General features: G+C 41.0%; 2 protein-coding genes across 6 annotated transcripts in view; both read left to right on the plus strand.

Annotated features, from left to right (window-relative positions):
* The first annotated feature begins 8,331 nt into the window (after positions 1–8,331).
* LOC105009357 (proliferation and apoptosis adaptor protein 15) lies at positions 8,332–44,255 on the plus strand. Its single transcript, XM_010868772.5, has 4 exons — positions 8,332–8,730; positions 33,983–34,157; positions 34,883–35,038; positions 35,136–44,255. Exons 2-4 carry the CDS (start codon positions 33,986–33,988, stop codon positions 35,198–35,200), a joined length of 393 nt encoding a protein of 130 aa, XP_010867074.1. The 5' UTR covers positions 8,332–8,730; positions 33,983–33,985; the 3' UTR covers positions 35,201–44,255.
* A 10,788-nt stretch (positions 44,256–55,043) lies between these two features.
* Positions 55,044–72,089, plus strand: part of sb:cb1081 (NACHT, LRR and PYD domains-containing protein 1a) — an 18,495-nt gene continuing 1,449 nt past the window's right edge. The window contains exons 1-9 of one of the 5 annotated variants that reach the window (XM_029117673.2): positions 55,044–55,198; positions 61,875–62,026; positions 62,184–62,299; positions 65,010–65,047; positions 65,165–65,229; positions 65,344–65,558; positions 65,684–65,943; positions 66,678–66,815; positions 68,190–68,322. In XM_029117673.2, the coding sequence (XP_028973506.1) occupies positions 65,018–65,047; positions 65,165–65,229; positions 65,344–65,558; positions 65,684–65,943; positions 66,678–66,815; positions 68,190–68,322 (841 nt within the window). In that variant the 5' untranslated portion in view covers positions 55,044–55,198; positions 61,875–62,026; positions 62,184–62,299; positions 65,010–65,017. Of the gene's footprint in view, positions 55,199–61,874; positions 62,027–62,183; positions 62,300–64,515; positions 64,550–65,009; positions 65,048–65,164; positions 65,230–65,343; positions 65,559–65,683; positions 65,944–66,677; positions 66,816–68,189; positions 68,323–72,089 lie in introns of all 5 variants that reach the window. The other 4 variants (XM_034290635.1, XM_034290636.1, XM_034290634.1 and 1 more) reach the window with 4 other exon arrangements.

Consider the following 72,089-nt stretch of genomic DNA (forward strand, 5'->3'; position numbering starts at 1 on the left):
AACAATAAATGAGACAACTGGTCACCTCTTCGAGTTTGGTTCCTCTCTAGGTTTCTTTGTTAGTTTTGGCTCTGTTGTTGCTTGCTCCTTGGGGTTTCAGGCTGGGTGTTTTACAAAAGCCATTTCCAACAACTGCTGATGTAAAGGGCTTTATGAATAAATTGACTGATGATCATTTCTGTCTGCGTGTGTCGCTAGCTGCTAATAGGTGCTATTAAATGAGTTTGACATAGGCAAATTGAGGCTTGTGAGCGAAGATCACTTAATGTCTTCTACAACAGGCAAAACACAAGAGAGATTGAACTGAAACTAAACTGTTCATCATGAAGCAGAAAATCCAAATCCACACAACTAAATAGATAATCATAATAATTATAATTAGATAATGATATAAAAAACAGCGGAAAGCTCTTCGTGCAGAACCAGGATAGGCAAACCCAAGTAAATAAGGAGACTTACTAATCACCAGGACATCACAAGAAGCATGCACAATAATTTGAACTAATTACTTAACAAACCAAACCAAAATACAAAACAAGAGCTGCATTTAATAACAGAAAAGTGTGCTGTATTCAATTTTCCTCACTTTTCCTGTGCAGTACAGTTCAGCCATTTAGTTTATTTGGCCAATCACGACGAGCGCAGTCCCATTAGTCTCTACGGGAGCAATGACCAGTTAATGAGGGCCTCAGCACAGACACTGTTTAGGTATGAATATAGTTGGGGCCGTATTTACCTGTGCTGCCCTCTGCTCTTCGCCTGGCCGGTGCATACATTTTGGACCAGGGGGTGTGAAGGGTTGGCCGTGATCTTTAGTGCACAGTGACTTCGCTCTGCAGTCACGTGGGACCATGACGCAGAGCAGGAGGCAGCCGATGGTCCTTCCTGCAAGACCGGGCAACGCGTTGCAGTTTAGCCCTTAGCAGATGGCAGACACAGACCCGAAACCAGACGGCCATGGGAGAAGCGACAATGTACACGACAACAAAGTACTGACCGGGCAACTGCTGAGATGTTTTCCGCCCACCTAAGATTGCGAAAGACGATGGTCTCCGGGTATTTGAATAATTCATTGGAACAAACATCAGAGCCCACAATCCGTGTATAGTTTATTTGGTAAAAATGAAATAAAGCTGTAAATTAAATGTTTAAAAAGTGCATTAATTGAATTAGGTCACGCCTGAGTGAAAAGTATATGAAATTATAGCAATATAGTATTGAATTATAAATGATGGTGCCGACTGCGACCAAGAAGTGTTGTATTAACGGATGTTTAACTTAAACCTTAGACATCGGGTTGTGTCCTAAATTGCACCGTATTCCCTAAATACAGAACCATGGTGCTCTGTAAGCCCTGGTCAAAAGAAATGCACTACTTAGAAAATAGGGCCCCATTCGGCCAGGCCACACTGTCTCTCAAACACCAGAAAAAGGACGTGGACGTGGAGGTAACGGGAGAAACAAACTAAGACCCTGGTCATTTCAGTTCCCAAAAATGCCGGCTACATTTTGCAGTGGTATCCATGTTGATTGATACAGTCTCCCTGAATGTCATTGGCTATTCCAACAATGAGGCTCACAGGGTCTAATGCAAAAAAGGTCAACTGGAAAACCTGAAGTACCTCCAGTAGCAGGCTTGGCATTCCTACCACTTGCATGTTTTACTTCCATGTGTACTCAATGATGTTTGATTTGTGCTTTGTCAGGGATTATGTCTAGTTGAGGGACACAAACATGCAAACACATATGTGCATGAACACACACACACACACACATGCTTTGTAATTCCATCCCTGATGGTACTAGAAAACAAAGAATCCATGTTCCCTAACCCTAATAACCTAAAAAATGTATGCCCTAATTCCCAACCCTAACCCATAATGTCTAAACCTAAAAGTAACACCAGTGATAACAATAACCCCAATTGTACTTTTTACCCTGAATGTAACCGCGTGGGGGGAAAAGCATTGTGGAGGGCAGCAACATTTTTTAAATAATTATTCATGTTTTATTGTCTTCGCAAGAACTTTTGTTCCGGATTCGAAATGTGAAACAAAAACACACATGCATACACAAACACCCTAGTGTTAAGTCTCTAAATCAGCGCAGTCAAAACCAGAGTGTCAGTCAGAGAGGGAGAGGGGTTTACAAAACAACAGAAAGGGCATGGGATTTGGAAGGAAACAGAAAAAGCAGTAGAATGACTCTACATTGTCATTGTTTCCATTTTGTGTCGACTCACCCCTCCATCGCCAAAACAAGCGTTCCGTTCCGCGACATCACAGCCAGTGGCCAGCGAGAGAACACACACATAGAACCCCCCCCCCCCCCTCACACACACACACACTAACACACAGTCTCTCTGTGTCTCGCTCACTATCTCTCTCATTTTCAGGACATCAGATGACTAGCAGAAATGTGTTTAGGCTATATTGTACAGTAGCTCTCCACATCCCAAACAACAGAAGTAGTTTTGTATCCACAACCGTAATCTGATATTTATCTTCATTTAATGCCATCTTCCATTGCACCCTCACAGCATTTTATCTTTCTCAACTCTCTTATTTTTATTTAAACCTTCATATCAAATGTATATCATCATTCTTTTCCTTCTCAGTTTCGTTCATGATAATGGCTCCTTGGGAAGAGTCCTTTTGTAAGGGTTGGTGTTTTGTAAGGTTTTGTGTTGGTTTGTGGGTTTGTCTATGACAGTATTTCTTCTTCTACCAACTGTAAAACCAAAAAAATATTCTGCAAGTTGGTAGCTAGCTAGTGAAGTAGATTCTTTTTTTTACAGTGATTGTTTTGGCCATAACAGGGATTGAAATACACCTTTTCCAATGCTAATTTCATTTTGACAAGGAAATTCATGCTTTCTCAGCTTTCCACTAATTCTGGTTGTTCTATGATGGACACCATTTGTTCTACTAAATGTTCAGACTGTAGTCAGAATAACAGCAAAGTAACCATTGATATACAGAGTAGGATATACATTTTACAGTTGATTACTTGCCACATATTTCAATTCCCACAGGCACAATTTTCAATAAGCAAGACTCAAATCAGTTGCTGTTTTAACAACAGACATTTTATATAAAATGAGAAGGCTATGTATTTTACAGTACCAGATATCTTAGTTAAAATTGAGCAATAAGCAAAGATATTTGAAGGTAGAATAACCCCAAATCCAGCAACTTCTGTCTCTCAAATATCTATAATACAGCAAGCCTAGTGCAGGTGCAAACATTTATCTTCGGTTGACATCACCATGCAAGATCATCTCCAAAAACGCATCCTTGAAATCATGACGACAAGCCAATGTGTTGCGTGATGTAAAGGTAGCTAGTTAGCTATCTAGCTGCCTAGCAGTACCCCATTATGGATGTTTTTATAACCTGAAGAGAGAGAGGAAAGGACATGGCCAAAGCAGGAAGCATCAACCTACCAGAGTTGCAGTCTTGTAGAAAGCGGAAACATGTTAACACCTTGTACATTTATTAATATATCTGCTGACAAGAACATCGCTGAAAGTCATCCTATTGCTCAAACAAAAAGAACTGCGACTACACGAAAACCATTGAAGCATGATATGTATAACATGAAGACTTTGCTAAACTAAACATGCTAAACAACACATTATTTTGTTACTATCTAGCTTGCCCATCGATAAAAATGTCAACATACTTGAATGTGTTGTTTAGCATATTGTTTACCATTCCTGCGTTCTTTGTGGGCAATTCTGAGGCATACTAAACTCACCGACCTAGACATTTTTAAACAAGATATCAAACACCTAAGGCTTCCCCGTGTGAAATGCCTCTTTAATAAAAAAAATAAAAGCTGTTGGATAATTTCAAATTAAAATAATGAAAAACAGTATGCTTTCGTTGTGTGCACACCCCTAAACGAATACATCATATAAGTTTAAAGTTACCTGTGGCAAATATAAAAAAAAAAAAGGCTAGATTTGGGTTAAGTTCAGTGGTTAGTGGTTAGTCTTAAGCAGGGACATCACTAGAAAATCATTGATGGGGGGGGGCTTAGCCTAGTTTTGGGGGGTTTGGGCATACTCCCCAAAACATCTTTTCATCAGGTATTTTTAGAGTAACAATGGGTGTAAAATCTATCAAAATGATGGCTAAATGTATACCCCATAGTCTCATGTCTCATAGTTTGTGTTAGACACTGATCTAATATGACTTAAATTCTATCTAAATAAAGAAATTAAAGTCCACTCTTTTTTCATCCATCCAGTGGCGATGAGAGCCCACCTGGCAAGACAGCAAGGGTGGACAGTATCAAGCCTATTGGTTACCTTCACGCCCCCGGGCCAGGCTACACCTAATTATAAACCGTGCTGCAGAGATGAATTTTTAGTAGACACTTGAAAGTTTGTTCTGAGTTTGCATTTCTAACCTTAATTGGCAGATCATTCCAGTAGTGGAGCTCTATGAGAAAAGGCCCTGCCTCCGGCTGTCTGTTTAGAAATTCTAGGTATAATTAAAAGGCCTGCATCTTGCGATCGTAGGTTACTTGTAGGTATGTATGGCTGGATCTTTTCAGCAAGGTAAGTAGGAGCAAGTCCATGTATTGATTTATAGGTTAACAGTAAAACCTTAAAATCAGCCCTAACAAGGACGATAGTACAGGAGTAATGTGTTCAAAATTTTATGTTCTAGTTAGGACTCTAGCAGCCGTGTGCAGCACTAATTGAAGTTTATTTATTGATTTGTCAGGGTAACCAAATCAATAGCTACTATTTACAGAAGACAGCTCGGTTCAGATGAGCTAGTTACTTTCAAAGCATCAAACTCAACCAAACAAGCTGCCAAATGAACACGATTCCATACAATTTGTAAGACGTTTGTAAGAAGTTTAGATGTGATGGAAAGGTTGACGAAAAAAATAAATCCCAGAGAAAATATATTGACTGATATATTGATTTATTTAGGGGTCTCATTAATATTTTAGGGGGACTAAAGCCCCCCTAATATTGGCCTAGCGACGTCCCTGATCTTAAGGTTAGTTTTACGGTTACATGTTAGGGAAAATAGTATATTAATGTGAATACATTTTTATTCAAAAAGGTCCTCACAAGTTTACACTCTTGCTGTGTGTCCGTATGTTCGTCTCTGACAATATTTCTTATTTTCCATAAACTAGCTGATCTTGTGATGGGAAAAGAAGAACTTCTTTGTTCGACTCATTCCTAGGGTGAACAATTTCTTTTTGCCCTGTATGTGTCAAGCCTTTTACTGTAAAAGAGAAATGTGTCAAATGTTTCAATTGTAAAGCAGTGGAGAGACCTAGCGCTGTGTATGTGTGTGTGTATGTGCATGTGTGTTAGTCTCAGGCAGTATTTCTTCTTCTTTTCTCTAAATGAGCTGGTCTTGTGATGGGAAGCAAGAAGTTCCCTATTAGATTTTCTCTTGGGGGCAAGCACACACATATGCTCACAGAAACACACATGTGCTGTATGTGAAATAAATATGTTCAAATATTAATATGCGCAAAGAAATCTGTGGCCCTTTTGAAATCTCTTGAGAACATTATGTAACAGCACTGCATGAATAGAACAAAAGCTAAGGGTTTGAGTTTCTCTTATATACTGTATAGTATTTTTGGTTTATCTCTGTAAAACTGCTGTGCCATTCATTGGTAACACTTCATTTTAAGTATACCTTCATCAGTCTTCGTTGAAGTTCTGTACATTGGGACATCTGTAACATAGAGACTACACTCACCACATCAAGTCACCTCAAAACTGTAAACTACATTGCTGCACCATACTGGCCACAAAACTGCCTCTTTTGCCTCATATTAATCTTTTCTTAATTTTTTCATGTGCCTTGAGTGTACAGCAAAAATATAAATTTTGACTTTACCGCCCAAATTGTTATGGAGGGCACTGCATACTATGATACTGAATATGATAATAGTTTGGGCCTTTACTAAAGATGCCGACTTTGTTAACTTCAAGTCAAGAATGTACTGCACTTGCAGTAAATGGCAGTCAATAAAATGTAATATCCATCCATAAGCTAAAAAGTATTTTCCCGTCATTTCTGATTTGTACTAAGCTACATATACAGTTGTTTTACACTCATAGAGTTTTTAATAGATAATTTTAATACTGCTATAGCTGGAGACATGGGGTTCTACAAGACCCTTGAAGGAATTATGTTGTATCTGGCACATTAGCAGCGTATCCTCCAAATCCTTTAAGTTGCCAGGTGGAGCTGCTGTGGATTGTGGATCCAGCACATCCCAGAGATGCTAAATCGAACTGAGATTTGGGGAATTTGGAGGCCAGGGCAACACCTTGAACCTTTCATGTTGCTCAAACTATTCCCGAACAATGTGTGCAGTGTGACTACGAGAACTAATTGTTCATTTACCATCTAATCAACCCAGACCTTGATATGTACCCTTGTTAAGAGAGGATCAACATTATTCGCTTCACCTGTTTGTGGTCATGTTTTGGCTCATCTGTGTATGATCATATAAAGAGACAATTCTCTAAACCTATGTTTGAACTAATTCTAAGTGCCACAATGGGAGCTAAAGAAAGAATGGTAATTTACCTGTGGTTTGGTCTCTTATTTACCGGGTGGTTTGAATCCTGAGTGCTGATTGACTGATAGCCATGCAAGCATTAAGGCACAAAGGTGTTTGGTATATGGCCAATATACCACAACTGAGAGCTGTTCTTAGGCACAACGCATCGCTGAGTGCCTGGTCACGGCCCTTAACAGTAGTATAATGGCACTATTTTACAATCACCTGAGACGACGCAGTTAGATCAGTAAAAAGTGATGTAATGTCATACCCGTGGTGTACACTTTCATATTGCCTAGGTAACCGGTTTATGAGAGCCATAAGACATTTCAAGGGGGTTTGTGATAAAATCCCAATATACCACAGCTATGCGCTGTGGCCAGGCACTCGACGATATGCCATACCTAAGAACAGCTATTAGCCATGCTATATTTTAGATTAGATTAGATTCAACTTTATTGTCATTGAACAAGTACAGTACAATGAAATGCAGTTTGCATCTAACCACAAGTGCAAATAGAGGAGGGCATAACATTTACTAGTATTTATGTTATAATATGTTATTTAAGTATGTATGTTATAGATGTGCAATTAATGCAAATGCACTACATGACAATTCGAAATGTGCAATTAAGGCAATAGAGAAGGGCAGAAAATGTACAAGTATTAAGTATAATGTATGTACAATTGGGATAAATAGTTGTAGGGGTACAAGAGGCAATTCAATAGAACAATGCATTCTGAATTAGCAATCGATTCAAATTGAAGGAGTAGGGTAGCATGTGCAACTGAAATACAAGGATAGCAGGTTTGAGGTTCCTGAGGTAGACATGTGTGTAACAGTAGAAAATGCAAGTACAGTGGCAGTTCTAAATGTGCAATAAAAGCAAGTTTAAGGTGCAAGTCGGAATGTGAAAATGTAATACAGGAATAGCAGCAATACACGTACATGTGGACAACAGAAAACTTCCAGGCGCATTACTTATACCACTGCTACCAGCCAATCAGCATTCAGAATTCAAAGCAACGGATTATAAATATGGATAAATAGCTAAGTACATCAGTGATCAGCAGCTCACAATTTGTTTTCTAATGAGTGATAATTGTCGAGTTTGTGTATTTTCTCATTTTCTCCAGTCATTTAAAGTAGATAACTGAAAAGAATTAAAGCCAGATGAAGTGTCTACATTAAGAATGTAACAAGGTATCTACCAGAGCGCAAATTACCACTGGGAAGGCAGACATTGAGCGAGCTGAGGTAAATATACCTAGGACATGAATATAAAATGGCAATTTAATATTAACTAGGCCTATAGGCTAACCGCGTCCCTTTGTTAATTGCCTATCTGGAGGCATGTGGCTTGTCTTGCGAGAGAACAGTATAATAAAATCAGTTTTTAGCGTGTTAGACAAACCCGTGCATAGCTCCTACTCCCTAAATCTAGATAATTCCATGTCATCTCAGCTCGAGCTGCTGGCTATCATCCCGCGCTTCCGATCATACACTGCATGGTAGAAGAAAGTTTGAGAAAGAGGAGAAAGAGCTGGGGGGAATTGTGTCAGGGAGGGGGAATGGAGGAAGGGAAGTAAAGAAAGGGAGGTGGGATTTGCAAACCGGATAACGCGGTGACATCAGCTTGGAAAAATGTGTGTGCGCGAGTGTCTGCGAATCAACGGAATCAGAACAGGAACCAGGAGAGAATGAGAGAGAGAGCGCGCTAGCGAGGGGGAGAGAGAGAGAGAGAGAGAGAGAGAGAGAGTGAGAGAGAGAGAGAGAGAGAGAGAGAAGAAAAGGCGTTTCCATCCACAAACCGGCGAGACCGTTCATCCATCAGACAACCGGACGGACGGATCGAACTTGACTGAACAAAAAAAACAACGCACTTATCCACATAAACATATTTTGGAATTGCTTTTGTATTTCGCTTTTATATGTTTATAAAAACAAATCTATTCTTTGACGGCGACCAACAACATCCTAAACCCCACAACATTCTGGATAGTGGAGCTGACAGAGGACGAGGACTTTACAGCCAGATTATCTGCGCGTCAAACACACATAGCCTAAATCACACTTTGATAACGTTTTGTGGTAGAGAGAAGTGCCCACTTCCTCTTACACACACCATTGAGCATCTCTCTCTTCGCTGACTCATAGCAACACAGTCCAGGGTAAGTTAGCAACTCATCTTTGCTTCGTATTCGCAGGCTACAGCCAGTGCTAGCTATAATTATATATTGTTTGCATTGAATGAGGGTGTCATTTTTACTTGTGGGATTTTGACATTATTCAATAATGATTCCAACTGATGTAGGCTATTTCGAACCATCCGTCTGCAGTCCCTTATAAATAACAATAACCCGCGATAAATTATAATGTTTTCATGTATCCAAAACTTGACACGATTGACTGTAGTTATGTGTTTTTATTGTCTGGGACGTTAAACCATCTCTCAACAAGTGAACAATGCCGGTATTTTTCTTCAATGATGAGGAGATCGTTACTCGGAAGCAAACTGATTTAGGCCAAATGAACCGATCGCGTTAAAGGAGACTGTCCTGTTCTCTCCGGACCATTTAATATACCTAGTCGACTTCGTTGTCTGGTGATATTGTGTAGGCTGCCACTCCTGCTTTTAACGGTGACTAAATTAATTACTTGTTTTATTATACGCTGAGTGGCAACACGGATTTCATCTGGAACATTCTGTGATGTATTATTTAAAAAAATGAAGAAATGGTTCCTATTGCTAATATCGACGATTATATTCGTTATCGATCTAACAACCTGTGACCCAGTTAGTGTGAGTGTGTAAATTGGGGTTCACCATGCCTCGTGACTGTATGAATGAAGGAGGAAGATACAGGATCATCCTTGATCCCGAACGATGTGCGAGTCCAGCATCTACATGAATGAATGTCTCCACGAGTGAACAACTGGGGGAAAAAGAGAAAATCCCTGCTCTGCTAATTAATAAGAAGGTCAATGATTGAAACAGTAATAGTGTTGCCAACACTGTGTTATGATACAGTAATAAGATGGTAACAACAACGTGATTCAGTTTGGGATTTTTTTAATTAACAAATTAAACCTTTGAACCTCTCATTTTGCATTGGATGTGTAATAAATGTGTCATTATATGCTCATGATCTATAAATATAATCACTATCATACCTCAGTTATCCATGAAATTCCAAGTTTGAAAGCGAGTGGTTTAAATGACATTAGAAACAAAATGGGCACATACATGGTTTACAACCAGTGGCCAAAAAATGTGGACCGCTTCTTGAATGCGTTCCTAATGTGTTCTTAATGCGTTCTTAATGTGTTATCATCCTTAAAAGCATTATTCATTGGTAATTTCATCATCAATTCCTTAAGGTTTAGGTACAGTGGGCACACTAGTCTCCAGCCGTGGAGTGTGTTGTGTAGTGCTGATCTAGAATCAGTTTGGCTTTTAATAAATACCATTACAATTACATGGGGGGAACTGATCCTGGATAAGTGCTTGATGGAAATACATAAGGCCCTTATGATTCAGTGATCCCTGTTGACCCATTCTAAATTTGAATTAATGAAGCATGGTGGAATTTACTGTAAATATTGGTAGGCAATGACAGCTGTCATTGCCTTTCCTGTCACAGGATAAGTACCATTCCAAAAAGTATGCTTTCTCAGGCCACCAGATTTGTCTGCACACAGTTGTAAACATTGTGTCCAGACACACCTATCTGTTGTGTTGACTGTATCATTTTTATAATGTCAAATATGTTGCACATATTTATAAACCAGTGACATTCAAAAGAGTAGCCAACTGGGCAATATTTCTATGCAGTTGCTATGTAGGGGGATTTAACAACAACACTTTTGTAACGGATCAGTTGTTTTTGTGTTTCAGGGTTTTAAAGAGTTTGCCTTCCCAAACCCCTTTTGTGTTGACTCAGAGACTGCTGAAAATACTAAACCACAAACATTCCCACAGACACAGGCAGGAAGGAGCCAAGGGGGAAGCACATTTCTGCTGCACTGACCAGTTTTGTCCACTAAGCAGAAAACACAGAAATCGATATATCAAATGAGAGGACCTTTTTAGACCGTCAGAGAGATTGAGAGACAGAAAAATGGAGAAAGAGAGCGAGACAGAGAAAGACGGAGAGTTAGAGAGCCAGAGGATCATTCTAACCAAATACCTGACTGAAACCCTGGGTCCAAAAAAATACACTATATTCTTCCTTGATTCACTGATGAGAACAGAACCTGACTTACTGCGACCTTTAAGTTGTGTCTCAATAAGTCAATTGGGGAATCCAGAATGCCTCACTCTTTAACCCTTTTAATGCCACAGTTATTGTTGCTGTCTAATATTATTTATCTACTGCTTTGTTTACGGTCTCTGGGAAGCTAACACATCCTGCTCTCTGTAGAGAAGACAATGTATGGAAGGGATCCACCCACTGTGTCCTAAGTTTCATTAGTGAGTTGTCAAAGGACTGTGTCAAATTAGAAAGAATCTCTGAATCTCTGGACTGGATTTTTTGTTGTTGTTGAAATCCTGGTCTTGGGCATTCAAACAAGGCCGTGGGGATCATTCAGAAGGGTGTGGCAAATTCTCACCTGCATCCGGGATGGACGGTTAGGGAGTCGAATTGTGCTGCCTTTGCTTGGGCACCCGGAAGCACAGTCATGGTTGTTGGCCAGGGAATGCAATCTCCTCCAAGTGCATATGTACCCGAGTAATGCCATGGTTGAGCAAGCCGTGTAATAAGGAGCACAGTGGCTTGTTGAGGCGTGCATTAGAGGACAGGTATCGATCTCAGACTTTTCTGAATCCGTTAGAGATGCCATGACGAAGCAAAGTCCATAATCGTGTAAATGACATCATGATATTGGGAACGGCGAAAAGAAGGCTAAAATTGGGGGAAGGGATAATACATATTTTAAACATGATTCATTCCGGAACAGATATGAACACACCCCCTAATTAATCCTTGTTAATTTTTATTCAGTTACAAACAAAACACACACACACACTCTCCTCATTCTCTCTCTCGCTCGTTCACAAGGTCAACCAAACACTGTCTGGCAGGGTGGTGATGCAGCGGAGAGAGGGGCTTAAGCCGGGTCGGCGCTCAGCACACAAAAAAAACAGATTTACCCATTACAGCAGTGGCAATGCTACAGGGACCTGGTTTAAAGTGGTGTACTACGCAGGGGTGCAGGGCGCCATTTGGGATCGGTGCATACCGTGTAGGCTACGTTGTTTCGGGATCAGAATGAAAATCCTCCTGGAATTGCGTGCACACACGTGCCCCCCCCCACCCCCCCCCCCACACACACACACACACACACACGTAATCTACTCTGCCTCCCAATGAAACGTCTCATTGGCCGTGATTTGATTTGATATGACTTGAGTCGATTTTGCTGCTGTGTTGGGAAGAGGGTGATTGAGTGCACAGACGGAGGTATAGTGTGTTTGTGTGTGTGTGTATGTGTGTGGCTTAAGTGACAGCATGGTGTGCCGTGCCAAGGGGCACCTCTAGCTCTATATCTGTATTCTGGTCTCCCTCTCTTTCTCTCTGTCGCCATCTCTCGCCCTCTCGCTAGAAATAAGCAGATTTTACACGTCTTGATTATGTTGATCTGTCTGTCAGCACTCCCTGTTGTGCTTTCCAAGCGCCCAACACATACATGTTCAGTCGTATCGGGTCGGTCCATCTGTTCGGCTTCTTTATGGTTCTGCCCGTCGCTCTGAGGCGGGCTCGCTGTCCTGTGTGTCGTGCCGAACCAGCCGTGAGTTGGCTGGTACAGTCTGCTGCTCTGTGACTACACCTGCACATGCAAATCCATTCTCACACATTACCCAAGCAGGGGGTCCAGTGTGGGCCTGTTGCTCGGCCTCCTCACCTGCTGCTTGAGTGGGACTGAGAGTGAGAGAGAGACAGAAAAGAGAGACAGAATAGAGAAAGATAGTTGTTGGAAGTAGGCGTTAGTTACCATGGCACTATTGATCTATCTGAACCTGGATGCTGTGTGTGTGTGTGTGTGTGTGTGTGTGTGCGTGCTGTGTGTGTGTGTGTGTGTGTGTGTGCGTGTGTGTGTGTATGTGTGTGAGAAGAGATATTGATTCCCCTAAAATGGACACAAACATACACACACACACACCACTCCCACACAGGGCCAGTACGATCCGAGCCTCCATCTATCTGTCCGTCTGTTTGAAAACCGAAATGCATTTCTCCGTATTTTTTCAATTATTTTTTGTCTGCGGCTTTCTCTTCCTTTTGCTTTGTCAGACAAAGATTAGTCATCAAACCCCATTCCTCCATCCATTCCTCCATCTTTGGAGGTCTGCATTATTTTGGTTCCTGCTTATTTTTACAATGACGTTACAAAAGAGTCCTTTTTTAGTTGGCCTGTTTTACATAAGCCTGGCAAAAATACAGGCCTAGCCTATAAAAAAGTTTTTTTTCCATCAATATTTGATCATAATTATTTAATTCTGAAGATGGGAAAAGAAGATGGTGATCAAATCAAAATACTCAATTGGGACTTATACTGTATCATACCATTATAATATAAACACATTGCACTGTTGTCTGCACAAGAAACCCCTCTGTAATGGTCACTCTAATACCAAGACATAGATTTTCTTCTCATCGTTTTCTCATTTTAGTATCCAAAGGCGTCGATACACATGTGTCTTGACTCCACAACTGGTATAATGTGTTGCAGCTATAGCATGTCCTCACAGAGAGGATACTCTTTCAGACCTCCTTAAGGGAAGTAGAAAAGCACACTCATTGGTATGAAATTGATGTTTTTCCCCTGAAGTGTGACCAGATTTGTTTCCTAGCTTAACGAAACATGATTTCATTCAACCATGGATTGTCTGATGAGTCCCTGCAGTCTTAGATAGTACCCACGCCCTCTGCACGACTAAACCTGGTTGAATCTGGAAAATCTAAGATTTAGAGTAGCCTCAGAAACATCTGGATAACATAACAGATTTATCATGGGACACGGCGAGAACTTATGGCTATGGGTAAGAGTGGCCGTAGCCCAAATGAATGTACATTTCATGGTCTGGTCTAAGTCTATCGAATCTTTACATTGGTTCCAGCCATGGTAACTTTTTGGTATATTTCAAAGCTTTTTATATATATAAGCTTTTTATATAGAGCCATCTCATGTAGGGAACCACAAGAGCGTCCTCACTGAAAAGACTTGCTGGTTTACTCTAAAGGCCCTTTTAGCTAATCACAAGGGCAAAGCAAATGTAAATGTTGATGCATTCTGAAAAGATTACACTATTTTTCTCATCAGTTACACACAATATCCCACCACTGCAAAAAGCATCTGACGATATGCAATGTATAAAACCATTTATGATTTCAGAGTTCCCGGGGAATCACTGACCAGCCCTTTGGTTTCAACCTGATTATCCATTTATTTTCATGTCAAACAAAACCAAACATAAAAAATCCTTATTTCTAGGATTCCAACAGTTCAGCCAAGGGCTTTAAACAGACCTTTTAACAGATCTATAAATGTGACTCTGGGTTGGAGTAAATATGGCAAGTCCAACTTCCATGTAATTGCCCACATCTCCCTCACTACCTGACAACTTGACCATTTCCCAAACTTTTGGTGGCACAGAAAGAAAGGAAAATTGATGTTTTCTCCAGGAGATTCTATTAGTAGACCTGATAGGCTGAATCCTTATCAATTTCAAACACTGCTAACACACATACACACAATTTTTCCTTCATGTCAGGCATGCAGGTGAACAGAAACTCAAGGCCTAATTTATGTATTTTTAGCCTTGAACTATAGAAAAGGAACAGAGACCTAGCACTATGTGTGTGAGTGTGTCTGTGTGATTGATTGTGTTTGTGTGTATATATGAGTGCATGTGTTGTTGTGACCTTGTGTTGTCCTTATGTAATGCGCTAGGGGATACCTTATACCTTATCCTATGGGCAATGCATTAGCTGCTAGTTCTTGTGTGAGATTGTTGTGTGTGTTTGTGTTTGGCATGGGGCATTGTGTGTTAGATAGAAAGGCTAACACACAATACCATCTCAATTAAACTACAAAGCAGCCCATGTTTAACGGGCAAAATCGTATTATGATAATGAATTACATTCGCTACAGAAGCACACGAACAAGTCTCACACTTGAATGAACGGACATGTGCACACAAAAAAACATATAAAAACAAATGTATACCTCCAGCTCTGGCCATGCATTGTTCACTGGTGTGGTGTCTTTGGCGTCCTTAGCAACAATTCTAAAGTAACACCATCGGCGATGACCGAAAACAAACATTCTGCCGATCTATCGGGTGTTTTCGAGTGTAGGCGTGTTTGTGTTGCTTTACCCCGCTATTCTGTAGCTAGACAAATATTGTCCTTTCTTGTAGCTGTTACGCTGTGTTGACAAACTGTTTTTGTCAAACTGTTTTTTTTTCATAAGCCAGTTATTACTATTGGTTTGAACACTGTGTGTAGAACAGCTGCTGTTTACTTGTTAAACTGGAAATACATTTAAAAAAATGGCTGTGAAATGCTGCAGAAGATAGAACAATACACACACACAGATACATATACACCCACACACAGATACACACACACACACACACACACATCGGAGGTTTGGGTCCGGATGTGGGCGTTATCAACACTGATAAAACGGTGCTGTAGTACTGTAATGCTTTGTTCACTGGGGCTGGCTGGCTTCCAGAATGTGTGCTTGCATATGTGTGTGTGTGTGTTTGTGCGCGGGCGGCCTGAAAGGAAAGACGAAACATAGAGGTGAGGAAATGCAACAGGATGTCATAACCTCGCCCTGAATGGCTCACTAGGGCACAGCGGACAAAATCCACATCCATAAACACCAGGGGAGTCGCAGTTTACACAGCCAAACCAGACGTATGTACAGATCCTTCAATCAGCGAAACAATGACCTATTTTGTGCTCGAAGCCCAGAGATCAGGTTAAGCACATCCATAATCACACGCACAGTTTACTTCAAATGAATGTGGGCCAAATTTCAGATTAAAGTCAAACAGATCAGTCTGAAAATAGCCCAGAGGCAGAATGGAAGGAAAATGGCCGACATTGTGTATCAGGGATTCATTTGGCTAAATGAATAAAGCATGTGGAGACGATACTGTTGACATGTCACACTGTTATCCCATGTTAAGGTCTCCCATTCTAACAGCCCTCATAATTGAAACCCTGGGAAGAGATGGGAAAACTTCTCCGGATAAAGAGGAAGAAACATAGAAGAGCATAAAAACACCTTCAGAAATGATGGAAGGAAAAATGGGTGATAAAGATTGCAAGTTTTGGTGGAGGGTTGGAGCTTTATGTGGGATGCCCCAATGGTTCCTAAATAAGCCTGCACCAGCTAAGTGTTAGAGTTTGTGTGTTGGAAGGGCCCACCTGTTAGTGAAGGTAACAGGATGGTTTTATCACTGACTCTGAGTCAGCTGCCATGTGTTGCATAACAACTGATATTTAGTTATTTACTGTAAGAACTGATCCCAGTTCAGTGAGCGTCACGGTTTCATACCAGCTGTTGTTTATGTAATGACATCCTGTATAATGTTCTGTACCCAACAGATTCAGGGTGACTTTTGGTTCTCAGCTCCTAATGGGTAACCAGATCCTGTCTACAACTGAGGCTGGGGCCAAGTGGGAAACTTCAGCTTTACCTTCCTTGTCAAAGCCAAGCAAGGAGAATCAAGTTAACATTTTAGTCTCCTTTGAGCAGTCTCAAGACTGAACGTTTACTGTAAATGTAAACTAGATGAGGTAAGGTCACCTAGCTTACCCCACTTTGACACTACACCGTGTTTATGCTAATGGCAAAGGGTGGCTGCCATGAAAGATGCCTTGAAGTATATCTTCCTTCTAATTTTGCCCCTTGGATAATGCCTGTTACTGTAGATGACTCATGTCTTTACCTTATGAAAAGATGAACTCCTATCTATCTCCCTCCCTCCATTTTCCCTCCATTTCCCCCCCTATTTTCCCTCCATTTTCCCACCATGCCCTCTAATGTCCCTCCTTGAAAGGATAAGCTGTAGGCTGAAATTGTCTGCTTTCCCCCAGCCATACAGATGGCTGCCTGGAGCCAAACTCATTTAAATTAAATCTGACCCTGGACCTGTTGCGTATAAAACATTATTCAGAATTGTTTGAGAGTGTCACATGTGTAAGATGTTATTTTGATCTTCCTTGATTGGTTTTGGCATCCCATGAAAGGAAGGTAAATCTTCTACGTTTAGGTTTCCCACTTGACCCAAATCTTACTTACAGACAGCAAGATCTGGTTACCCATTTGGTGCTGAGAACCAAAGTCACCCTGAATCTGTTGGGTACAGAACATTATACAGCATGTTTTTACCTAAACAGCAGCTGCTCTTAAACCATGACGCTCACTGAACTGGGATCAGTTCTTACAGTAAATAACTTGAAATCAGTTGTTATGCAACACATGGCAGCTGACTCAGAGTCAGTGTTAAAACCATCCTGTTACCTTCACTAACAGGTGGGCCCTTCCAACACACAAACTCTAACACTTAACTGGCGCAGCCCTAGAACCTCGCTAAACAACCATTCGGGAGTCCCAGAAAACTCTCCAACCCTCACCATTACTCGCTATTTTCACCAAAGGTTCCTTGTTTCCTCTTCATCCTGGGGGTTTTCATCCAATTTTTTGGAGTTTTGTCTTCATCCGGAAGCATTTTCCACTGTCTCTTCCCAGGGTTTCATTCTCTAGGGCAGAGTGGGAGGCTTTTGGTACTCTCATCACTAACAGGCATTAACAGTGTGACTTTTTAATGACACCACTAGCCTGCCTTGTTCTACTTCTGCTTTATTCATTTAGCTAAATGAATCCCTGACATACAACACTGCCCCTCCCCCCTCCCCCAATTATGCCGCTAGGCTATTTTCGGACTGATGTGTGTGACTATAATCAGGAGTTTGGCCCACATTCATTCGAAGTAGATTGTGTGTGTGTTACTGATGGGAATCTATTTTTACTTACTCTGATCTTTTCGACTCATTCAGTCAATAGAACAGATTTGTGGACTCATTTCATTTGAGTCATTATAGCCCAGAAACCGCAGGACCCCCTGCTGGCGACAGATGATAATAAAACTCAAAACAGTTGTGATTTTACAAACCCGTCATTCACACTTCACTCACCATAGGGGTCTTACAGGAGCTGTCATTTGTGACGGAGACTTGTTTAAGTGTGCTTTGAACAATGTAGATGTGGGCCCGCGGGTAGCGCAGTGGTTTAAGTCGCTGCCTTGTAGCACATCTGTTTGAGTTGTGGTCTGCAGGTTGTTTTTACGGTTGTGTTATTTGGACAGTGCCTGGGATCCAGCTGAGGGTGAGGCCAATTTAGCTTAGCATAGCACTGGGTGGATGGGTGAATGTCGGAGAGGCTAGCCCATCTTGTCACATTCTAGCGACTCGACTGACTATGAGCTCAGTCGTGGTTGGCCGGGAAATGCGTTCACCTCCAGCATGTGTGTGCCAGCCAAATTGCACTGGTTGGGGAAGCAGTGGGATAAGAAGCAGAACAGCTCGGCAAGATGTCCATAATAGTACGTGTCTTGATCTGTGACTCTGCTGCACCTGCTGCTTGGTTAAGTCATAATCCCTGAACTCATCTGTGTGGTATAAATCCCCACAGATATTACAAAAATCTAAGTAATATGGTGCGTTGTGTGTTTAAGTTCTGGGTCTCGTGTTAGAAATTGAGAGTCATGGTTTGCGAAGTTGGCAGCCTTGCAAATGAAACTCTCCAAAGCTCCAGGTCGTGTTCAAATACCAATTGCATGTCCATTATATGAGAAATTTAACAAAACATGTATTAAGTCATTATAAAGCATGACTAAACATAAAGGACAGTTTTTTACAACTTAATATTTTCCTTGCCCTGAAAATAGTCAGTGGGCCAAGAGAAACAGTATTCTATGGTGAAGTTTCCTCTAGTAATGGGGGCATGTAAGCATGTTCTATAAAAACAATTGAAATCAACAATACATTTGGTTTAATGTTTCTTAAAGGTAATTTGATATGGATATATCAAATTATGGATATAGTTAGCTTAAGTTTGCCATGTCTGTATAAAAAAAAACATGGATTACTGTTTCTTTTGGCCATTTGACTACTTTAAGTAAAACTTTTGAAATTGTCCTTTATCTAGATATTAGTAAATGGTTTATAACTACTTTTTTAAATGATTAATCAGTTATGAAACTAGAGTAATGAAACTATAAAGTAGTCCTTCAGTTGCTTTATTGTTTTTATTTATTATACAAAACTGCAACTAAATAGTGTATAGAGAATAAAGATATTAAGTTTCTTGTTGTTTAGCAAAAATGAAATAGGTTTCTCTAAAAATCTACTACTTTAATGACTTTCTTGGGTTTTAATTTAAAGTTATTAAAAACATTTTTTCTTGTGAGGTTAAGAATGTGTTTGGCTGGTCAAGATTGGAGGACACCAGGGGCAATTTTGCAAATGAAGGTGCATATGGTCTAGCAAAGACTCTGCTCTATTGGGTAAAGCAATGACAAAACAATGTTTGTTCACAAGTCTCTTGGAGCTTGGAGGCTAAAACCATTTGAGAGGGAAAAATTTTTTTTGGCACAACATTTTATTTTATATAAGAAATATACATTTGAGAAAGTATTTTGCATTAGTTATGCTGTTATGTGTGCATAGGCAGAGTGTGTGAGTGTGCAGTGATTGTTCTTAATGTAGTCATAGGACAAAGTTTAATGTGCTGTACTTGTAATTGGGTACTATTAACTAATTGGGATTGATGTGTGTGCGTACGTGGATTTTATGCTAAACAATGAATATATTAAGAACAATGTGTCTGCATGTTTGCATTTCGTTCATTGAGACCTCTGACTCTTGTGTGGTTTGTACTGTGTCGTAATGTGTAGGAGGCTCTGGTATTGTTTTTGTTTTAAAGATGCAGTCTGGGACATTTGGCAATAAAAAAGAAAAAAAAGTAAACCACCCATTTTAAGTTAGATGTATAGCATGTTTTTATATGTACATAATCTATACGTAAACCCACTATCATACCTCAGTAAGGCATGAAATACCCCATTTGAAAGCGACCATAAATCAGCACATGTATACTGAAATTCAACACTGCTGTTGTTTGCTCCTTGGGGTTTAAGGCCGGGTGTCTCTGTAAAAGCACTTTGTGACAACTGCTGTTGTAAAAAGGGCTTTATAAATACATTGGATTGATTGAAATTTGAGGTATACCTGACATGGTAGACAATTTCCAGGAACCTGTTTTGGCTCAGCAAAAAAAAAGTCACAGGCTGCATCTTTAAGCTGTTGACAGCAGGGTTGAAACGTTGTGTGGTTGTTTTCTTGGCAGTAGCACCCTACGACACTGGTGTCAGCCAAGCTATAGCACACTCTTCTTCCTTCTCTCACCCTCCTCTTTCTCTCCGCAAGTTATCTGGAGGTGGGCGATAAAATATGAAGAGAGAGAGAGAACGAAGGGGGAGTGTGCAAGAGACCAAGATCTGAAAGAGAGATAAATCAGTCTCCTTTAGTGGACAGGAGGAGGGCGAAAGGGAGCGAGAGAGGAGACGCACAAGAATAAATAAGTGTGAAGAGGTTGAGAGGTAGGTTGCTAGGGTGATAACATTAAAACAGAAGTAGGGGATGAAGAAAGCGTGGAGAGGGAGTTTGGAGGGAGCATGAGACGGGAGCGTCGGCCGGGAAGGACTGGGAGGAATTGAGGTGGAAAACCACCAAGGGAGAAAGGAAGACGGAAATATAAGGAAGAAGGGATCGTCATTTCATTTTAGAGCTGATAAAAAATGTGTATAAAATGTGAGAAATGGTCACTACTCTGTCGTTACACGTTAAAGACCCAATAGTCTCGAATTGTCATGTGCTCTAACCGCGCATTCTCTCTTTTGTCCTCCCCACATCCCTCTCAGTTAGTTCACTAGATAGGAAACCCAGGGTGCCATTTTGGATGGAGCCTTGGAGCTACCAGACATGACTGTTCTGGTTCACTTGATTTAAAAAGACCTGTCAAAATGTCAGTCTGTGCAGGAAAGAAGTTCTCCAACAGGGTGTGCCTCCTACCTGTTTCTCTGTCTCTCTCCACTGTCCGTCCATCCATGATGCCGTCATTAGCAGTAGAATAGGTGACTGTCGGGTCGTTTTGGGCATGTCCATCAATGTTTACAGTAGTGGTCACTTGTGTTATTTGCTTACAACAGATGACTTGCCGTGATGTTTGGCCAAAGGATGAGACAGAAGGGAGGAAAAGCAATAGAAGGAAAGACATGAGTAAATAGTTGTTGTTTTTTTTACATTTGATTCACAACAGGAAGATGACGCAGGTTTGGGATGGGCATCTTTTGTAATGATTGAAATCGTAAACACACAGACACACACATTGTCACATGCACACACATTGTCACATGCACACACATTGTCACAGACACACACATGGTCACATGCACACACATGGTCACAGGCACACACATTGTCACATGCACACACATTGTCACAGACACACACATGGTCACATGCACACACATGGTCACATGCACACACATTGTCACATGCACACACATGGTCACATGCACACACATTGTCACATGCACACACATTGTCACATGCACACACATTGTCACAGACACACACATGGTCACATGCACACACATGGTCACAGGCACACACATTGTCACATGCACACACATTGTCACATGCACACACATTGTCACAGACACACACATGGTCACAGACACACACATTGTCACAGACACACACATTGTCACATGCACACACATTGTCACAGGCACACACATGGTCACATGCACACACATTGTCACATGCACACACATGGTCACATGCACACACATTGTCACATGCACACACATTGTCACATGCACACACATTGTCACATGCACACACATTGTCACAGGCAGAAACGTCACTAATTAGCATGCTGGAAAAACATACTTGTCTCTCTACACACATTTCATTTTAACATTTCTCCTTCGCTATTTTTATCCTTTGCCTCTTTTCCGTTTGTCTTTTGCTCTCTCCCTTTCTCTCTCTCTCCCTTTCTCTCTCTCTCTCTCTCCATCTCCCTTTCTCTTTCACTGCACCCAGAGGTAGAAGGATATTTTTATCTTGCGCAACGCCGAGCCGCTAATGAAGCGTTAGAATACAAAAATGCATGTACATTTCCAGTATATTTCATGCTACACTAGTATAGCTGCACTCACATCCATGTCACCCTGCAGTATGTTCACAGTGACTGACACACACACACACACACACACCTTTTGCGTAATTGACAGAATGTAAGATAGAGATACAGTACTTAGCAATCTACTTCTCTGCTTCTCTAACACACATTCTGACACATTATTACTATGAGATTATCTCAGAATTGTTGTAGTAAATTGTGGGATAGAAGTCTTATTTATGGTGATTTGGGGATTCCTCCAGACTATCTCAATTTAAATGACGCGATACACTCTCATCGAGGACTGAGAGACAGAGATAAAGGGAATGGAGAGAGAGACACTGCAGGCAGTAACACAGTAACACTAGTCACACATCACCAACCCAGAGCAACTCGCTATACAGTACCCACATTCTGTCAGTATAAGGATGTGTGTTGCGGTAGCATCCACTCACATGCTTATTTGCTTTTGCTAACAGATTAGCTTTCTATTGGTGCTTTTGATTTGGCAGAGAAGATGTAGCTCCATACCAGTCCCCCACAATGCAGCTGAATGAGTATATCATTTCTGTATATATAAAAAGGTTACAGTGAATCCATCACACAAAACTCAATCTTTCAAACAAATTACATAACATTTATGAAAAAAACTGTGTTGCTCATCTGGTTTTTCTGCTCAAAATAGCACGTTTTTAATAGAAAAACAACATAATTGGATGTTTTAAGTCCCTATGAATGCTTAAACCACATCAGGAACACCTCTGAGCTCTAGAAGGTGTTGTTGTGGTGAACATGTGACGTGTTTGAAACAGGGACCCACTGGATCGATGGATTCATGATCCTCATGATGTTATCTGCTGCTAAGCAGTTGACCAGGTTCTCAAGGCTACTGTATGCCTGTTTCTATTTCCGCAAAAGCTCCATTTAAGTTTAAAAGTCTCTATAAGTACATAATTGAATTCAATAATATCACTATGACTATTTCCAGGCTACAGTCACTATTTTCACGCTAAGGGATTAGGGTGCCATTTTTGTATGGACGCTGATAATAAGGTGAAGCTCTTAACATTTACAACATTCAAAGCAGGCACAGTTTAAAAGAGGGAACAGAGAAGACAGTACACAAAGACAGTACCCAAATACAGTATGCAAATACAGACATACTGGCAAATGCCCATAGCAGATTAGATACATGGTGTAGATACGTTCCTGCCCACATTCAGCCGCATACACATGTTGGTGTGAAATAGCTCAAATGTTAACATGCAAACTAAGTAGGGACAGACATGCATATGCACTTCATTCATATTGAACACATACAAAATATATGCATGCCCACAACAAGGCTTGCCAAAAGATAAGAGAGGGAAAAGGAGAAAGACAGTGATAGGGTGAGACAGAAGGGAGACCGAAGAGAGACAAAGGATAGAGCGAGAGAGAGGCAGATTGGTGAACTGAAAGGATTTGTTGCCTTTAATACCGATGGTGAATCCAGCTGCTGTTTTTTCCTCTGCTGCCCTCGAAAACCTGTCCAGGAAGTGTTTCCATGGCGACGACAGGAAGCAAGCCGGTGCTGGTCACTCACAGCTGGGTTACTACGACAACCAAGCCCAATAAAACCTTTGAAAAGGCTATAAACACAAGGAAGGAAAGACGGAGAGAGACATAAAGAAAGAGAGAGATTGACAAATGAGTTGGAAAACACACAGATTTGATAGACAGTGAAACAGAGGGGGACACAAAAAGAGACAGTGGAATACAGAGGAACCGAAGGAGATAGAGCACAAAGAAATAGAGAGACACAGAGAAATATAGCGTGAGAGACAGAAATAGAGAAAGACATGGGGAGACACAGAGAGGGAAAAAACATATCCTTCTGAGGATTACAGTATTATTCCTGAAAAATAAATTTTTATATCGTCTCATTCCTTACAAACCTCTATCGGCATGCACGTTTTATATAGAAGCAATTGTGGTTGATGGTAATTATTTTTACCACATTTTTGTCTGGGGCATTTTTATTCATGATGCAAGTCAGCATTATAAGGAGGACCAAAGGAGTAAAAACGAAATCATTAAATATATAATGTTTTCTATAATGATATATTTCTTATTAATACATTATATTTCCATAAAATCATTGCCTTTTTAATAATACTGGGACCTATTTCATGATATAATAGCGTATATCATAATTTCATGGCGTGTTTCAACATTTAATGACATATTTCATTGCGTATTTCATGATCACAATGGATATGTCAATCAATGCAAATGGGTGGTCTTTAGCCGCTGATCCAGTGACACTAGCTTTTGCGGCATTAGCGTTTGTGCTGAATTATAGCAATTTATCATTTTTATTAACAATTGTAGGAATAAAGTTCTGGCATTTGCCGATATAAATGCTAAAACATACGAAAATGCGGGACGTCACTGCCAGTGGCTTCGTTAGGCCTGGGATTCCAGAACTTTTTGGAATAGCCCACAAAATGAGATTGCTTGTTTTTATGCAGGCATTAAGAAAGCTGGAATGGGGTTAAGAAACGAAGAGAAAGAGAAATACGAAGAGAAAATACGTTTTCATAGCGCAAACTTTCAATTTCAAATGGTTTTATCTAGCTAAACAGACAGCTCCAGAGAGTATTACGCTTGTTTCAGCAATGTAGCGCACGTTTTGGCAGTGTGACTCGCGAATGATGTATATCATTGTTGTGAGTAGCGGAAAACAAAACATCCAGTACTTTAGTTGGCTTGATATTCGCTACACTAACGTATAGTCCCGGCGCCATCAGGAGCGAAAGACAGACTCATCCAGATGGTTCGCACCATACGGTCAAATGGCGTTGTGTCCCTGGGACATTCATACAGGCTTTCTGGCATGTCACTATTCTAACTTATGTAGTGTTCAAACCTAACTTTTTCAACTCAGTTTGGAACAGGTGTTGCCCGGTAGGCAAAAGCGTTTGTACTTTTGCTCGCTAGCAGATAAAGCAGGCGCAACTAATGCAGCAAAATCCTGTTTGAATTACTACAAGGGAGGAACTCTCGGTGAAGCGATGGTCGCTGACTCGCTGGATTAGTCTATCCCGACTGGGCCAATTGTCATAGTGGCCCTGGGCAAGGCATTTTACCCTATGTTGCTCCTGGGAAAAATGTCCTGGCACTTACTGTAAGTCACTTTGGATAAAAGGATCTCTTAAATGACTAAAATGTAAATATTGAAATACAGCATTAAATGGTCAAATATGCCTTGAAATTATGAAATATGGAGGGCCAAAGTTACTATGGAGAACCAAAAGTTTGGTCCTCCATACTACAGAGGACTTAAGATAATACATTTATTTCATCAATTATTTGTATATTTAATAATTTAATTTTAACTCCATTGGTCCTCCATAGCATTATGGAGCCAAGATATTTTACTGATAATGTTAATGATTTCATTTTTTGGAACGTATTCATGAAGTTTGACAATGCCACTGCCAGTCCTTTATAATTCATATAAAACAGAAAAGGTATGCTGGTATCCAGTGCATCACAGAATAAGGAAAATATCTTCAACCAAAGCTAGCTACTATAGCTCTTAGCTAGTTAACATTGTTAAGAGTTTTCACAAAGCCAGCAACTACTTGTCTGTTGTTGCTCCATCCTGTGTAGTTCACTGGGCAAGAACATGGCGCCCTGAAACCTGGGCTCAAGGTTGCCAGAAGTACACTGCACAATCACGGGCCCATTAAAGTATATATTATATATGAGCACTGCAGTGTTTCCAAAACTTTATTGTTGACCATTAACATTTGTAACTGGTTAGCTATGGCTTTAGGGACCAAGCATGATGAATATCAATATTCATTGTGACCCTGCAAGGCATGTCAGCTAATTCTGCCTTGCAGTGTCATCTTAGTTGTTCGAGCTAGCTAATCACAAACATTAGTTGGCTTAATAATAGGTGTGTTCAGTAGTAGTACTGAATTAACCACGTATTATTACCTGGTTGTTAACACAGATGTTAACTATTAACTAACCACATGGATAGAGACATGGCAAGAGAGATACGAATTAATGAATGAAAGAAAATGGTTGTGGGGACAAAGAATAAGGAAAAGGTGAGTTATGAAAGCGAGGCTAGAGAAAATAAAAGGAGGATGAGGTTTCTATTGTACTGCGTGATATTAGTGAGCAGGAACAGGAAGGCACCACGGCAGTCTGTGGGTATCAGTGTACATCCGTCTCTCAACCCTCTCCCTCTCTCCCCCTCTCCCTCTCTCCCTCCATCCCCCCACTCCCTCTCTCCCCCCACTCCCCTCTGTTTCTCCTCTGCTATACAGCCTGTTAGTTAGTTACTCTTTGGACGTCTCTCATGGTTTCCATTTGACCTTAGTCTTACACAACAGCTACTGCTTCATTCCGCCAGCAGGCCGCAGGCATCAGTGTGCCTGCCGAACCCACCCCCCCCCCAACACACACAGGGTGCCCACACAGTTCCAACACTATTCTTCTCTGTGACCAGGACCGAGGGAGTGGTTGACAATTCTCGACGCTCCCCACGCATGCACACACACCCTACAGTTGATGATGTTGCGCGTATGTATTCAAAAATGCAAATAGGCTATTGAAGCTGATATGGCTTGAGTTTCCTGTCAGCGTTGAGGTCGTGTGTCCCCTGAGACAGAGGTTTGGAATGCAGCAGTTAAACCAGATGTGGTGCTCAGCGGAAACTCTGTTCAAAGAGCAGCAGGAGAGAAACCCTTCGACTTCCCGTCACACACACACACACACAGACACGCACCATACACGCGTTGGCACAAAGGTTAAAGATTACAAGTAATAAAACGCTTATTTTTCCTGAGGTCTTATCTCCTTCACAGAAGAGAAATTCATCCATACGTCTGTTTGTGTGTGTGTGTGTGTGTGTGTGCGGCCTGTGGCTTTTGCATAGTTGTTTGTCTGTGTGTGTGTGTGTGTGTCTGTCCTATGCCTGTGTGCGCATGTGCATGCGGTCAGGCATTTTGTCCATGAAGAATTGGCACATTGAGACACTGTCAAAGCCATATGGGTTTATATTATCAGAAGGTTAGCGTCTGTCTTTGTGTACCCTTTCCCTTAACCACGGACTCCTCTTATCTTGGTCTGGGCCCAGTGAGAATAGTACATGAAGGGAATAGGGGATCGATGCGTTGTCCATACGAGTCAAGAGGAGGTGGACAGATAAAAGCCAGACAAAGAAATAAAGGAGGCATAAAATAGTGTAACTATGTATATTCAAAATGGCACAACTATTTATATACACAGACACACACGCAGACACGCACACACACACACACACAGCCAATCCTTTCCCTAGAATGAGGAAATGGGCCAGTGGCCTACATTCTCTGGCACTTTGCTGTGATGCATCTCTCTCCAGATTAGTGTTTACGCTCTCCCTCATTCTCTCCCTCTTCTGTCTCTCCCTCGATCTCTCCCTCATCTGTCTCTCCCTCTTCTATCTCACCCTCTCTCATTTACACTCCTAAGTCTTTCTCTCTCCCGCTATGCCTGTCTCTGTTCCGTCTCTCTCGTTTCTCTCCCATCCCTCTCTCCCCCAATTGGAGCAGACCATGTTTTTACACTGATTATAGCTGACAGCACACACACTGGCTCAGTGGATACCCAGCGGTTGACATGGGCAAAGCCCCTCTCTCTTTGCTCTCTGCCTCTCTCGCTCCACATCTCCCTCTTTATCCCCTTAACACAGTCCCACTGTTGGGGAACACATTGGTTTTAAAGACCGGTTGGCCGCTTGGATGGAGCTTTAAATCCTGTGGCTGAGAGGGGAGGGAGGGATATTCAGAGAAGAGGAAGAGGAGAGGAAGAGGAGAGGTGTAGGCGGCAGGAGGGCGGGAAGGATGCAAGGGTTTTGGAGAAGGTCAGAGGCCGCGATTGTGGGAGGGAATATAGAGCGGCTAAAAGGCGGAGAGGAAGAGTGGGGGACAGCGTGCCCTGAAGCATGGCGTTTGACCTTTAATTGGCTGTGCAGAGACTTCATTGTAATTCGGTGCGCTGTCTGGGCAATGGAAGCATGAGCTTGTATGACAACCCAAAGTTTGACATGGAAGAGGTAATCACTCATTGTCATAGGGCATCACTGTTGGCATCGGACAAGTATTTGTGTTCAAAGACTTTTATAGTCCAAACAATTCCAAAGTAATCGTATTCTCTGAATTGGACATTTAAATCGTTTTTTCCCCACTTTTGTTTTTGGTAAGCCTGAGGTTTTGGCTATGTTTCAAAATAATGTTGTTTTCAGATTGTTCAGTCCCCATGTTGCCAGACACCAATACTAGACTCCAAATGCAAAGCATGTCACTAAAGATGGGACAAAATAAACCAACACATCCCAATACTGAATTAGGGGGACTATCAATATAACGTTTTGTATTTTCTAAGTAGTAAAATCAATGTGTTAACAAAAATTAAAATAATATCTGTATGTTAATCTCATCTTAATTGTTTGATTTTACAATGCATTGCATATAACGTTTGTGTTGTAATATAAGAAAATGCCAATAATATAGCTGCAGTAATATTGGTAATAACTAGGGATGCAACTAACAACTATTTTGATTGACGATTGATCTGTAGCTTAATATTGCGATACATTTGATTAAATATATATTCCTGCATTAAATAAATATAAAATGGGTGTGTTTCCTCATCTTGCACAATGTTCTCTTTAAAACAACTTGATAGACATAATATAACCAATATTAAGAATTGCGTTGCATATAGCAATAACATACAGCTCCGGAAAAAATTAAGAGACCACTGCACCTTTTTATTTCCTTTCCAGAAAAGTTGAAAAGGAAAGTTTTGAGTGAGGAAAAGTAGCGTTCAATTTGCAGTGGTCTCTTAATTTTAACCCTTCTATTCCTCACTTAAAACTTTCCTTTTCAGCTTTTTTGGAAAGGAACGAAAAAGGTGCAGTGGTCTCTTAATTTTTTCCGGAGCTGTATTTTAAAAGCTGTTTTAGTTAAGTTTGAAAGGTGCTATTCTAAAGACCTTTGATAAATAATTAACTATGTAAACACGGAAAACAATGTAAAATGTTATGCCAAAATACCACTAGTATGGTTTAACATTGCTGAACGATCCTGAAAAATCTGGGTTAGTTTGGGTTTTAGTGCTCATCATCACCTTGACCACACCCATAATTAATGAAAGCGCGCTGATTGGCCCGGTTAAACGGTAGCCGGCTCCAAACCTCGGCCTACTTAGCAAGAACTGACTGAAATTCGCAGGATCAGTCGACTGCGCTAGGCTAATCAATAACTGGATGGTAATCAATCTGCACTGTGGAGATAGGTAGCATGCTCAACTGAAATCAACTCCAGGCTCACAAATAGCACACCAATTTTATGGTGCCACTGCAAATCTTATGTTAATGCACTATTAAACAATTTGAGGAGAAAGTGTCACTAGGAAAAATAAATGTGGCCGGGACGTGGCTCTGCACATACATGTGTAGTCACTATCACCATCCTCTATCCATACGTTCTCATTGCAAATGTTAACAGAAAAGTGTATCTATTATTTAAAGGTTATTTCAAACAAAAAGTCCCAATACCACACGCCCAAAACACACGAGACATGCGACACCACACACAAATGAGAGACAATAGGAGGGGAGAAAAGAAAAGAGCGAGGCAGAAGAAAAGTAATACTGGCGAAGAAAAGGGTGAAAGAGAAAAATAAGAGAATAGAAGATTGGAGGGAGGTGGGAGGTGTTTCATTTCCGTCATAAATCTCTGTCAGTGGGATTTTTGCGGCTCGCATCACGTTAATATGGTTGCCATGGTTACACTCAAAGCTCGCCTTTCAGCCGTTTCAACCTGGTCAAGGTTGGAGGACCATGGTTGAAACGTGCACATACTCTGCAATGTTTACGTGTGTTCACGTATAAGCGCGTTCAGGCATACACGCACAAACAACATGGCTAGGGCAAAGATATTTCAGTGGTTAGATGTGAACTTGACATTGTTTAGACAGGATTTGTCATAGGGCTGTCAAACGTGTGTCTTTCTGTGTGTGTGCCTGCGTGTTTGTGTGTGTGATGACAGATGTCATCATAGTGAAATTGGCACCTTTGGTATTACATTCAAAAGCTCAACTCTCTCCCTTGCAAGAACGTTCAATCTGGGGAGGGGGGTTGTGGAACTTTTCCCTGTCGCTAGGTAACAGTCTCCTGGCTGGAAGACAAAGCTGAGGCTGGTCTCCATGGCACCATCAGTGGTGTGAAGGATGAATGGTGTTTGGGGAGTGGTAGTGGTGTTGTGTGTGTGTCTGGGGGAGGGGTGGCCACTCCACCAACAGTGTAGTGTCTGTGGTGCAGCTTGTTAGGCCAGACAGTGATTCCTCCCCCCACCCACCCAGACAGTCTTTAGCTCTATTTGATGGACACCTCCCCCACCCACCAAAGGTTGAGTAGTTGCAATAGCATTGTCATAGTAGTTGAGTAGCTTTGTCTTAGTAGTTGAGTAGCATTGTCATAGTAGTTGAGTAGCATTGTCATAGTAGTTGAGTAGCTTTGTCTTAGTAGTTGAGTAGCATTGTCATAGTAGTTGAGTAGCTTTGTCTTAGTAGTTGAGTAGCATTGTCATAGTAGTTGAGTAGCTTTGTCTTAGTAGTTGAGTAGCATTGTCATAGTAGTTGAGTAGCATTGTCTTAGTAGTTGAGTAGCATTGTCATAGTAGTTGAGTAGCATTGTCTTAGTAGTTGAGTAGCATTGTCATAGTAGTTGAGTAGCTTTGTCTTAGTAGTTGAGTAGCATTGTCATAGTAGTTGAGTAGCTTTGTCTTAGTAGTTGAGTAGCATTGTCATAGTAGTTGAGTAGCTTTGTCTTAGTAGTTGAGTAGCTTTGTCTTAGTAGTTGAGTAGCATTGTCATAGTAGTTGAGTAGCTTTGTCTTAGTAGTTGAGTAGCATTGTCATAGAGCGAGATCGACAGACACACACACTGACGGACAGAGAAAGAGAGAACGACGAGGAGAGATAGACGGACAGACAAAGAACGACAGACAGAGAGATGGACAAAGATCAGTAAGGACAGAGAGAGATGAGAGAGAGACAAAGAGATGAACACAGAAATAGCGAAGGATACAGAAATAGACCAGAAATAGTGACAGAAAAAGAGATGGATGGAGGCCAAACGATAGAGAAAAGAGACTGAGAGGTGAAGAGAGTCACAGGAAGATAGCAAAAGAGACAGAGGGAAAATTCAACTGCTTATTTACCGTTCCCCCTCAGTGTATATTGAGAAATGAGTCTTAACAGGTGTTTGAGGCATATTTCACCCTCATATTTGACCCCCATTTCCTTCCTTGACAGTTGTATATGTGTGCATGTGTGTGCGTGCGCGCGCGCATGTGTGTGTTTGGTCGATGGCGGATGTGTGAGCATGAGAACCAGGTCTGTGAGATGCCTAACACTGTGGTGTGTATGTCGTCGCTCGCCACAGACACCCCCCACACTGTGTGACAGGTTGGAGGACCATCAGAACTGGGTCTGAGATCCTGTTTGAAATGTGTCAGATTATGGGGCATAGATTACAGTTTGAGACTATCATATCAGTCTGCAACGCCAGTCGAGCTTAAGGAAGCGCAGATTAACAGTATGCAATGGTTTTGAATACAGCCTCTCTGCTAGGCGCTAGGCCAAAAGTCTGCCGGGGGGTAAATTTAGGAGTTTAGTCACGGGGAAGAGGGGCTGTCTGGGTTAGGCTGGCCCCTCTTACCCTTCCTTATATTGGGAGAGAGGGAGGGTTAAGGGAGGAGAGAGCCAGCGGAGAGTAGCAGACAAAAGCATGTTTGTGTTCATGAGAATGTGAAGGACAGAGACAGTGGTTCTACTATGTGTGGATTGTGGAACCAGCATCAGCCCCGTCCTCGGAAGGGAAGATGGGGGGTTGATAGGGTGTCAGAGAGGTGGGGGAGAAAGAGTCTACCAGAAAGAGAAAAACACTTCTTTTATTATATACTACTTGTTTTCTGGCTTTGGCAGTGCAACTGAAAGTTCCTATGCCAATAAAGCCCTACGAAATGAATTGTGAAAGAGATTGAATAACAGGGTGAGAGAAAGAAAGAAAACTGAAAGGAGAGGGAGAAGTAAAGTTAGAGAGAAATAGACAGGGAGAGAAAGAAAGGTTGAAAGAAATAGGGAGACGTGGAGAGAAGGCGAATAGACGAGGGTTGTAGAGAGAGAGAGATAGAGAGGAATAAAGAACTGAGGGAGATGGAGGCGAGAGTAATAACAATAAATACAAGTCATAAAAGGTATTTAGCATGACTGGGAGGGAGCTAGGGCGAGCGCACACACGACTTGACACAAACATATTAATGCACACACACACACACACACACAAACAAACAAACAAACATCCTCACCATCATACACACCTATGCTGACTCACCTTCCCATTCACCCAGGTCTAGGAGTGTACTCTCCCACCAAACACTCCACTGACTAAAACCTACTTTGGGTTGAGTGGAGCTGATTTCAGGTAATGGCTTTGCGTGGTTGTAGGACAGGGCCTGTAAAACTCACTGTTATTATACCGTGGGGTTGTAGGGAGCTAGGATCAGAGGACTTTCAGAATATCATAACCATTTAAAGGGGCAGCTGAATTAACACACAAAATCTTTGTATATTTTGTTTCCACACAGCGAGGTTGGAATAATGCTCAAATTGTAAACATTATGCTAATGCCTGTTGAGTGTAAAAGCTGTTTGAAACAATGCACAGTTAAAGTTCACGCCACCTGTTGGAAAAATCTTCCTTCCTGTACTGTTACCTAAATGGTAATATTACAAACAAGTAAAATCACTATAAGAGGAGGGTTTAGAGCCAGTCTTTCACACCTGTTTTTAACAAACACATGGATGATGGTTCACACTACACACTACTTTGGTGCTACTGTGTCTCCTCACCAGGTGAATTTACAGCGTAATGACCAGTTGAAACTGATCACCCACATGGCTCACAGTAAAAGGGGATGATCTGGATAGTGATGACAGTGATGATGCTGAACTGGATGGTGATGAGGGTGAAGAGGCAGATTGAGTTTACAACAGTAGCATGATGATGGTGATGATGCTGAACTGGATGTTGATGAGGGTGAAGAGGCTGATTTAGTTTACAGCAGCAGCATGAAGACGGTGATGATGCTGAACTGGATGGTGATGAGGGTGAAGAGGCAGATTGAGTTTACAACAGTAGCATGATGATGGTGATGATGCTGAACTGGATGTTGATGAGGGTGAAGAGGCTGATTTAGTTTACAACAGTAGCATGATGACATTGATGATGCTGAACTGGGAACACAAAGAAAGAAGCCGCTGCTGAAAATTGATTAAAAGAAGAGGGCACAGACTGACTTTTTATTCCAGGTAGATGCCATTATATAAGACACACATAAGCGAACACTTGACAAATGGTCAGTTACTGTCACATATCCAAAATAGACCAATGTTATCAATTATACTTTCACACCCCTGTGTCACTCGACACCTGTACAGTATCTTTTCATAGCAACGGTTTTGGTGTGCAAGGATGTGTGGGGCTTCCTGGCTATAGTTAGTGTAACCACTCTCCCACCTCTTATCTGTAGAAACTATCAAAATAAGTCAAGGAGCTGAGTGTCCACTAGGGGCCAGTAGAGTTCCTCTGCCTCACGCAAAAGCAAGTTGAACATCCAAATAGTAAATAACCAAAGTGGAATTTGAAAAACAGAAATTCTAAGCAATCAAAAACAGAAATCAATGTGCTTTTCCTGTACATGTCATTCTACCCCTTCCTCCTCCTTTTATTCCTCTTCATCCTCCTACAAGGGTTGTTCCCCACCTCCATGTGACGGTTGCCCCAAAATGTTAACCACAGATTTAAAATCAGACTACCCCACCCTCAACCGAAAGCTTGGCAACTGAAGAGATTGAATGGACTGACTCCAGATCAGTGGTGAGGAGTGAACAGGACAGAACGGAGACCTGAAATGCCGCCACACACTCTGACCCTGCGGATGGGCTTAAGGTTCTTAGAGGATTCAAAGTGAACTAACAGCTGTGTTTCTCTCTCTGTTTCCCCTGACTTCCCTTGGTCCTTCTCCCTCTGTTAGACCATGTCGGAGTACAGTTCTTTGCTCAGCGACCTGTCCGACAACATCACCAACGAGGATTTGGACCAGCTGAAGTCGGCCTGCAAGGAGGACATCACGGAGGACCAGAGCAACACCATCACCTCCTCCAAGGAGTGGTTCAGCTACCTGGAGAAGAACAACAAACTGGCACAAGGTGAGGGACGGATGCTTTACAGATCAGCGTTCGGGAAGGCAGAGGGCGGTCGGGAGGGGGAGGGCGGTTCGACTAGCTGGAGAACAACAACACGCTGGCACAGTGAGAAAAGGAGTGGGCGGAGGAGCGCAGAGGAGTGCAGAGGAGCGCGGAGAAAAGATACATTTTACTCCTACTCCTCAGGGTAAAAATAAATACTGTGCGTGTAGCCACTTCAGTAGTAAGTGTTTCGCACAGCGACTGACACTAAGGACACTGAAGGAGCTGTCCTAAGCGGTTAAGAGTCGCTAGCAGTGTCTGGAAACACGAAGGAAGGCCGCGGCTCCTGCGTCACAGACAGATACTGGCTTGGAATGCTTTGGTCATTCTTACCAGGTCAGTTGACTTGGACCATGTTCTCATTAACAGCAGCAGCCTGGGAGCACTTTGATTTTAGTTCCTCGCTCAGAACAACCGTTTTTCTTTTACTGTCGTGATCACCATCCAAGATAAACTTTAATGGTTTTATTTTACTCCTGGCTACTCTAAAGTCTTCTGTTGGAAGTGTTAAAATACATTTTAACAGGAATTCTGGGTCTTTTTCTAAAATGTTTTGTGGGAACTGGCACAAGTCTTACAAATAAAGTGGGTCATTATTTTGAACACTTCCAAATTATAAGATGTGTGGTTTTGTGGAGACCGTCTGCTCAGTGGAAAACTTTGCCACATTCTGTCCTCTCCCACAGACAACCTGTCGTACATCGAGCACATCTTCGAGATCTCACGGCGACCAGACCTGCTGACCCGGGTCATTGAGTATCGCACGACCGTACTCAAGATCTCAGAGGACGACGAGATTGACACCAAGCTCACACGCATCCCCTCCGCCAAGAAATACAAAGGTGGATTGCGTCTTGTGTTCATGCTTGTGTGGAGGTACTTTCACCAAGGCCTGTCCTAACCCTCTTTCTGTCTGTCTGTCTCCCCTTCCCTTCTCAGATATCATTCGCCAACCCTCCGAAGACGAGATCATCAAGCTGGCTCCTCCTCCCAAAAAAGCGTGAGGTCGTAACACCTGACCTTTGCACTATTACCCCAAGCACTCCAACCATCTCCACCGCATTCCCCCCAACACCTACTGCGCCTACTCGCCCCATTTCCTGCCCCCATTCAACTAACACATGCCACTTGACAGAGACACTAGCAGCCCCTTTCCGACCAGTCAGTTACCCACGATGCTGCTCTGTCGTATCCACCACGACCACCTCTTCTTCCCCAGGTGAATGGAGGAGGAGGAGAAGCTCAAGACGGAAGATGGAGAGAATGAAAAAGAGAAAGACAAAGCCAAAGCCTGTCCATCTTTGTTAAAAAGGTGTGTGTGCGTGCTCGTGTGTGTTTGTGTGCGTGTGTGTGTTCGAGCACGGTTCTCTTTGTGGAGTGTGAATCCCCCTATACAGACTGTTTGCTGCCAGTAAAATACATTATCTGTGCTCGGGCCATTTTGAGTAAACCTGTTGCCATTGGGCACAGGATGCAGTCAAACCTTTGCAGTGCACTTGAATTGCTATTCCACTAAGAGGAAAATCCTTACTTACTTTTTCACTTGAATGCACTAATGCCAATGGAAGACCGAGTGAAAATGTGACTTAACTTGAGTTTAGGATTCGACTTTATTCAGCATTACACGCTGCTTTATTAGTGGAGCAAAAATACACCTGAAGTATTATTACTGGTGTCCTATTCCCTTTATTCGAAACTCAGTTGACATCATCAGATCATTGGACTTTATAAAGGGTTTGATAGCCAATATTTGCCTTTAGCCTAGCCATAGCATGAAATTATCAAAGAAGAGCATTGTGTTATGATGTCATGTTCATGTATTATTATATTTATATAGTTTTACACCATGACAATTGTCTGATTCGATCTTCTATTGTTTACTTCCTGATAATGAACCTGCTATCATATACAAAACATGGAATTATGGGGACCAATATAATCCACATGCGTATATATACATAAATAAATGCTTATTAGCTAAAAGCCATGGTATATCAGGCTGTATACCACAGCTAGGATAAAAATCACTTTCTACTGTTATAACTGCTTTGGTAACCAGTTTGTAACAGCAATAAGGCAGCTTGGGGGTCTGTGTTATATGGCCAAAATGCCCTGGCTAAGGGCTGTATCCTGGCACTTTAAATGGCACTGTGCCTAGAAGAGCTTTCAGTCATGCTATATTGGCCATATAACACCTCCCTATGGTTAATTGCTAAATTATAGTATACTATATACATACATAATTATTTATGTGTATGGTGTGAAATGTAGAATGTTAACAAAGGCTATCTGAAGGCTAATGATAACAGGGAACGATTTACAATGCTGTAAGTTGTTAGTCCAACAGTTATTCAATGTTAGTGAAACTTAAACAGTCACACTTACAGTATTTACCCTTTTAACGATTTTACACAGATTCAATGTTCCTCAGATAATATTATAAAAAGACACCTTATTGTAAAAGTGTGTTATAAAAACATATACACAGTTATTATTTTGATAATGATCAAAAATACGCTATGAACATGATTACTATATAAAGCATTATTTTACAAAGCAACTTATCTTATAATGATATAAATGATAAAATACTACAACTATATTTAAATCAATTCAGGTGTAATAAACATAAATGTGTCTCTGCTTCAAAACTTACACTCAAACTCCAAACTTATCATTGTAGTGTATATATAAATATATATATATATATATATATTCACACATTACATCTGATCAATCAACAGGCTAATATTTTTGGCCTGAAAAATAGAAGGAAAGCTCGAAATGGTAGACAAACCTGGAAAAGAATGATCTACATAAATCGTTCATATTCTGTGATGTAAAAGGTCCGGTACTGCATGAACAAGAACTCAGACACACACACACACCAGTTCATGACATTAATCTCATGCCTAATCCCTAATTCATTATGAACCTTCTTAACCCCTACATGCATCAATAAAAAAATCAAGACTGTTGATCCAAATGAGAACTACTCCAAATGAAAGAAATATAACACTGTTTTGTCCCTATGAAAAAAAGGCCTTTGCAGAATCCAGTGCATATACATAATCAAAACTAAAACTGAACTAATGTGTAACATTCAGTGTCTATGAGCAAACTGGTTGCAACTCCACACTGGTGAAGCTAGCTTCCAACCAGTTCAGTGGCATTCAGAAATAAGGGGACTATTTACGTTTGCTGAATACCTTTCTACGAGGTCTGCATAGATATCTTTAAAAATGTGAGGACAGAGTCCATCTGTGTGCAAGCTAAGGCATTCACAGATGTCCTGAATTCTGCAAGACTCACACACAGACCTTCCTGTGATTGTGCAGTCACTCATACTAGTCCCAATAGTCGTGGCCCTGTCTGGAAAGGCGTGGACTCGCGATTTTCTCATTTAGCTTCAACTTCAACCCTCTCAGCTCTTCTCCAATTCACCTTCCCTCGTCCCTATCCCCAGTGCCAATGACCAAGACTTTTATTTGTCGATCGCGGTTTTTGCGACCTGATTTTGAATCGCGCTGTTTATTATTGTATCGTGCCGGAACTGATTTGTATCCTATGCATTTATCTTTGCGTGTTATTCACACATCTGCGTGTGACATTCTTATAATGTAGACCAGAGCCCGGATTCACCACGTGGCTCAGAGGAACGGTCCTGATCTAGGATCCCCCACCACTCACCGCTCAAATGACTTTCAAGGATCTAAAAGGCAAAACCCACATCCCAGATTAGTACATCTACTCAGAGACTATTGGCCATATGGGTCCAAACCAGAGCATTGAACAGAGTCAAACCGAGTAATAGCCAATCCATTAGACTGTAAGGGTGACAGCCAAGCTAGCAACCCCCACCCTTCCCTTTCAAAACCAGTTCCCCTTCATGGTGAAGCGGTGTAATCAGATCCTGGGTCTGTTGTTTGGCAAGCTCAAATCTACTGTGATCTGTGTCAGGTGGTTGACGGTTGAGATCATGTTTAGGGGTTCGGTTAAACTGATCCTAGATCTCAGCGTCGTCCAAGGCAGCACTGCAGTACGGTTCAAACAAGTTACTTAGCTGTGGCTAAGAAGTAGCAATATGGTATTGCCGGCCAGGGGAAGTTGTACTTACCGCAATGATCTGTGGGGGCTGGCAAACACTGTAGATACGTAGGTAGAAGCTCACCTTGTTGAGCCAGTATATACCCACTTCCCTCACCATATTCATAGTTCAGCTGGAAAGCAGATTATTGTCCTTGCAGCAAAAAGGGTGGGGGGGTATTCTGAGGATCAGAAGGCGTTGTTTTCTTGTTTGTTTTTATGTCTTTGTGGTTTTCTTTTTTTGTGCTGATATAAGTACATAGGGCCATGTGAGTCTCTCTGTAAGTGATGTATAGGTATTGTTTCATGTCAGAAGTACGCTGTAGGTTATAGACTGTCACATTAGCAATTGTGTGCTAGGATGTCTGTAGTTGGATGAACCTTACACACAGAAACACATAATCACCCATAACGTGCAGATTAAGTCAATAATAATTAGAATCATCGGCCTAAGACAAATAACAATCAACCCTTTCAGTACAACATTCAAATTCCCTTGATATGTTAATGCATTGGTATATGTTTTTAAAGTAGCTACTGTATATCCATATTTCTGTACTCTATGCCACAACAGCAAATTGCATTCAAGCAATGATAAGTTGCTATATTTATTTGTCAGTAAGAATGCAGAGATATCACCATAAACTTTTAGGTGAGGTTTTTAAGGTAATGATTCCATTACAATCCAAGCATGCATATTATGTCAAATACAGTAAAATGCATAACTGGTCGTAGCTTAGATGGCTGTCAAATGATTATATTCTAATTCATTGGGGCTCTAAGAATCATCATATGAACTTGTGTTAAATATTTCATCAAATTTGGTTCAAATGATGTTGCTTGGTGTGGATTTCATGTTTCTGGTTAGTAATCTTGTGTATAACATTGCTTGGCTTTTACTGTGGCCATTGGCACATATAACAAGAACATATCACTCACAAATGATGTCAATTCGGAATTCTGTCAACCAGTTACATATCAAGTTACAAAGAAATGCTGCAGAAAATGTGTAAAAAATGATTTAAAAAAAGATATATATTTATGTTGAAAATAAACAAAGCACCTATGAAATCTATCTAAGAATATAACTAAGTCATAAACAGACATAAAATTAGGATAACTTTAACATAAACAAAGCTTACCGTTACAGAGAAATTATCAGTGTTCATATTACAACTTCTTTCCGTTGTCCTTTTACCTAAGTTTGCATTGAATATAATAAGGAATAGTTTGGGATTTTGGCAGCATAGCAATCTATATATATCTCCGGGTTGGATTTACTAGTGGATACCATTTTTATGAATGTATCCGGTATAAAAGATTTAGTTTCACATCTAACCAGCACAATGACTGGAAGTTTACAAAACAGCTAGCATGCTGGGAGTTTCTGTAGACATCCAGTTAGCATTTGCTCACAAAACTAGCTGTAACTTTTTTCTTTGACGGACACAAATACATACAAGTTCATGTGAGTTGGGAAGTAGATTAAGGACTTCATTGCCAGAATCCGAAACTATCCCTTTAAGTTATGATGTATTGGATTTTACAGTAGTTCATTTTCCTACATTTTCCTTTTTTGGTTATGTTGTACATATATATTGTGAATTTATATGAATGTCGTTGTTTCATAATGGATTAATTTATTTAATGCCAATATCTTGTTTGTTTTTGTAATTTAAAAAAGTACATGTTAACTAACTGGAGACAAATCATCGGATGAAAATGTGTCAAGGATTACAAGATAGGGAGATCACATTCATTTTAGATGTTCATCTATCTATCTCTCTCCATGTTGTTGTTTTTTTGTATACTGTATGGGGTTGTGTTGTTTTTATTAAGTTAGGAGATATGACCACCTCCTTTAAAAACAGATTGTATACCATAATCATTTTTTTCTTATTATCATTGGATGTATTTTACAACATACAAAATACGCAAACTATTATCCAGACCTTCACTAAATTGCAACAGGATATCAATTGTGATTATCTATTCATGTCATTGTGGTTGTTTTGCATTGATGTTTTTAATGGATTACTGTCATTGCTTTGGATAGAGATGCTTTTGTGTAGTGAAATGGTCTGAAGGCAGGCCACATGGTAGAAAATGTAGTCTCAGTCAGGAGAATTCATGCTTTTCTTTTTTTCTTTTTTGTTTACTAGCTGTAGAAGAAAGTATTGATTTGCGGTTGTGACCACAGATAGAGAAGGTATGCATTTTGGGGTCAGTGCAGTGTAGAGTAGATGTTACAAAAAAAAGACTCAAGTTCAAACCGTTGCAGATCAAATAATGTCCTTGAGAATAACAACTTTTTAACTAATTTCACACTTTCAAAAGTAAGTGAACCTGTGAACCCTGCATTTTGTTTTGTCTTTATCTGCAACGGATTGAATATAGGGACGTTTGATTAGAAATGGCTGGTGAACTAGACCTATAAATTACAGAAGTCTTAAAGGATAGGTTCAGTACAATTTATTGTTAGATGGTTCCCTAACCTGAAACCAAACCATTTACTATTTTCTACTAGATTAGTTTTTACTAATCTTCAGATTAAGGGCCTATCCAACATGTAAAATGCCAAACATCTCCTTTAAGGTGTTGAATGTTTCAGGACTCACATGTGATGCTGTACAGTAAGCTGGAGAGGTTGTGTTGAGTATGTTTGGTTGGAGTTTTTTGTGGTTGCAGAGAAGTTAGTGAGGTTGAGATGTTGAATGTCTGAAGTTGAAACAGCAGTGACAAACAAGTTTTATTTTGCATCTGTCACTGTTAATTTTAAAACCATGAAAGGAAGGAAAAGAGATTTGTGAAAAACAATGAGAGAAAAAATGTGTATGAAATTGTGAACATGTGTTTTTTTTAACCCTTAGGCTATAGAACCCTCTAGGACTAAATAGCTAAATAAATGTTTTGGAATGTGACAAATACAAAATATATGTTTACATTAATATGCACAAAAAGCAAGCTTTTACACCAGATTATAAAAGTGCCAACATTAGGTTTGTTGCAAAATTGGTGGGGAAGGGAACGGGAGGAGGTAGTCACTTGAAAAATCATGTTGCTTGTATGTGCTGTTGATGACAGAATCAAAAAAAAGTATGTGTACTTAATAATCTCTTAAGAGTGTACATTCCAGAAAATCCATACTAGCATGCTATCTAAATGCATTCCAAATACGCTGCATGCATTGCTCCATCCTGACTAGTGTGCTAGTGTGGATATCTATAGACTGACGTTTCTTGGGTCGGCTGCCAGAATCCATTTTTAAAGGGTTTATTTTAGCAGTAGACTAGCTATCGCCTTTTTTGTGTCGTGTTTTAAAGTGCTCAGTGACAGGTGAGTTCAACAAGAAGCTAACAAAAAGCTAACAAATTCCATTCAGTTACTGTTAGCTGCAAACAAATGCTAACGCTCTAAAAAGATAGTGCAGCAAAATAGTTTTCATTGAATATGGTTGCAACAATTGCACAGTAATACCTTTAACATAATTTGATATTCACTGTAAGACTTTGGAATACTTCAAAAAAAAATATTTAACTAGGTAGTCTAACATGTTCACTGCAAACTAAAGCCTTGTTTAACTCGCCTAAGGTCTGTGTCAGGGCTGTATATCAAGAGAGGTTGAAAATTAAGTTTTCAGTGAATCCAGGACAACATTGGTGAATCCAGGACAATGTATTGGTGAAATGAAAGAAAAAGTTAATAAAAAGATGCACCTAATATCTCATATGACAGCCATCTTAGCTCCATATTGTTCACATTGGCAATACTGACAAATAGCAGGTAACTGAATGTTGGCCATCTTAAACAACGCTAGTAGGTGTAATCTAGAATTATAATCTAAAGAATACAAAGAATACATGGAATACTTGAAAGCAGTATCTGTTGGTAAAGTTGGCCAAACTCTCATCAAATATGGCCCTGACCAGTCTTAACCATCGTAACTGCAGTGGTGTTGTCTCCTCATCGTTAGTGAAGGTAATCGGAAAGTTATGGCATTCCTGTGCTTGGGTAGGATAGAATTGGGTCTACATCCTAATATCTATTTTTTCCTTCTGTGTACCATTGTTTACTACTTCGAACACAATTAAAAGCACTATTTTGATGGGAGATGTGGGCTAGAAGTAGTTTTCACAAGTTTTTAGCCCAATCTTTGAGCCCTGGGCATTTTCCCTAATCAAACAAATTCTCTGCAAACCCAAAATTAAATGTAAAATCACACACAATGAGATTTGAACCTATTGTTACCTCATATCCAAAACTGACAATCCACACTGATTTCCAGAACTCACATCTTGCTTTCGTCTTCACCAGTTGTGTAGCCTAGTGGAGGGTATTTTTTATCATTCAAAGTTTTTCAATGGAAGTTGGTATCAGATAGCCTTTTATATAACAGTCTACAATGCATCATCCAAATGTGATGCATGCCTAAGACCATCTTATATTTGTAAAATGCTAAAACTCTTGTGAGAGGGAAGTGTAGTGAGCATAGACCCAGCAAGAATTGTGTAGCTTCATTCATCCTTTAGACCAGTTATTTTCTTTTACAGTGAAAAAGTGCACATTAAGAGGAAGGATAGATAATTGGGATATAGCCTGTAAATAAGCAGGGTTTTCCAAGTATGGTGGATTGCAGGCACAGGAACCCACACACACATCTTCAGCATCTTTTACCCGTTTTCGTTATTCTGACTCTCGAAGTGAGGACAAGTAAGAGAATGTTTTTCCTAATGGATCGATGCATATCTTATCTGGCTGTTTTAAATGTGGCTGAAAAGTGTTGTTTTTATTATCCTGTTTCAATATGGCATCACACTGAGACTGACTTCATTTAGCCACAAAACATTAGGCCCCTGTGATCTTAAAGAGGCTCTCCTGAACTTTGGTGACTATGTAACAATTTTTTAACCACTTTGGGCTGGTTGTGTCAAAGTGTAGTTCATGTATGCATAGTCTGAGTCGAATTACCTTTTCTCAATCAGGCCTGTTTTCTTAAAGCTGTGTTGCACCATTTTGAAGTCTGCAAGCTTGGCCCAGGTAGACCAAACCATTCGAAATTGGAGTTCCTGCCAATGTGCTTTAGCCCACTGTCATTTGTCTGACAGCTAGCAAGATGCACATTGACTAGTAGCACTGTGATAGTAAAAGGCTGGCTTGTGTAGGATACATCATTAGGGGACCCTTTTGTTACTCACGAGTGGCACTTAATAATTATAGGCTACATTATAAACAGCATTTATGGAGAACCTCTTTATCTCTTTAAGTTCAACAGCATCAGTCAACCTGTACCATGAATAGAATCATAACAGAACCTATGTCTGTATGAAACAATTTGGTGAGTGTAGGTCAAAGGTCAGGTTTCTTCAAATTAACCAAGGAAATTCCTACCCACATGACAGTATTTTGCATCGGAATGAGAGAAGTGGCTTGTCTTGATGCTCTGTTCGGACCATCTGATAAAGAGATTGGCTGCGTTCTAGGTTGACTACATAGCTGACACTTGCCAGATCTCACAACACCTGGATAGGTCTTCAGCAATAGCTGATCACATCATATGATAGCAAATTTATGAATGCTCTACTGCGCAATCAGTGATGTTGCATAGAACCATTGGTTGATGAAAAGTAACCTCTGCAATGTACAGTAGTCTGCCTGGACAGCGAGCTGTTACAACTAGAACAAAACCTTATTGTCATCATATCTCACTGGATGCCATAGGCTATATGCTGTTAGATTGTATTAGGATCTTTCTTTTACAGGACCAAGTAAAAATGTAAAGAATTTATTTTGCAATGTCAGCAACAAAACACAAAATAAAGAAAAGATAAGGTATTAGAATCTGTATTGAAATACCTACCTTCAGAGGCGTTTGTCCTGATTTAAATGAGACTAAACTGAAATGATGCCATTTTGTCATTGTGCTAAAATGAATATAAATATTATATTATATATTAAAATATATTTGCTAACCTACTGGTTGTTGTGTGATATTTTTATTTCTGAGTTTATTGCCTAGAATTTTACCACTTCAATAAAGATACGACACCTGAGTGACAAATGCAATATTTGCAATATAAAAAAGACAATGTAGACTTGTAATTCAGCTTTGCCTGCATTACTTGGGGTTTTGAATTATACTCTGAAAACATGTAGAGTCTCAAATGGGCGTTTACCCCATTTTTCTCATCTATTTCAAGGGGTCCAAATATTCTGGAGGGTTCTGTACAATTGTGGTAGATGCCTCCAGTTGCCAAAAGGCAAATTTAGTTGCAGAGAAAGGACATTGACTGATCGATTGCTGTAACATGCAATGAGGTAATCTGATACTTAAAATACCAAAATAGGCAATAAGACCAATCAAGCTTTAGCAATGCCTGGTCAAAGGAACACTATGTTGGCTCTAACCATGGCTATCTTCTTCTGCTAAGATTTTGATAATACATGCCTGATCTAACAACGTTGGGATAGGTATACCTCGAAGATTGTCTAGATATTAAGCCATCTGTTGCGCACAAACACAGATACTGTATATAAAGTGAAGCTAAGCTGGTAAGGCATGGAATTTCCAACCAGAGGGTAGTGGGATTGAGTTCCATTTTGTTGTTATTTAACAGCAAAATCAAGCTGAGAACCAAGTCTCTTTTAAAGCTGAGCCCTGTATTACAGAAAAAAACGGAAATGACACAAACACTTTAGGAAAAGCAATTACTGTCCACAGTGAAAAGATCTTGAATCAGACATTTGAATTGCCTTACTGGCACCAATGTTTCTAACTTAAGTTTACTGACTTTAGTGGTGAAATAGAAAGTTTCTGCACAGAGGTACTATGGACTATACAAACATCAACTTGTGTCTGGCCCTTCCAGAAGTCAGGGCCTTCCAGCCAATTAAAGTGTATGCAGTGCATTCAGACCACATTTTATTACAGACTTACTATAAAACAGATATTTTTTAAATCCTCAAACAATATTACATGCATATCACATAATGACAATGCCTTAAATAAATCTTTAACTTTTTTTCAAAATCTATTAATAAAAAACCAAAATATCACATTTATGTAAGTATTCAGACCCCTTTACTCAGTAATCAAATTGTACTGTACATTATTATATAAAAATACATAATATAATTTTAGTTAACTGTATTATCATTATAGTTTAAATGTATATACACTCACCTAAAGGATTATTAGGAACACCTGTTACATTTCTCATTAATGCAATTATCTAATCAACCAATCACATTGCAGTTGCTTCAATGCATTTAGGGGTGTGGTCCTGGTCAAGACAATCTTCTGAACTCCAAACTGAATGTCAGAATGAGAAAGAAAGGTGATTTAAGCAACTTTGAGCGTGGCATGGATATTGGTGCCAGACGGGCCGGTCTGAGTATTTCACAATCTGCTCAGTTACTGGGATTTTCACGCACAACCATTTCTAGGGTTTACAAAGAATGGTGTGAAAAAGGAAAAACATCCAGTATGCGGTAGTCCTGTGGGCGAAAATGCTTTGTTGATGCTAGAGGTCAGAGGAGAATGGGCCGACTGATTCAAGCTGATAGAAGAGCAACTTTGACTGAAATAACCACTCGTTACAAACGAGGTATGCAGCAAAGCATTTGTGAAGCCACTACACACACAACCTTGAGGCGGATGGGCTACAACAGCAGAAGACCCCACTGGGTACCACTACAAATAGGAAAAAGGGGCTACAATTTGCACGAGCTCACCAAAATTGGACAGTTGAAGACTGGAAGAATTTTGCCTGGTCTGATGAGTCTCGATTTCTGTTGAGACATTCAGATGGTAGAGTCAGAATTTGGCGTAAACAGAATGAGAACATGGATCCATCATGCCTTGTTACCACTGTGCAGGCTGGTGGTGGTGGTGTAATGGTGTGGGGGATGTTTTCTTGGCACACTTTAGGCCCCTTAGTGCCAATTGGGCATCGTTTAAATGCCACAGCCTACCTGAGCATTGTTTCTGACCATGTCCATCTCTTTATGACCACCATGTACCCATCCTCTGATGGCTACTTCCAGCAGGATAATGCACCATGTCACAAAGCTCAAATCATTTCAAATTGGTTTCTTGAACATGACAATGAGTTCACTGTACTGAAATGGCCCCCACAGTCACCAGATCTCAACCCAATAGAGCATCTTTGGGATGTGGTGGAATGGGAGCTTCGTGCCCTGGATGTGCATCCCACAAATCTCCATCAACTGCAAGATGCTATCCTATCAATATGGGCCAACATTTCTAAAGAATGCTTTCAGTACCTTGTTGAATCAATGCCACGTAGAATTAAGGTAGTTCTGAAGGCGAAAGGGGGTCAAACACAGTATTAGTATGGTGTTCCTAATAATCCTTTAGGTGAGTGTATTCTGTATATATGTTTTATTTCATTTATAACGGATAATTCTTTAATTTATTTTATATTGTTTTCTTATTTCTTATTTTCTTTTTCAGGCACTTTGAGATTATTCCTCTATAATGAAAAGCACTTTACAAATGCAATAAATTATTATTATTACTTGAAGCACCTTTGACTGTTATAACATTATTGAGTCTTATATGTTATGATGCTGCAAGCTTGGCTCTATTTGGGGTGTTTTTTTCAATACTTCTCTGGAGATCCTCACAAGCTCTGTCAGATAGGGTGAAGAATGTCGCTGCACAGCCATTTTCAAGGCTACCTGGAGATGTTTGATCGGGTTCAAGTACAGGCTCTGGTTTTGCCAGAATATTCACACAGACTTCTCCTGAAGCCACTTCTGCATTGTCTTGGCTGTGTGCTTAGGATTTGCTGACCTGCACTGTAAACGGTGGGACCTTATATAGACAGTTATGTGCCTGTCCAAATCATGTCCAATCAATTTAACTTACCATAGGTGGACCATTCAAGCTGTGGAAACATTTCAAGCATGACCAATGGAAACAGGGTGGACCTGAGCTCAATTTCAAGTGTAATGGCAAAGGGTCTCAATACTTATGTACATGTGATATAATTGTTTGTATTATTATTATTTTAAAAAACAGTTTTTGCACTGCACATCTCTAAATAGCTCAAAATTGGAGTGCTCTGGAGCACACAAGCAGCACCACTGAGGACTTACACCATAAAAAAAATAAAAAACAGAACAGGCTACACTCAAGAACAAAAGCAACATCCAAGCTGAACAAAAAGAACCACACACAGATCCTAATAACCTGGTTTGATATGGCTCCAACCAGGCCATTAGATGAGACCAACAAATGAAAACAAAAATGTATGTAATTAAAAATGTATGTAATATGCTCCGGATATGAGTGTCCTTACTACATTACTGAAATGCCAAATTAAATGGATGGAGTTGAAGGTCCCTAACAGTGACATTCGATTACTCAATTATCTATTCATGGCTATGGAAAAAACTGCTTTAAATTCAGTTTCTCTAATTTATTCTAGTGTTTACATAAGTTAAGATATTACGTGGAATTCTAAATAAAGTTGTGTATTTGAAACAAGTCAATTCCTAGACACTCTTATGCAAAACATACTTACCTCACTGAAATGATCCAGCCATACATACCTACACGTAATCTAAGATCGCAAGATGCAGGCCTTATAATTGTACCCAGAATTACTAAACAAACAGCTTGAGGCATGGCTTTCTCTCATAGAGCTCCACTACTGTGGAATGATCTGCCAATTAAGGTTTGAAATGCAGACTCAATAAATACTAATTTCTTCAGCATGGTCTACGATTAAGTGCAGTCTGGTCCAGGGGTGTGAAGGTGAAGCAAAAGGCTTGGCACTGTCCACCCTTGCGTTCTTGCCAGGTGGGCTCTCATCACCACTGAGATGCCCTCCCTCCAATGCCATTTAGAGGCAGAGTCACTGGCTTGTCTATCTGGTCATGCTTCTGACCTGGATTAGGTTTTATAGACTCTGGATATAACCCAAATGCATTTGCTGATTATTACAACGTGTACTCTTAAAGTGTTCACCCGGTAAAGCCAGAAGAGGACTGGTCACCCCTCGTTCCTCTCTAGGTTTCATCCTAAATTTCGGCCCCTAAATTTCTTCCAAAATGTTTCCTAGCCACTGTGTTTCAACATTGTTGTTGCTTGCTCCTTAGGTTTTCAGGCTGGGTGTTTTGTAAAATCACTTTGTGACAACTGCTGATGTAAAAAGGGCTTTATAAATACATTTGATTGATTGATTTTATCTTTCTTCTGTGCTAGTCACAGTTTGTCCATAACGAACACCATGTTCAAGCATAAGGGTGTCCATCAGTGCACGTGGCACCAGGACACCCTAGGCTGTAGGTCGATGATCGACTTTGTTGTCGTTTCATCTGACCTGCGTCCGTATGTCTTGGACACTCGGGTGAAGAGAGGGGCGGAGCTGTCAACTGATTACCACCTGGTGGTGAGTTGGATCCAATGGCGGGGGAGGAAGCTGGACAGACTCGGCAGGCCCAAGCGTACTGTAAGGGTCTGCTGGGAACGTCTGGCCGAGTCTCCTGTCAGAGAGATCTTTAACTCCCACCTCCGACAGAGCTTCGACTGGATCCCGAGGGAGGCTGGAAATATTGAGTCCGAGTGGACCATGTTCTCCACCGCCATTGTCGAAGCGGCCGCTTGGAGCTATGGCCGTAAGGTCTCCAGTCCCTGTCGAGGCGGCAATCCCCGAACCCGGTGGTGGACACCGGAAGTAAGGGATGCCGTCAAGCTGAAGAAGGAGTCCTATCAGGCCTGGTTGGCTTGTGGGACTCCTGAGGCAGCTGACGGGTACCTGATGCAGGCCAAGCGGATTGCAGCCCGGGTGGTTGTGGAGGCAAAAACTCGGGCCTGAGAGGAGTTCGGCAGGGGCGTTTCCAGCATTGAAGGACATCCGAGTTTTTTTTTATTACAGTAACACTTTACTTTCAGTCAAAATAAATCTTTAACATTATATTCAAGGCAGGCTAACATCCTCTCAGTGCTCAACTGAGCATAACCTTTGTTTTGGATATGGAAAACATAACCATTGCTCAACTGAGCATGATAACAATATACAGTACATCTTTACATTATGCTCAATACACATACACAGAGTCAACATACAACATACACTATTCAACTCTTGCTGTCTATCTGGTATGTCCTTCTATATTTGTTATATTACTCTCTCATCCACCTGCTTTTGTCTTTCTCATCACCTGCTTTTGTCTTTCTCACAACTTGCTTTTGTCTTTCTCACCACTTGCTTTTGTCTTTCTCATCACTTGCTTTTGTCTTTCTCATCACCTGCTTTTGTCTTTCTCATCCAATGTGTACTATTTCAATACTGCTTGGGACTAAATTGGCCCACTTTTAGTATATAAAAGTATACATTTAAGTTTAAAGTGTAAGAGTAGTAGACTTTAAGTACACACAACTATGCCTAGGTTTCTCATTTGTAATGCATCTGTACTACAAGTTAACTTTTAAGTATACTAGTAGTAGTTTACTATTTTAATACAAGTAGTATTTTTTGTTTATGAAAGTACACACTGAAGTGTACTTTCAGTAAACTATTAGTTTAGTAGTGTATACTGCAAGCCCTGCTCAAAAATCCAGCTAAAACCAGCCTAAGCTGGTTGGCTGGTCTTAGCTGGTTTAAGATGGTCTCCCAGCCTGGCCTAGCTGGTTTTAGCTGGTCTTCCAGCCTGGCCTAGCTGGTTTTAGCTGGTCTTCCAGCCTGACCAGCTAAGACAAGCTAAAAAATGTTCAAAACCCCCCTAAAACCAACCTGATATACCAGCTACTTCCAGCTTAAACCAGCTAAGACCAGCCAACAAGCTTAGGCTGGTTTTAGCTGGATTTTTCAGCAGGGAGTATACTTGCAAGTCAACATAAAAATATACTTATAGTTCACTATTTTGTATTATGTTTGCACTTGCACAGTATACTATTATGTTTAAACGTAGATATTTTTTTATAATTTTAAAAACATTTCATTAGCTTCATGTTGCATTTTTTTTATCAACACTTGATTGTTGGTAACTTTCATAAAGAAAGGCAACATTTTAAACCAAAAAAGTTAAAGACTACACCTTGATCAGATTCAGAACGGATTCAGAATAATAATAAAAAACACAGATGGAGTAAATCGAGTCCAAAGTCCAAACCTTCACAGACAGTTGTTATAGGCTATTTGTGGGTTAACTTACCCTTCATTTCATTTGGTAATATTAAGCGTTTTTTTTTTACTTTTGATTTACACACTGTTTAATGATTGATGATGATGATCACATTATTTTATATTTGATTGAGCAATCTTCTATCACTTGCTTGCTAGTATCATACTAACTTATATCAGATGCTACTAGTAACATACAAGTGATGCTAGTAGCCTAATAACTAGCTACAGTAGTTAACAAATAGACATACAGTGAAAGACAGCCAGAAGATGATCTTTAGATTTAAAGGATAAAAAAACTGAATTCATTTCTTACCCACTGACTTCTTTCCAAAGAATCCCCAAAGTCTTGTTTGCTTCATTTTTCATTTCCCGCTCGCTGTCTGTCGTTATTAAATCGCACGCTCAGACACTTGACTTTGCTACTAGGCTAGCCCCTCCCCTACCTGCTACATATTCAAAAGGGAGGAAGAAACGGCAGCAAAGTAATGTAGGCCTATATGGCTAGATTATTTTTAAGGTATATTTTTACAGGCTGTATGCAGTACGTGCAAAGCCAAAGCGCAACGAAATAGGACAACTTATGATTTCGCGGGTTTACATAGGCTTAAAAAAAAAGATTCGGGGCTACACTCAAAACATCCGGGGCTGAAGCCCCGGCAAAATCGGCTGGCGCCGCCCCTGGAGTTCGGGGAGGCCATGGAGAAGGACTATCGGCTGGCCTCGAAGAGATTCTGGCAAACCGTCCGGCGCCTCAGGAGAGGGAAACAGTGCCCTACCAACGCTGTTTACAGTAGAGGTGGGCAGCTGTTGACCTCAAATGGGGATGTCGTCAGGCGGTGGAAGGAGTACTTCGAGGATCTCCTCAATCCCGCCGTCACGTCTTCCATTGAGGAAGCAGAAGATGAGGGCTCAGAGGTGGACTCGTCCATCACCCGGGCTGAAGTCACAGAGGTAGTCAAGAAACTCCTCGGTGGCAAGGCACCGGGGGTGGATGAGATCCGCCCTGAGTACCTAAAGTCTCTGGATGTTGTGGGGCTGTCTTGGTTGACACGCCTGTGCAACATCGCGTGGCGGTCGGGGACAGTGCCTCTGGGATGGCAGACCGGGGTGGTGGTCCCTCTTTTTAAGAAGGGGGACCGGAGGGTGTGTTCCAACTATAGGGGGATCACACTTCTCAGCCTCCCCGGGAAAGTCTATGCCAGGGTTCTGGAGAGGAGAATACGGCCGATAGTAGAACCTCGGATTCAGGAGGAACAGTGTGGCCGTGGAACACTGGACCAGCTCTATACCCTCTACGGGGTGTTGGAGGGTTCATGGGAGTTTGCCCAACCAATCCACATGTGTTTTGTGGATTTGGAGAAGGCATTCGACTGTGTCCCTCGTGGCATCTTGTGGAGGGTGCTTCGGGAATATGGGGTCCTGGGTCCTTTGCTAATGGCTGTCAGGTCCCTGTACAACCGAAGCAGGAGCTTGGTCCGCATTGCCGGCAGTAAGTCAGACTTGTTCCCAGCGCATGTTGGACTCCGGCAGGGCTGCCCTTTGTCGCCGGTTCTGTTCGTAATTTTTATGGACAGAATTTCTAGGCGCAGCCAGGGGCCGGAGGGTGTCAGGTTTGGGGACCACACAATTTCGTCTCTGCTCTTTGCAGATGATGTTGTCGTGTTGGCCCCTTCAAACCAGGACCTTCAGCATGCACTGGGACGGTTTGCAGCCGAGTGTGAAGCGGTGGGGATGAGAATCAGTACCTCCAAATCCGAGGCCATGGTCCTCAGTCGGAAAAGGGTGGCTTGCCCACTTCAGGTTGGTGGAGAGTGCCTGCCTCAAGTGGAGGAGTTTAAGTATCTAGGGGTCTTGTTCAGGAGTGAGGGAAGGATGGAACGGGAGATTGACAGACGGATCGGTGCAGCTTCTGCAGTAATGCAGTCGATGTATCGGTCTGACGTGGTGAAGAAAGAGCTGAGCCGCAAGGCGAAGCTCTCGATTTACCAGTCAATCTACGTTCCTACTCTCACCTATGGTCATGAGCTTTGGGTCATGACCGAAAGGACAAGATCCCGGATACAGGCGGCCGAAATGAGCTTTCTCCGCAGGGTGGCCGGGCGATCCCTTAGAGATAGGGTGAGAAGCTCGGTCACCTGGGAGGAGCTCAGAGTAGAGCCGCTGCTCCTCCACATCGAGAGGTGGCTTGCTGAGGTGGCTTGGGCATCTGTTTCGGATGCCTCCGGAACGCCTTCCTGGGACCCCGGGGAAGACCTAGGACACGCTGGAGGGACTATGTCTCCCGGCTGGCCTGGGAACGCCTCGGTGTCCCCCCGGAAGAGCTAGAGGAAGTCTCTGGGGAAAGGGAAGTCTGGGCATCCCTGCTTAGACTGCTGCCCCCGCGACCCAGCCCCGGATAAGTGGAAGATGATGGATGGATGGATAGTCTGCAATAATGTGATCATTCAATAATGTGCGCATGCACAATACATTCACTGCAGCGTATAGAATATTTTTTTCTGTACAGGGCAATATGTATTTCATATCCATTGAGTTGCATGGGATGGGTGGAGTAAAATGCCAGCAACAATTGCAAATACACAATGCCCCTTGATTCTTTTGCACATAAACACTCTATAGAGTCTCCTGAACATTTCCTACAATACATTCACCGCGGCATGTAGAACAGTTTTTTTTTATAGGCCAATATATATTTCATATGCATGAGTTACATTGTGGAAAAAGAGGGTGTGGAAATATTGTGTTGCTAGATGTAGCACACCGTTCCCCATGATTAGACAGGTTTGTCTTACTCTACACATTCTCCTGGACATTTCCTACACTGCTTTCTCTGTGGAATATTCAATAGTTTATGAGTTATGAGGCAATATGTATTCCTTTTTCTGTCATTGGCATTGTCTGAATTTTACCCTTGGAACGTGTTTTAACACCCACTTTTTATTGAAATTACTCTTAAATATGATCATATTTGAATTGTTGTCAATGTTTTGAGAATTACATGTTCTCAAACAATTAATAAACTCAATTTATCTCAGTTTTTAAGTTATTCGTTGTTCTCTTTTGTTTTGAAAAATTCCAGATTTTCGTGACCCGGAATTGTTTCTTTATTGTTGCTCAGAAGAATTAGCGTCATGTTGGCAACATTAGAGATTCCGTAGCAACAATAAGACTTCCGGTTTTCGGATTTTGCCTTCAAAATAGAAGTCTGCAGTAAAACGCGATTTTAATAATATTAAATGTATCGATTTTGACACTTTGCTTAGTGTATAATGTAAAAATGTACTCTAGGAAATGTTTAGGAGAGTGGGTAGAATAATTATATGCAAAGAAATCAAGGGGTACTTTGTATTTGCAATTGTTGCTGGCATTTTACTCCACCCATCCTAGATCCTATTGGCCACAATGTAACTCAATGGATATGAAATATATATTGCCCTATAGAAAAAAAACTGTTCAATACGCCGCAGTGAATGTATTGTAGGAAATGTTCAGGAGACTCCATAGAATGATTATATGCAAAGAAATCAAGGGGCACTCTGTATTTGCAATTATTGCTGGTGTTTTACTCCACCCACCCCATTGGCCATAATGTAACTCAATGCATATGAAATATATATTGGCCTATAAAGAGAAAACTGTTCTATACGCCGCAGTGAATGTATTGTAGGAAATGTTCAGGAGACTCTATAGATTGATTATATGCAAAGAAATCAAGGGGCACTCTGTATTTGCAATAGTTGCTGGTGTTTTACTCCGCCCACCCCATTGGCCATAATGTAACTCAATGCATTTGAAATACATATTGGCCTATAAAAAAAAAACACTTCTGTGTTTCATTTCTAGTTATTTCAAGTTAGCACTCAGGCTGATTCTATTAGACTCATATGGTATCCCTGGTTGGAATAAGTCATGAAGACCTGGGTTCTGGCCAACGGGACCAACATACAGGGAAGCCATATGCTATAAATTTGGTAACATAGAGACGTCATAGAGACGCCCACCCCATTGTGGCCAATGGGGTGGGCGGAGTAAAACCCCAGCAACAATTGCAAATACACAGTGCCCCTTGATTTCTTTGCATATAATCAATCTATAGAGTCTCCTGAACATTTCCTACAATACATTCACCGCGGCATGTAGAACAGTTTTTTTTTATAGGCCAATATATATTTCATATGCAATGAGTTACATTGTGGAAAAAGAGGGTGTGGAAATATTGTGTTGCTAGATGTAGCACACTGTTCCCCATGATTAGAAAGGGTTGTCTTATTCTACACATTCTCCTGGACATTTCCTACACTGCTTTCTCTGTGGAATATTCAATAGTTTATGAGTTATGAGGCAATATGTATTCCATTTTCTGTCATTGGCATTGTCTGAATTTTACCCTTGGAACGTGTTTTAACACCCACTTTTTATCGAAATTACACTTAAATATGATCATATGTGAATTGTTGTCAATGTTTTGAGAGGTACATGTTCTCAAACAATTAATAAACTCAATTTATCTCAGTTTTTAAGTAATTCGTTGCTCTCTTTTATTTTGAAGAATTCCAGATTTTCGTGACCCGGAAGTGTTTCTTTAATGTTGCTCACAAGACGCTGATCTCAGAAGACGTTTATTCCCGTAAAGCATATTGACGCAGATCTACGCAATTGGAGAAATAAGTAAACCTACTCTCTTTCTGTTGAGAATTACAGTTGAACTACAAGAAAAAGATCACTTAACTGTACTGACTGAAATGGCGATGTCAAAACAAGGTGAGTGTCACACAGACCATTCTGATATAGTGGGTTTCAGATCCAAACGAGAGTCAGGAGCTGACACGGCATCTTAGGCTATGCGAATGAACCCAACGATATGTGATGAGAGTCTAATCAGCAAATCAGAAGTTGTGAACCATTTTTGAAAGAAGTATTTGGTTCCAGTGTTCATACTATTATGTACAGTAGTAGCTTACAGCTGTAGCCTAAAGTTTTTGCTCCATTACAAGCAACAGTTAAAACGAACGTTCAACTTTGTTGAAATTGGCCACAAGCAAGACAGTGGCAGAACACACACACAAAAAAATTTAGCCGACAGCACTCAACAGCTAAAAGAGTTAAAAGCACATACGCACATCAGCTCCTACAGGTGTGTGATGTCTCCAGCTAACCAGTGATATAATAAATATTATTGTAATAATGTATTATTAATCGGATGTCCAGACTGTATTTCTGGTAAATTAAACTGCCTTTGATCACTAAGATGGTCAAACACGGAAAACACCAGTTTGAAAACTGAATCTTTTTTTCAGTGAAATGTGGAAATATTGAATATTTTACGGAATGGGTGGCAACCCTAAAACAATTCTAGCCTATATCAAAACTTAATAACAAAGCTGTTCTGGATTTACATTTCTTCTGTCATTGTGTAGCTATGTGTTTTTACAATAATTTAACAATAGCTAAGTGCTGTTAAATGACGTATTGTCTAAATTATGATTGCAAATGTGTATTTTTTTGGAAATTACATATATTTCAAGATCTTTTTTCACGAGGTTTGTGTCTAGTAAAACGCTTTACCACTAACGTACATATCGAACTCGTCTTAAAGGTCACTGTACAGTAGGCTACAAAGCAGTAGCGTCATGCTGGCAACATTAAAGATTCTGTAGCAACAATAACACTTCCGGTGTTCAGATTTTGCCTTCAAAATAAAAGTCTGCTGTACACGCGTTATTAATCATATTACATTAATCTACAATCACCTAAAGGATTATTAGGAACACCATGCTAATACTGTGTTTGACCCACTTTTGCCTTCAGAACTGCCTTAATTCTACGTGGCATTGATTCAACAAGGTGCTGAAAGCATTCTTTAGAAATGTTGGCCCATATTGATAGGATAGCATCTTGCAGTTGATGGAGATTTGTGGGATGCACATCCAGGGCATGAAAGCTCCCGTTCCACCACATCCCAAAGATGCTCTATTGGGTTGAGATCTGGTGACTGTGGGGGCCATTTCAATACAGTGAACTCATTGTCATGTTCAAGAAAGCAATTTGAAATGATTTGAGCTTTGTGACATGGTGCATTATCCTGCTGGAAGTAGCCATCAGAGGATGGGTACATGGTGGTCATAAAGGGATGGACATGGTCAGAAATAATGCTCAGGTAGGCCGTGGCATTTAAACGATGCCCAATTGGCACTAAGGGGCCTAAAGTGTGCCAAGAAAACATCCCCCACACCATTACACCACCACCACCAGCTTGCACAGTGGTAACAAGGCATGATGGATCCATGTTCTCATTCTGTTTACGCCAAATTCTGACTCTACCATCTGAATGTCTCAACAGAAATTGAGACTCATCAGACCAGGCAACATTCTTCCAGTCTTCAACTGTCCAATTTTGGTGAGCTCGTGCAAATTGTAGCCTCTTTTTCCTATTTGTAATGGAGATGAGTGGTACCAGGTGGGGTTTTCTGCTGTTGTAGCCCATCCGCCTCAAGGTTGTGCATGTTGTGGCTTCACAAATGCTTTGCTGCATACCTCGGTTAAAACGAGTGGTTATTTCAGTCAAGGTTGCTCTTCTATCAGCTTGAATCAGTTGGCCCATTCTCCTCTGACCTCTAGCATCAACAAGGCATTTTCGCCCACAGGACTGCCGCATACTGGATGTTTTTCCCTTTTTACACCATTCTTTGTAAACCCTAGAAATGGTTGTGCGTGAAAATCCCAGTAACTGAGCAGATTTTGAAATACTCAGACCGGCCCGTCTGGCACCAACAACCATGCCACGCTCAAAATTGCTTAAATCACCTTTCTTTCCCATTCTAATATTCAGTTTGGAGTTCAGGAGATTGTCTTGACCAGGACCCCACCCCTAAATGCATTGAAGCAACTGCCATGTGATTGGTTGATTAGATAATTGCATTAATGAGAAATTGAACAGGTGTTCCTAATAATCCTTTAGGTGAGTGTATTTTGCCACTTTCCTTAGTGTATATTGTAAAGACATAGATAATAAAAGGAATATCTTCATAAAAAAAAAAAAAAAAACGAAAGAAAAATGAATGTATTGTAGGAATTGTTCAGGAGATTCTGTAGAATCAAAATATACTGGAAAATCTAAGGGCACAGTGTATTTGCAATTGGCCATATTCAATTGGCAACACTCAAAATTGCTGAACAGCCATCAATTTCAATCTATGTGTTAATGGAGGTGCTAATCCCCACTTTTCTTGGTGATTATTTGACAATTCAGCAAACAATCTAAAGTAGTTGTCAATACTTTACATTAACCAGTTATTAGCCTGCTGTACCACTTGTGGAGATGTAGGTGAGCTCAAAAGACAGTTTACAGTTTTATACTTTTTATATAAACAAAATATTTGTTGCTATATATATACTATATATATATAAAAAATAAAACGTACTAATTTAGCCTCACAATCCATTGTAGAATGTTTAGATATTAAAGAAAGCTTTGCTGCTCCCTTGTCTGCAGTTCAGAGGCAGGGACTCATATTAGGCATTGTGTGTTAGAGCAAGTTTTGATAGAGATAAACCACACCATTCCATCATTGAAATTAGGTCAGCATAATGACCCGCTAGATTTTATATACCAATTATTCCTCTGGTTACAACAGTTGGGTATCATAACAACGGTCAGTGCTATGCACACTGATGGATGTGAAATGTGCAAAAACAGCATGTAACACAATGAGCATTTCCATCTTAGACAGAATACAGACATATCATCGCTTGATATTCTGTTCAGACAACCCAAGAAATGCAGTCAGTGTAATGGTGTTTTGATTAGACAAACTGTTTGAAACACCACACCAGATTTTATTGTGTTTTTGTGCCCTGTGTAGCAGACAACTTTACAGTTCAAAGAAACTCAGTTCTTCCCTCCCGTACAATTGAAATCCCAGTTGTTGGCAACAAGAAGGAGATGTACAGATTGAGCTCTGCGATGTAATTCGGGTAAAAAATCAACAGGGGGCCCTTTCTGGTCAGTGTCAGTGGCAGAACACACACACAAAAAAATGGTCTCTGTGTAAATGTATTGTACTCTCATTAACCTCTCATTCTGGTAATGTGTGTGTTATTTAAGGAAGATGCACGCGAGGGAGTGCCTATTTTAAAGGGATCTGCGAACAATGCCATGCCCTATTTGTAGTTCGCCAATAAGCCGCGGTTTTTGAACGACTCATTTTACTGACTCGAGAGTCACGACTCCTGTTTTAGTGACTCGTTCAGATGTATAGTACATTCTCGGTCCTCCAGGACGGTGATGCCAGTCACCCCAACGGTTATTTTACGTTCGCAGAAAAAAAAAAATCTTTACTCTGTTTATTGTCACGCTGAACACATTTATAGAATGAAAACATACACATAGCCTTTGCTTAAGGTAAAAATGCTCGAGAACTATTACATTATTAATTCAATTGAATCGTTCAATGAAGAACTGGCAGCAGAGCTCTATACAACTGTGACATGTCTGTATTATACATTTTTTATTTAAATATTTTGAGATACTGGATTTTTTATATCCATGAGCTGTAAGCCATACTCATCAAGATTGAAACAAAAAAAGGCTTGAAATATTTCACTTTATGTGTAATGAATCTAGAATATATGAAGATGTCACTTTTTGATTTGAATTACAGGAAAAATGAACTTTACCTCTGTTCTAATTTTTTGAGATACACCTGTAGAGTTAGACTTGTCTTTATATTAAGGGAAGAACAATGAAGAGATACCAATTCTACAGGTGTGGAGACAGGAACTAAAGGTCAAAAGGCCATCACAAACAGATGTTTAATCCTGGTATATGGGGTAGGGGAATTACCCCCATAAAGATAAAAGATTAGCAGAAAAACACTTTCTAGCTCTATTCAGATGTGAACACTGGTGGTGCCATAGAAAGACCAATGTCACCACCATGACTGACCACAGTTATCTGTAACGTCCTACAGGAAAGGACTCTGTATTATAGTAGTGATCAGATTTTGTATGACTTCTAAGGCTACCATCATGAAACAAGGCTTTTTCATCATGAAATCATGAAACAAGTCAGTACCCTGACTTGGATGCACGAGGGAGAAGCTGTAACGTTGGGAAGGGAAAAGTGACTGCAAACATAGCAAGAAACCTAGTTTTTGCTTAGTGAGTACCACTGTAGCCAAGGATTGTCTCTGTACCATCAGGCAACAAAAGCACTCCCCCTGTTAACCTACAGTTTTTGAGGGAAGTTGTTGAGATGAGGCTAGACCCTCCGCTTCTATTCAGAAATGTCCGGACTATGCGCTTCAGACTCTGACTTGTCTGAAAAGAAGTAGGTCTAAATTGAGTATCTAAATCAACCCTAGTTGACTCACACCATGTGTGCATGATGGATGTACACGCACAAACACACACACTAAGAGTTGCTCTGACCCTGACTGGTCTCAGTAATCTCAGTTGTAGAGAGATGATCATAGCCCAGTCCTCTGGCCCAGTCTCTGAATGTTAATGTAACATGTCAAGACACTGTTGGCAACATGATCTGATAATACAGTAGCATTAAATATGATCACCTTGTGCTACAGCCCTGGTCGGTGTTATACGTTTGTAGTTGGCTTACCCACACACCGTGCACAACAATGAAGTACATGTGCGTTAAATTCATAACCCCTCCTCTACCACTGGTCCATTAAACCATTAGTGTGGTTTAAACTGAACTAAATTCCCGTCCTGTTTTCTTATTCGAGGACATTGAAATAATGCTCTATATTTTGCAGTGACAACTGAGGGGTATTCAAGGGGCCAATGAGATTTCAGGTGGGACAAGTGCCTACACAATGTGGGACAGTGTGCATAAGCGGTCCACTGTGGTCACTGTGTCCACCAAACACTTTCTGGGAATTTTGTAAATAAAACATCTGTACAGGCAGCATTCGAGAAGAAAAAGACAAGTTTATTACAGATTATCGGACGCAGAATGGCAATTAGTTTCATTCGAATTCATTACTGAATGGTATGTTAGACAGTTTTAGAGAAACTATATACAAAGCCATAGGAAGGTTTGCTCACACACAATTACAGTGTAATGAATAAATAAAACAATGAGTAAAGAAGTCAATTCATGTAATGAAATAGAGGAACACTGCTCTACAAGCCTGTGATGGCCAAGAGAGATATGGTACAGGCTAAATTATGCAGACTTATGTTCCCCCTCAAGGTTCAAAGGTTTATTTGTCATTTGCAATAAGTTATGGCAATGAAATGCTTGGTTTTCCTACTCCCAACAGTGCAGTTAAAGGTTAAAAAGTAACAGTAAAAAATAATATAAAAAATAACATAATCAATGATAACCCTATAAAAACACACACATCAATAATAATAACTATACTGTACAACCGTAGTCCAATGTAGAAGTGACAGGTGTGCATGATATGATTGGTAGATGAGCATGATATAAAGTGACAGGTGTGCATGATATGATTGGTAGATGAGCATGATATAAAGTGACAGGTGTGCATGATATGATTGGTAGATGAGCATGATATAAAGTGATAGGTGTGCATGATATGATTGGTAGATGAGCATGATATAAAGTGACAGGTGTGCATGATATGATTGGTAGATGAGCATGATATAAAGTGATAGGTGTGCATGATATGATTGGTAGATGAGCATGATATAAAGTGACAGGTGTGCATGATATGATTGGTAGATGAGCATGATATAAAGTGACAGGTGTGCATGATATGATTGGTAGATGAGCATGATATAAAGTGACAGGTGTGCATGATATGATTGGTAGATGAACATGATATAAAGTGACAGGTGTGCATGATATGATTGGTAGATGAGCATGATATAAAGTGACAGGTGTGCATGATATGATTGGTAGATGAGCATGATATAAAGTGACAGGTGTGCATGATATGATTGGTAGATGAGCATGATATAAAGTGACAGGTGTGGATGATATGATTGGTAGATGAGCATGATATAAAGTGACAGGTGTGCATGATATGATTGGTAGATGAGCATGATATAAAGTGACAGGTGTGCATGATATGATTGGTAGATGAGCATGATATAAAGTGACAGGTGTGCATGATATGATTGGTAGATGAGCATGATATAAAGTGACAGGTGTGGATGATATGATTGGTAGATGAGCATGATATAAAGTGACAGGTGTGCATGATATAATTGGTAGATGAGCATGATATAAAGTGACAGGTGTGCATGGGACTATGGATGGCAGGGAGGAGGGGTTCCCGAGTTGAGCAGCCTTACAGCCTGTGGAAAGAAACTGTCCCGTAGCCTGTTAGTTTTGGACTGAATACTCCTGGACCTTCTGCCTGACGGCAGCTTGGTAAACAGTCCATGGCATGGGTGGCTGGGATCTGTAATGATCCGTTTGCTCCTCCTCCTACACCTCTCTGTGTAGAGATCCTCCAGGGACGGCAGGTCGGACCTTGTGATGCACTCTGCTGTTTTAATCATCCTATGAAGTGCTTTATGGTCGAGGGCGGTGCAGCTGCCATACCAGGCGGTGACACAGCCGGACAGGATCCCTCAATAGTGCATCTGTAGAAGTTGGTCAGTATCCTGGAATCCATGCCAAATCTCCTTAATCGGCTTAGGAAGAAGAGCCGTTTCCTGGCTTCCTTCACCACGACATTAGAGTGATGAGACCAGGTTAAGTCATTGATGATGTTGAACCCGAGGAACCTGATGTTGTGAATTCTCTCTACAGCCGACCCATTGATGTGTATGGGGGCGTAGTCTCCCCTCTGCTGCTTCCTGTGATCAACAGTCATCTCCTTCATTTTGCCGATATTGAGCTGGAGGTTGTTATCCTGACACCACGAGGTCAGTGACCTTACCTCATCTCTATAGGCTGACTGGTCATTGCCTAATATTTGTCCCAGGTTGTGGGTCCTAGTGCCCGCTGTGCATCGCATCGCTGTGGTTGGCCCTGTTCATTATGGTTTTTGGTTTGATTGCGGGTGTGTGTCTCTGTGGGGGTGTAGGTATGAGTTGAAATAATGTTTATATAGATGGTTTACCAATAGATGCAATCAACCCGGTCTAGACAAGGAATAGCATACCCCTAATCTTGACATTTGTCCCACAGGTTGGGAAGATTCTTTTGGTGGAGGGCAGTGTTGCCTTGTCAGCAAACACAGCAGTTTTGTTTGTGATCAAAATGGTCAATTTTGGATTCATTCATTTCTGGACTTTCAGAAACCTTCAGGATTGTCCAAATGGTCTCTGGCAAAGTTAGGCCTGGGAGTTTGGTTCTTTTGACAGCAGAGCCTTCTTTCTGGCAATCTGCCCATTAATGCCATTTCAATTGTGTGTTCTTATTGTTAAAGCGTGCATGGAAATCTGAGGTATAGCAAGGGATGTCTGCAAATCTCCAGATCTTGTGTTTTGGGTTTTAGATTACATTTTTCTTATGGCTCTTAGGATATTTTGGAAGGGCGAGTTGATGTAATGTTAAATGCTCTGCATTTGTTTTTAAGTCCCGCCCAAACTCTTTCATAAAGATCTATATTTTGATTTGTTCATTTGGTACCCACTTATTTACTCACCTGATTCTACTTTTCCTACTTGATATAACCAATGTAACTTGGGGTTCTCATTTTTTGCACCTGCACTAATAACTTCTTAATCACATTTTTCCAACAAAAGGAATTGGTAACCATAAACCTGTTATGTCAGATAAAACAGACTAGGTCTGATTAAATAAATGTCATGGTGCACACTGCACACAAAAAAAACTATAATTGCACATGGGGTTCACATTTTTTAAGCAGCACTGTATAATATTTATATATATACACATAGGGTTTCACTAACAAATATATTTTTTCAAATCTAATTTCAGACAGTGGTACAATATAAGAGTTCAACAAATGTATTGCAGTTTCATGACTGGTGTTTCTGGTGGTGTTTTATTACCTCTTTATTACTTCAAAAGGATCTGGATCTAGCTACTCGACTAACAATGTTTTTCAGAACTGACAAGTTTTAATTAATTGCCTGTTATAATTCTGCGATTGGATTGGGTGTACAAGATATGTGAGGGAAGATGTAGTGGGAGATGATTGGTTGATATCTTTAGCAGATTAAGCCAATAGCTGTCATGTCTGGAGTTTCTGATGTGTTTCTTATTGACCACTGAAGGCCCAATTGGACACATTGTTCCACCAGATTAAGATTAGTAACACTCAAACTGCCACAGACCAACGGCCAATGATGATGATATAGAGGAGGGAAAAGAATGAGGTTGAAGAGGATACTCTTTCCTTCCTCTCCTCCACACAAAACATCTCAAACCCTGCAAGTAAAAATATGTTTTCTAGCCCTTTTTTCACTTTGCTAGTTTAAAATCTCTTGTAAAAGACGAAAATAGGCGCATCACATTCCTTTAAGACAAAGAAAACCCTGTATTTTTTAAGTATTGTGCAGTCCAGTGAAGCACACAGAGTTGAATATGTTAAAACAAAAGCTGAGCAAGTCGTTTATGTCAGAAGTGGTAGAGGTAAATAACTTGGAGAGGTATATCTGTATACAGGGACCCGGTGATCGCCTATTTTGCGTCACTTGAACCAGTGCTGTAACATGAAGATACAGTTGTGTGGGAACTAACCCTTACCTTATTTAGAATCAATGAACAAGTTACCATAATGTGAATAGGCTTTTAGGCATAGAGTAGGCAACAGATCTTGGCAAGAGGTCCCTTCTTGGTGCTCAATTAACATTAACACACGTTATCGGGACAGCATTTCAATTAAAGTAACATTTAAATAATTTGTAATTAGAGAGGAAGACGTTATTGGGCTGGAAGTACACAGACATGGATATCTGCAAAACTGCTATAGTAGGTGTGTCGTTTTTGGATTAACCTGATCACCAGGCACATAGTGCCCTTTCCAGTTGATATGTGCCCGTCAGTCTCTGTGCCGTGCGTCATGCACTCCAACAGGCATGCGCCGTCCGTCATTGTTACGCGCAACACGCGCTGCGCCACATCGTCTGTCGGCGTGAGCCAACATTTCTTTCATTTTTTTACGTTTCAGCACTTGCCTCTCAAAAGGTCTGTGCACAGCCCTGGTAAGCAATAACTATTGATGTTTGTAAATGTTAAAGCATACAGCCGGGAATACAATTCACAAGTGAAGGATGTATCCTACCCGCTGTGTGTAATGGTAACAGCTAAGAACATAAGTAAGAAGGGGTCTTGTGAGCTAGCTCGTTGGGGTTGAAGGCTGGGTATCATTAAAGCACCTTGTCACAACTGCTGGTGTAAAATGAAAAAAAGATGCTTGTATAAAACAGTTTTTATTTCGTTTCAACTTCACAGAAAGTTAAGAACTTCATGAGAGTTCAGACGTTTAATTCTTCAAAGATTATTGCCTTATGCGTAATTGTATCTGAAGCTGTACGTAAATAAAAATTGTAATGAATCTGTATCTGGATAGTTGATTTGGGGTTCATTTCTAGAATTGCTTGCTTGATCACAGAGTGTCGAGTGATTTATTTCTTTCACTCATTGTTTATTATGTGACTTTAGAAACTCTGATGGAATGCCTGACCTGCAGCCATCTTAAGGTGAGAGAAAAAATCGATATTATTCTGAAACCAAATAATATTCTACGCTCAGTGTTATTAAAGTGTTTTATAAAAATTAAAGGTTGTGTTTTATGTGGTTGGCTCAATCTTAAACAGACCGCAGAAAACTGGATCGAGCTTGAGCCGTTTGTCTCTTCAGAAGATGAGATTTCTATCTATAGGTAATACAGATGTAATTCCATCTTGGATTTACCGTTTTCAGTCGTTAGCGTGTCACACATGAATCCTGAATAAAATTGCTTCTGTTTTGGTCTCCTCGTATGCATTCCCCATAGACTTGAATCTACCGCAGGGTGTTACGAGTGCAAAGTATCTGGCCTACGCTGGGTATGTAAGAAGAAAGTGACACTTCAGTACCACTTCAGGCCCTGGGACCCTCATAGGGGATTGCTGCAAAGCATGGGGTACAGGCAAGGAGGCCCTCTCCTGGACATCAAAATAATTGCTGGAAAACTGGAAGAAGTCCATCTGCCACATTTTGCCTGTTTTGGTGAGTGTCTAATTGGATAACAGCTATACTGGAAAAATACATTATTGTATTGTTTTATTGACCAGGAAATAGTAACATAAATCAATGTTACAAATATGTTGTGTGTGCTTCTACGTCCATTTCAGGGGTTGAAGATCACTACAATCCCACCATTGAGCAGAGTGTGAGAGTTCTTAGTGTGGAAGACAATAACGTGTCAATAGGAAAAGTGGATAAGGTCACACGCTTCCACGTCAAGATTGTCCACCCATCTTTCTCTCTGAGAGGAGTTATCCTGCAGGCACTGGGCTTCTCTGTGCACTCCGATTTGCTTATCTATCAGGACAAGACGGCACACCTGACACTACGCACCTATCTGATTCCATATGATCCTGCGTTAAAAGAGGTTATTAAGGCCAACTCCATAACTCTTTCCCTCCATGTTTATTTATTCAACCGGGTGGTCCCCCAGGAAACAATTGCTAGTTATAAAAAAAATAACATTAAAGAGGAAGAACGAGTTACATGATCATCCGCCAAATAAAATCATTTTCCATCTGAAAGGTCATCCCTTGGCAACAAGTCATCGGTTGAGAATGTGGAATATTATTAGGCTTGTAATTGGTAGCAACATTCCTGTGACAGGGTGAGGTCACCAAGCAGGTCTTCCAAGCAAGGTGAGATTCCTTTTTAAAAACTGTGTGTTTTTGGAGATGCTTGGATATTTGAAAAGGGCGATCTGTTGCTGTTCCCCATAAAAACACACACAAATCAGAACAGATAACCCATAAACCATACGGACACTCTAATGAATACGCTGTAGCCAATAAGTGATGGTTTCCAGTATCTTTATAATGATGGCCCAGGGTAACCACTCCTGGGAGGTCACACCAAAATGAAATGTCAGTGCATTCTTCTGAAACCAGTCTCCCTCCCAGGGCTGAGGTGTGGACCAGGCTGTCCAGACTCACCTGGGAGGTATAGATTAGTGTTAACTTTGAGAACTATGCTCCACCCTCGCCACTTTTAACCATTCATGTGATTGGAAAACGTATAACGTATGGACATTTATGCCATTTACCACCAATGTGGTAATGTTTTGTCATTTTGCTACCTGTGGATGACTTGCTGGATCTACAGGCAGTGGAGAAACAGGAGAAGTGTCGGGGATCTACCAGGATACTTAAGCCGAGACCAGAAAAGTCCCTGTGGTTGACAACTGATTATGTACTCAAGACAACCTGTCCTTCTGATATTGAAAAATCAGTCAACCCTAAGGTACCGTTTGATCTCATAAAATACATTAAATCCTAAAGGCAGGTCCTGCCTATTAAAAACGAGACTCGGTGACTATTTTTAGAGTTTGATATGGCAGAAAAACTATTTAAAATGTATTTATTCTGCATGACACTTGACGACATCCTCAACATTGGGTATATGAACATACACTACATGACCAAAAGACACTCCTACCAATAATTGAGATCAGGTGTTTCAGCCACACCCAATGCTCACAGGTGCATAAAATCCAACAAATAGCCATGAAATCTCCATAGACAAACATTGCTATATAATGGGTCGTACTGAAGAGCTCAGTGACTTTAAACATGGCACTGTCATAGCACGCCCCCTTTGCTTCAAGTCAGTTCATAAAATGTCTGCCCTACTTGTTCGGCCGCATAGCACGTAAAAATCGCCTATCATCTGTTGCATTACTCACCGCAGAGTTCCAAACTGTCTCTGGAAGCCACATCAGCACAAGAACAGAGTTTGAATCCAGCTTGGGTTTTGCCCAGGGGTCCCATGAAGGGCAGTGCAATTGGCCAGCACACAGGAACTTGAGGGGTTGGTAATCAAATTGAATTACCTTGACTCAAAGCGCTCTAGCGTCTCCTTGTGGTGGCTTCAACATCTGTAAGCTCAATCAAGCTGAAATAGATATTCATAGCCAAGCAGCTGGGCACAAGCCTCACATCAACATGTGCATTGCCAAACATCGGCTGAAATGGTGTAAAGTACTTGACCACTGGAGGGATTAATCACGCTTCACTATCTGGCAGTTTGCCACGTGCAGACTAATTTAGAATCTGCGTGTGGTGGATGCCAGGAGAAAGCTATTAACTAGAAAGCATTGTGTCTACAGCAAAGTTTAGTGGAGGAGAAATAATGGTCTGGGGCTGAGCTTCAGGGTTTGGGCTAGGCCCAACCTCTAGGCCTGACCTCACAAATGCACTTTTGGCTGGGCGCAAATTCCCACAGAGACACTCGAAAATCTTGTGGAAAGTGGTGGCTGTTATAGCTGCAAAGGGCGGGCCAACTCCATTTTAATGCCCATTGCTTTGGAATGGGATGTCCAACTAGGTCATATAGGTGTGATGATCAGTTGTCCTTTAACTTTTGGTCATATAGTGTTTCAAATGAAAGTATGCTCATTTCATCTAACAAAATATATATGTTTTTGTGATGAAATTGACTTTGGTTAATGATGGAAGTTGGAGGGAAATATGTAAATTGTAATGTTTGTATTGTGATGTAATTTTCTACTAATTTGACCTGCTAATTTAACAACTGTACCTAAAATATTAATATAACACAAGGGTTAATAGTAAGACTCATTACTAATTCTGTCTCTCTTATCTATTGTCTCAACAGAGAATTGAGCTTGCTCACATCAACCCACCAAACTTCTATGAGGTGTTTATAAAAGACGCAGATTTTGACTTCCGTCTGAACCTCTGCTGTAAGGGTCGTAAACAATTAAAATGGAGCCAGGAAATACGAGAAGGTCAGAAAATATCACATTTTGGCATTATACACATAACTGTCAAATACTGTGTAGTTTTATGGCTTGAATTCCTTCAGGGATGGAGTTACATTATGAATTGAGTTGTAAATTGCTCCTTAATTCTAATTCAATACTTTAATGGGTTACTGACACCATTAAGGTTTGTTTGGCAAATGGGCCTCTGAATGGCCCAGCAGTGAAATCACACTTTCTTGCAGCTTTCAAAAGTCTGCATTTTCAAAGAACAAATATTCCAGAAAAATCTGCATTTTAAATATATTACCTGCATTCTAATGTTACAAATGAACATGGTACACTCAGTGCTCTAGAATGCAGGATAAATAGGTTTACGGAACACTGTGTGAAGGTAGTTATTTAAAGATCACAGGTTACAGTAATAAAAGTTGTAAGACAATATAGTGATTGTACTTGATTGACAGTGTCGATTAAATATAAACACTGTAATAGCGTGTTAGAAAACATTACAAGCTCTAGACACGCATCGATAATTTCTTAACCCATAGTGCCCAAGGACAGCATAGGTTTCAAATATCATGCTGGCTAGTCTTGGGTTTTAGCCTAACCATATATATGGGAGAGTAGAGTGGGGAGAAAGTAACCCCATACAATGACACGTTATAGGAACAAAACTGCAACTCACAGGCTCTCCCGTCACACACACTCCCTGCGCTGTGCAGAAAGGCAAGTTTGGATGATCACACTTCATATAATTCTATTTAATAATAAAAAGTTGGAACTTGTGATTTAAAATTGAATCTCCTGGTCAATTCACCTGTGTTTTCAGAATGCACAGCAATTATTTTCTCCGTTTAGATTTTTTACTGCGTGAAAAACCCAGAATTCTGCATTAACATCTCCTCTGGAGACCAGGGTTTGAATCCAGCGTGCGGTTTTGCCTAGGGGTCCCATGAAGGGCAGTGCAATTGGCCAGCACACAGGAACTTGAGGGGTTAGTAATCAAATTGAATTACCTTGACTCAAAGCGCACTAGCGTCTCCTTGTGGTGGCTTCAGCATCTGTAAGCTCAATCAAGGTGAAGGCGGTGTTCCTACCAAGATTAGTGATCAGTGTGATAACAACCAGAACCGCTAGCTGTCACGATTTCAGATTTTCTAACAAGGTGATTTCAACACCAGTGCATAGGTCCAGGCTCCTTGTTTAAGCACATACATCATTTGTCTATAGCTGACATGAATAAGCTATAGAAAAACCGAGAGGAGTTTCAGGAAACATAGTCTTTTTTTCCCATGTGAATAGGCTACAAAAACTGTGCGTCTGTGCAGATTTCTCCCAGGGGTTCTAGTGGGGCTAACAAGTTGATTTCAGCACCATTGCATAGTTCCAGTCCCCTTGTTTAAGCACTTGCAAATACAACTTCAGTTTCGCCTAGTGAATCTGATATTTTCATGTGTATTATTAAGGATATCAATATTTCATTTTTTAAATATCACGGTTATCGTCAATACAGGTACAGTGGGGAGAACAAGTATTTGATGCACTGCCGATTTAGCAGGTTTTCCTACTTACAAAGCATGTAGATCTTTTATCATAGGTACTCTTCAACTGTGAGTGACGGAATTACAGAGATCATACGTTTCCTGTAGTTCTTGACCAGGTTTGCACACACTGCAGCAGGGATTTTGGCCCACTCCTCCATACAGACCTTCTCCAGATCCTTCAGGTTTCAGGGCTATCGCTGGGCAATACGGTCTTTCAGCTCCTTCCAAAGATGTTCTATTGGGTTCAGGTCTGGAGACTGGCTAGGCCACTCCAGGACCTTAAGATGCTTCTTACGGAGCCACTCCTTAGTTGCCCTGGCTGTGTGTTTCGGGTCGTTGTCATGCTGGAAGACCCAGCCAAGACCCATCTTCAATGCTCTTACTGAGGGAAAGGGGTTGTTGGCCAAGATCTCGCGATACATGGCCCCATCCATCCTCCCATCAAAACGGTGCAGTCGTCCTGTCCCCTTTGCAGAAAAGCATCCCCAAAGAATGATGTTTCCACCTCCATGCTTCACGGTTGGGATGGTGTTCTTGGGGTTGTACTCATCCTCCTTCTTCCTCCAAACACGGGGAGTGGAGTTTAGACCAAAAAGCTCTATTTTTGTCTCATCAGACCACATGACCTTCTCCCATTCCTCCTCTGGATCATCCAGATGGTCATTGACAAAATTCAGACGGGCCTGGACATGCACTGGCTTGAGCAGGGGGACCTTGATTGCGCTGCAGGATTTTAATCCATGGCGGTGTAGTGTGTTACTAATGGTTTTCTTTGAGACTGTGGTCCCAGCTCTTTTCAGGTCATTGACCTGGTCCTGCCATGTAGTTCTGGGCTGATCCCTCACCCTCCTCATGATCATTGATGCCCCACGAGGTGAGATCCTGCATAGAGCCCCAGACTGAGGGAGATTGACCATCATCTAGAACTTCTTTCATTTTTTTATAATTGTGCCAACAGTTGTTGCCTTCTCACCAAGCTGCTTGCCTATTGTCCTGTAGCCCATCCCAGCCTTGTGCAGGTTTACAATTTTATCCCTAATGTCCTAACACAGCGCTCTGGTCTCGGCCATTGTGGAGAGGTTGGAGTCTGTTTGAGTGTGTGGACAGGTGTCTTTTATACAGGTAACGAGTTCAAACAGGTGCAGTTAATACAGGTAATGAGTGGAGAAAAGGAGGGCTTCTTAAAGAAAAACTAACAGGTCTGTGAGAGCCTGGAATTCTTACTGGTTGGTAGGTGATCAAATACTTATGTCATGCAATAAAAAGCAAATTAATTATTTAAAATACAATGTGATTTTTGTTTTAGATTCCGTCTCTCACAGTTGAAGTGTACCTATGATAAAAAGACATGCTTTGTAAGGAGGAAAACCTGCAATATCGGCAGTGTATCAAATACTTGTTCTCCCCACTGTAAGTGGCATCTCCTTTTGAAAGATTTGGTCAAATTAATATACTTCTATGATTTTAACATCTTCATCTTAATCCGCTTATCCGGTATCGGGTCGCGGGGACAGCAGCTCCAGCAGGGGACCCCAAACTTCCCTTTCCCGAGCCACCTTTGCCAGCTATGACTGGGGGATCCCGAGGCGTTCCCAGGCCAGTGTCGAAATATAATCTCTCCACCTAGTCCTGGGCCTACCCCGAGGTCTCCGCCCAGCTGGACGTGCCTGGAACACCTCTCTAGGGAGACGTCCTGGGGGCATCCTTACCAGATGCCCGAACCACCTCACCTGGCTCCTTTCGATGCAAAGGAGCAGCGGCTCTACTCCGAGTTCCTCACGGATGCCTGAGCTTCTCACCCTATCCCTAAGGGAGAATCCAGCCACCCTTCTGAGAAAACCCATTTCAGCCGCTTGTAATCGCGATCTTGTTCTTTCGGTCATGACCCAGCCTTCATGACCATAGGTGCGGGTAGGAACGAAAATTGACCGGTATATCGAGAGCTTTGCCTCTCCCTCTCCATTGTCCCCTCACTAGCAAACAAGACCCTGAGATACTTGAACTCCTTTACTTGGGGTAACGCCTCATTCCCTACCCGGAGGAGGCACTCCATCGGTTTCCTGCTGAGAACCTTGACCTCAGATTTAGAGGTGCTAATCCTCATCCCAACCGCTTCGCACTCGGCTGCGAACCGGTCCAGTGAGTGCTGAAGGTCACAGACCGATGATGCCATCAGGACCACATCATCCGCAAAAAGTAGCGATGAGATCCCCAGCCCACCGAACTGCAACCCCTCCCCTCCCCACC

Source organism: Esox lucius, chromosome 24 (assembly GCF_011004845.1).
Source record: "Esox lucius isolate fEsoLuc1 chromosome 24, fEsoLuc1.pri, whole genome shotgun sequence".
Lineage (NCBI taxonomy): Eukaryota > Metazoa > Chordata > Actinopteri > Esociformes > Esocidae > Esox > Esox lucius.

What these genes read in the sequence shown, in the direction of transcription:
- LOC105009357 (XM_010868772.5), top strand. Translation starts at nt 33,986, where the DNA reads ATGTCGGAGTACAGTTCTTTGCTCAGCGACCTGTCCGACAACATCACC. An exon ending in GAACAACAAACTGGCACAAG is followed by an intron (nt 34,158 to 34,882) that starts GTGAGGGACGGA and finishes CCTCTCCCACAG; the next exon opens with ACAACCTGTCGTACATCGAG. An exon ending in CTCCGCCAAGAAATACAAAG is followed by an intron (nt 35,039 to 35,135) that starts GTGGATTGCGTC and finishes TTCCCTTCTCAG; the next exon opens with ATATCATTCGCCAACCCTCC.